The sequence below is a fragment of the Ranitomeya variabilis genome, chromosome 1, assembly GCF_051348905.1.
Source record: "Ranitomeya variabilis isolate aRanVar5 chromosome 1, aRanVar5.hap1, whole genome shotgun sequence".
Taxonomy (NCBI): Eukaryota; Metazoa; Chordata; class Amphibia; order Anura; family Dendrobatidae; genus Ranitomeya; species Ranitomeya variabilis.
Genome location: NC_135232.1, coordinates 57394055 through 57466143, shown reverse-complemented (window position 1 = coordinate 57466143; position 72089 = coordinate 57394055).

Below are 72089 nucleotides of genomic sequence, written 5' to 3'. Positions count from 1 at the left end.
ATCGCTGTAATCGTACAGACCCGAAGAATAAAAATGCTTTATCAATTTTACCAAACGCGGAACGGTATAAACGCCTCCCCCAAAAGAAGTTCATGAATTGCTGGTTTTTGGTCATTCTGCCTCACAAAAATCGGAATAAAAAGCGATCAAAAAATCTTCCGTGCCCGAACATGTTACCAATAAAAACGTCAACTCGTTCCGCAAAAAACAAGACCTCACATGACTCTGTGGACTCAAATATGGAAAAATTATAGCTCTCAAAATGTGGTAATGCAAAAAATATTTTTTGCAATAAAAAGCTTCTTTCAGTGTGTGACAGCTGCCAATCATAAAAATCCGCTAAAAAACCCGCTATAAAAGTAAATCAAACCCCCCTTCATCACCCCCTTAGTTAGGGAAAAATAAAAAAATTTAAAAAATGTATTTATTTCCATTTTACCATTAGGGTTAGGGCTAGGGTTAGGGCTAGAGCTAGGGTTAGGGCTAGGGTTAGGGTTAGGGCTAGGGTTAGGGTTAGGGTTGGGGCTAGGGTTAGGGCTAGGGTTAGGGCTAGGGTTGGGGCTAGGGTTAGGGTTGGGGCTAGGGTTGGGGCTAAGGTTAGGTTGGGGCTAGGGTTGGGGCTAGGGTTAGGGCTAGGGTTAGGGTTAAGGCTACAGTTAGGGTTGGGGCTAAAGTTAGGGTTATTGTTGGGGCTAAAGTTAGGGTTAGGGTTTGGATTACATCTACGGTTGAGAATAGGGTTGGGATTAGGGTTAGGGGTGTGTCTGGGTTAGAGGTGTGGTTAGGGTTACCGTTGGGATTAGGGTTAGGGGTGTGTTTGGATTAGGGTTTCAGTTATAATTGGGGGGTTTCCACTGTTTAGGCACATCAGGGGCTCTCCAAATGCGACATGGAGTCCGATCTCAATTTCAGCCAATTCTGCGTTGAAAAAGTAAAACAGTGCTCCTTCCCTTCCGAGCTCTCCCGTGCGCCCAAACAGGGGTTTACCCCAACATATGAGGTATCAACGTACTCGGAACACATTGGAGAACAACTTTTGGGGTCCAATTTCTCTTGTTACCCTTGGGAAAATACAAAACTGGGGGCTAAAAAATAATTTTTGTGGAAAAAAAAATATTTTTTATTTGCATGGCTCTGCGTTATAAACTGTAGTGAAACAATTGGGGGTTCAAAGCTCTCACAACACATCTAGATGAGTTCCTTAGGGGGTCTACTTTCCAAAATGGTGTCACTTGTGGGGGGTTTCTACTGTTTAGGTACATTAGGGCCTCTGCAAACGCAATGTGACGCCTGCAGACCATTCCATCTAAGTCTGCATTCCAAATGGCGCTCCTTCCCTTCCGAGCCCTCCCATGCACCCAAACGGTGGTTCCCCTCCACATATGGGGTATCAGCGTACTCAAGACAAATTGGACAACAAATTTTGGGGTCCAATTTCTCCTGTTACCCTTGGGAAAATACAAAACTGGGGGCTAAAAAATAATTTTGGGGGGAAAATTTTTTTTTTAATTTTCACGGCTATGCGTTATAAACTGTAGTGAAACACTTGAGGGTTCAAAACTCTCACAACACATCTAGATGAGTTGCTTAGGGGTCTACTTTCCAAAATGGTGTCACTTGTGTTTTTTTTTTTACTGTTTAGGTACATTAGGGCTCTGCAAACGCAATGTGACGCCTGCAGACCATTCCATCTAAGTCTGCATTCAAAATGGCGCTCCATCCCTTCCGAGCCCTCCCATGCGCCCAAACAGTGGTTCCCCCCCACATATTGGGTATCAGCGTACTCAGGACAAATTGGACAACAACTTTTGTGGTCCAATTTCTCCTGTTACCCTCGGGAAAATACAAAACTGGGGGCTAAAAAATAATTTTTGTGAAAAAATATGATTTTTTATTTTTACGGTTCTGCATTATAAACTTCTGTGAAGCACTTGGTGGGTCAAAGTGCTCACCACACCTCTAGATAAGTTCCTTAGGGGGTCTACTTACCAAAATGGTGTCACTTGTGGGGGGTTTCAATGTTTAGACACATTAGTGGCTCTCCAAACGCAACATGGCGTCCCACATCAATTCCTGTCAATTTTGCATGGAAAAGTCAAACGGCGCTCCTTCCCTTCCGAGCTCTCCCATGCGCCCAAACAGTGGTTTACCCCCACATATGGGGTATCAGCGTACTCAGGACAAATTGTACAACAACTTTTGGGGTCCAATTTCTTTTCTTACCCTTGGCAAAATAAAAAATTGGGGGCGAAAAGATCATTTTTGTGAAAAAATATGATTTTTTTTTGTTTACGGTTCTGCATTATAAACTTCTGTGAAGCACTTGGTGAGTCAAAGTGCTCACCACACCTCTAGATAAGCTCCTTAGGGGGTCTACTTTCCAAAATGGTGTCACTTGTGGGGGGTTTCAATGTTTAGGCATATCAGGGGCTCTCCAAACGCAACATGGCGTCCCATCTCAATTCCAGTCAATTTTGCATTGAAAAGTCAAATGGCGCTCCTTCGCTTCCGAGCTCTGTCATGCGCCCAAACAGTGGTTTACCCCCACATATGGGGTATTGTCATACTCAGGACAAATTGTACAACATCGTTTGGGGTCCATTTTCTCCTGTTACCCTTGGTAAAATAAAACAAATTGGAGCTGAAGTAAATTTTGTGTGAAAAAAAAGTTAAATGCTCATTTTAATTTAAACATTCCAAAAATTCCTGTGAAACACCTTAAGGGTTAATAAACTTCTTGAATGTGGTTTTGAGCACCTTGAGGGGTGCAGTGTTTAGAATGGTGTCACACTTGGGTATTTTCTATCATATAGACCCCTCAAAATGACTTCAAATGAGATGTGGTCCCTAAAAAAAAATGGTGTTGTGAAAATGAGAAATTGCTGGTCAAATTTTAACCCTTATAACTCCCTAACAAAAAAAATTTTGGTTCCAAAATTGTGCTGATGTAAAGTAGACATGTGGGAAATGTTACTTATTAAAGGGCCACTGTCACCCCCTCCAGCCGTTATAAACTAAAAGAGCCACCTTGTGCAGCAGTAATGCTGCAGTCTAACAAGGTGGCTCTCTTAGTTTTTGATTCATTTATTACCTCAATAAAGCGTTTTAAAAATTGGCCACAAATACCAGATATTGTATCTGGAGGCGGTCCGAATCGTCCTCTATCAATCTCCCAACGGCCGTCACTCTTCTCTTCTGGGGATGTGGTCACCGCCCCCTTCGCACTGTCGCTTCTTAAATCCGGCGCCTGCGCTGTGCGTGCCTGCCTGGGGCTTGCGCAGTCTTCATTGTCAGTCACAGCTCAGACGCAGGGTGCCTGACTGCGCAGGTGCGGGCAGTGCGGCCACCCTGTTCCTGAATCCCCACCCCGCACTGTGTTATTCATTATGCACAGTGCGGGGCTGGGGTTCCTGGGCATGCGCACTGCGCTTGTCAGACGCTCCCCCGGTCCCCCGCCTTCCAGCGTTGTTCTTTGTGGCTGTTCAAAACGTCGGCAATGAAACCTGTATATTCTGGCAATGCTGGAAGGCGGGGGACCGGGGGAGCGTCTGACAAGCGCAGTGCGCATGCCCAGGAACCCCAGCCCCGCACTGTGCATAATGAATAACACAGTGCGGGTCCCAGGCAGGCACGCACAGCGCAGGCGCCGGATTTAAGAAGCAACAGCGCTCAGGGGGCGGCGACCATCGCCCCTGAAGAGAAGAGTGACGGCCGTTGGGAGATTGATAGAGGACGATTCGGACCGCCTCCAGGTACAATATCTGGTATTTGTGGCCAATTTTTAAAACGCTTTATTGAGGTAATAAATGAATCAAAAACTAAAAGAGCCACCTTGTTAGACTGCAGCATTACTGCTGCACAAGGTGAATCTTTCAGTTTATAACGGCTGGGGGGGTGACAGTGGCCCTTTAAGTACTTTGTGTGACATATCACTGTGATTTAATTGCATAAAAATTCAAAGTTGGAAAATTGCAAAATTTTCAAAATTTTCGCCAAATTTCTGTTTTTTTCACAAATAAACGCAGGTAATATCAAAGAAATGTTACCACTATCATGAAGTACAATATGTCACGAGTAGTGTTGAGCATTCCGATACTGCAAGTATCGGGTATCGGCCGATACTTGCTGTATCGGAATTCCGATACCGAGATCCGATATTTTTGTGATATCGGGTATCGGTATCGAAACAACATTAATGTAAAAATGTGTAAAAGAGAGAATTAAAATAAAAAATATTGCTATACTCACCTCTCCGACGCAGCCTGCACCTTACCGAGGGAAGCGGCAGCGTTCTTTGTTTAAAGTTCGCGCTTTTCTTTCCTTTACGTGAGTCCCGGCTTGTGATTGGTTGCGTGCCGCCCATGTGACCGGGACGCAACCAATCACAGCAAGCCGTGACGTAATTTCAGGTCCTTCAGGATTTTAAAATTACGTCCCGGCTTTGTGATTGGTTGCGTCGCAGTCACATGGGAGACGCAACCAATCACAAGCCGTGACGTCACGGGAGGCTGGACACGCGCGCATTTTAAAATGGGCGCGTGTCCAGCCTCCCGTGACGTCCCGGCTTGTGATTGGTTGCGCCGCGATCAACCAATCACAAGCCGGGAGGCTGGACACGCGCCCATTTTAAAATTTTAAAATGCGCGCGTGTCCAGCCTCCCGGCTTGTGATTGGTTGACCGCGGCGCAACCAATCACAAGCCGGGACGTCACGGGAGGCTGGACACGCGCCCATTTTAAAAAGCGCGCGTGTCCAGCCTCCCGTGACGTCACGGCTTGTGATTGGTTAATGGCGGCCATGTTGCCGGGACGCGGACCAATCACAGCAAGCCGTGACGTAATTTCGTCACGGCTTGCTGTGATTGGTCCGCGTCCCGGCAACATGGCGCCGTGACCAATCATAAGCCGGGACGTCACTGGAGGCTGGACACGCGCGCTTTTTAAAATGGGCCTGGAGCGTGGGAAAAAGTTCCCAGGCTGCAGTTCATGAGAACATCCACCAGAGGGCGCATCACCGCGAATGAATGAAATGTAGGTCAATGACCTACATTTCATTCATTCGCAGGGGAATTACAAGCACGGAGCACAGCTGCATTATAGCAGGGCTCCTGCTTGTAATATTAGTTAACCCCTTCAGATGGATTACATCGTTGGACCTGACAGTACATCAGAAGGTATGTATCTTGTGCGTTTATTATGTTGCCAAGCGAGGGACTGCAAATGGATTTGAGAGAACAATAAATTATTACAACAACCGCTGTGTTTATTTCATTAAAATCCTTTTTAATCATGTGTGTGTGTGTTTTTTAACCCTTTCCAACAATTGGATTAATAATGGATAGGTGTCATAATTGACGCCTCTCCATTATTAATCTGGCTTAATGTCACCTTCCAATAGCAAGGTGGCATTAACCCTTCATTACCCCATATCCCACCGCTACACGGGAGTGGGAAGAGAGTGGCCAAGTGCCAGAATAGGCGCATCTTCCAGATGTGCCTTTTCTGGGGTGGCTGGGGGCAGATGTTTTTAGCCACGGGGGGGCCAAAAACCATGGACCCTCTCCTGGCTATTAATATCTGCCCTCAGTCACTGGCTTTACCGCTCTGGCGGAGAAAATTGCGCGGGAGCCCACGCCAATTTTTTCCGCCATTTAACCCTTTATTTTAGCAGCTACAGCGCTGAAATTTTGCACATACACACTACTAACATTAGTAGTGTGGAATATGCAAAAAAAAGGGGGATATGAGATGGTTTACTGTATGTAAACCATGTCTCATATCCTGTCGGGTTTGTGCAGGAGAAATGAAAAGCCGGCAATTGAATTACCGACTTTTCACTAACAGCGCTGCGTATTTCTCGCAAGTCACACTGCTGGTCCGTGTGGAATCCGTATTTTTCTCGCCCCCATAGACTTTCATTGGCGATTTTTTTGCGCAGTACGCTGACAAACGCAGCATGCTGCGATTTTGTACGGCCGTAGAAAGCCGTATAATACTGAACCGTAATATACGGCTAATAGGAGCAGCCCCATTGAGAATAATTGTGCCGTATGTTATGCGAGTTTTACGGACGTAGTTTCTGCGCTCTTACGTCCGTAAAACTCGCCAATGCGACGCCGGCCTTAGAAGCAGATTTTCCTGCACCAAAGACCAGAGTGTTGGCAGGAAAAGTGCTGCACAAAATATGCAAATATTTGACGAATTTTAAATGCGGTTTTATTTGCATATTTGATGAGTTTTTACTTTTGTTCTTTTCCTCCCATACAATTGAATGGGTGAAAAACGCTAAAAAAATGCTGAAATTATTGACAAGCTGCAGATTTGAAAGAAAAATACTTTGATATTTCAAAACCGAAGAGAAAAAATAAGCAACATGTGCCTGAGATTTATGAAAAATCTTATTCATTTTACTGATACAGTAAATTGGAGCTTTTTTTTACTGTTGAAAAACGCACAGAAAAATTGCTGCAAAAATGCAGCGCGTGAACAAGCCCTAAGAATAAATGATCCGGTTTCTAAATATCAGCAGAAGAGATTAGCAAACTATGGAGAGTGAAAACGAACAAAATACATAAAATGGTAAAATGGCAATTAAACCATGTACCTAACATGATATATTTCACAGTTGAGAATTATCTTGCCAACAAGGGAGGAGTTATGATTTATATATTGGATACTGAAATTGATGTTGTTATCTCAGAATTTAATGTCATCCTTTGAGAGTGCTAGGAATTCATTGTTCCATTATATTTGGCTGAACCAAAACATTTCTATCCCCCCTACACCCCTGAATCCAAAAATAACATCCTCACGTGCGCGCTGCATAGCTTAATTCAACAAATTAACAATTACTATCTTAGCTTCATTAACTGCTTGCTGTGACTTTTAACCAAACATCTGTCCAATTCTTATATATGAGAACTGTAAGTGGTGGGAGATTGGAAAGAGGCAGCGCCTATAAACAAGGGTGGCAGCGTCACACTCAGCAGCGCTCTTAAAGGGCAAGTGAACAGAATTGTAAAGAATCTACAAACATCCTATATACAGTCATGGCCCAAACTTTTGAGTCTGAAATAAATTTTGGTTTTCACAAAGTTTGCTGCTTCAGTGTTTTTAGATACGTTTTTTCAGATTTTTTTTGGTTACTGTAATACATTTATACAAAACCTCCATATTTACAGTCCTACTCCTTGTTTTTCAAGACTTCTTGCCTTCTTCGTCCTTGCAGATGGAGCTCAGCTTTTGGGCCAAATCCTGTTGGTCGCCCATTCTTGTCTAATTGGTACTTGGAGTTTACCACAATTTTTGTGCTTTTGTCCACTCACTTTTTGATCATTGACTACAGGTTCTCAATGGGAATGATATCTAGGTATCAGAGGTGTAACAATTGCAGGGCCTGACTGCACCAGCTGGGAGCCTACACATTCAGCTGTAGTGCACTGTTGTGCAGGGACACGCCAGGTCGCTGCACGGCAATTATGCCGCCGGCCAATCAAAAGCGAGTAGCTGATGTCGGTGTGCCTGTCAGCGGCTCATGGCAGTAATGCCTGTGACGGCGCACTGAAGTTAGCTGCAGGAGGCCACGCCACACATCGTGGGAGCAGAGGAAAGTAAGAATAATTTTTTATTTTTTCATTTAAAGGGAACCTGATAGATGATAGATGCTGACCGAACCATGGGTAGCATTTATTAGCCAGAGGCTAATCACAGTCATGTGAAGGCGGCTTCCCTCCGCCCAATGACAGTGACAAATCTTGATGGTTTAGTGAATCCTGCATTGAGCAAGGGGTTGGATCAGATGACCCTGTAGGTCCCATCCAACGCTAACGTTCTATGATCCTATGATTCTATGCTGATCTCTGTCTACATGTGCATATAGGCAGAGGCTTGCCAGCTGGTGGGGAGAAGCCTCCAGAAACCCACCGAGTGACTCACTTGGCTTGGTCCCCAGCGGCTATTAAAAGTATGTTTTTCTCGAAAATGCAGCAGCATTTCAGAGTCAAACATGTATGGCTATGTTGTCAGGTTTACTTTAGCGTTTTGGAAAAGAGCAGCAGAACATTGTACCAGGAAGGGGACCAGGATGGGGGACAGAATACCAGAAATGGGCCCAAGATGAGAGACAGTATACGAGGAAGGGGTCCAAGATGAGGGACAGTATACTAGGAATGGGCCCAAGATGAGGGACAGTATACGAAGAAGGGGCCCAGGATGAGGGACAGTATACCAGAAATGGGCCCAAGATGAGGGACAGTATACCAGGAATGGGCCCAAGATGAGGGACAGTATACGAGGAAGGGGCCCAAGATGAGGGACAGTATACCAGGAAGGGGACCAAGATGATGGATAGTATACCAGGAAGGTACCAAAGATGAGGGACAGTATACCAGGATGGGGAAAATTCATCCTAAAGAAGGGGGTGAGTAACCACTAAATAGAATATATGTATAGTTAAAGGAATCATGTAGCACTAAAGAATATAATTAATGATAATACATAATGTGCACATACATCATGGTACATAACGTAATAAGGAAATACTGTGCTATATTTGTGTTTTTCACAGCTACAGTTTCATGAGCCTGAAATATTTGCTATATGTGTAGGTCGGTATGTCGTCTTTTGTTTGTTATTTGGTTTTTAAAGGAAAGCTATTAATAAAAGGTATATTTTAATATTTTTCACCACTATCTCGCATCACATGCCATACGATAGTCTGACCCCGGCCATAAAAGAAGAAGAGAAAAGCCTGTTCATGCATTGTGTTACTAAATGGGCTTCTGGATACTACCAGGTTGTTATTTGTTTCGATGATGAGGCCACTTTGAGATTACTAAGGCTGTGTTTGCATTAAAGGGACACTATAAGCTCAGAAGAACTGTTAAAACCAAGTACAGGTGATTGGTGCACTCTTGGCTTGGCTAAACATTTAATTGCCCCTTCCCACCTGCTTGTTTTTCATCTATCTTCACCTTCTTTGCCTCTATAAAGCCAAAGCTGTCAATCAAAGAAGAGGGAGGTTGGAGCTAGATGGAAAACAAACTTGAGGGAAGGTGCACTCAAAAGTTTGGCCTCACCAAGGGTGCTCCGAGCGATAATTCTTGATTTGAACAGTCATTCTGTGATGACATAGTCCCTTTAAACAGCTTGAAAGGTGTTTTGAACAGTCTTCGGATACTTCTGAGAGATATTTTGTGGGCAGTTAGAGTACCTGCAATTCACTGTGAATCCATTTGCTGCAATCAAATTTTTGGGAAAATTTTTTTGAGCCTGGCAAATTCAATTTTCTCTGCTGCAAAGCATTTTAGGGAAGCCCATGAGCTCCCATCTGACACCATGTCTGAATTCTTTTCTGCAATTTAAAACAAAAAAAAACTGAGCCAAACTATAAGTTGGTATACGTATAAACTGTAAGAAAATGTTCAAACTGCAGCCATTTCATAGACAAAACTTAAGAAAAGAAAAAGAAAAATTGGCATGTACCGTAAAGCAAGTAAATAAGTAGATAGTAATGGTACATGTAAATAACAGAGGATACTTAGTTAATGCTGTTTGATAAAAAAAAGCATAAAAGCTTGTGGTTTGCTCTTATCCGAAGGCTCGTTAAAGGGTCAATACTGACTTTTAGGATTGATACTTCCAACATGTGGTACTAGGGTTCTATTCCCTTTCGTCTCACAAGAAGCAATTTGCATATTTAATTTTCCAGAGGGCATGCATGGCATATAAGTCTTCACACTCTGACATACCAGGCCTGGCTTGTCACTCTCCACTAGGAGCAACGTTAAATCTTAGATCCCAGACATTGTTCCTAGTAATGCTCAACGCAAATTTACAAATAGTCTCAATTTTATAGGGAAAATCTCATATACCATAGTAAAAATGGGTTTGACGTATGAAAATCCTGACCAACCTTGTATATTTGAAGGTGATTCTTTGCGTTTGGTGGCATTCAGAAGCTGTCGATGGCACAGAGACCACATTCATTCCTACACTGATTGTCTCTTCAGAGAGGAAGAGGACATGAACTCTAGAGTCCCCTATAGGAAATAGCAATCCTAAAAGTCAATATCCCTCTGACCCTTGCCACATGACTAAAGGTACCTTCACACTAAGCGACTTTGCAGCGAGAACGACGACGATCCGTGATATTGCAGCGTCCTGGTTAGCGATCTCGTTGTGTTTGACACCCAGCAGCGATCTGGATCCCGCTGTGATATCGCTGGTCGGAGCTAGAAGTCCAGAACTTTATTTTGTCGCTGATCACCCGCTGTCCATCGCTGGATCGGCGTGTGTGACGCCGATCCAGTGATGTGTTCACTTGTAACCAGGGTAAATATCGGGTTACTAAGCGCAGGGCCGCGCTTAGTAACCCGATATTTACCCTGGTTACCATTGTAACAGTTAAAAAAAACACTACATACTCACATTCTGATGTCTGTCACGTCCCCCGGCGTCCACAGGGTTACGCGCTGCTGCTCAGAGCTTCCTGCACTGAATGTGTCAGCGCCGGCAGTAAAGCAGAGCACAGTGGTGACGTCACCGTCACCCTGCACTTAGTAACCCGATGTTTACCCTGGTTACCCGGGTGCTGCAGGGGGACTTCGGCATCGTTGAAGACAGTTTCAACGATGCCAAAGTCGTTCCCCTGATCGTTGGTCACTGGAGAGAGCTGTCTGTGTGACAGCTCCCCAGCGACCACACAACGACTTACCAAAGATCACGGCCAGGTCGTATCGCTGGTCGTGATCGTTGGTAAGTCGTTAGTGTAACGGTACCTTTAGGATATATGCCAATCAAGAATCTCAATTAGCAGACTCTTTTTGTTATGGTGTTGCTCCTCCATAGTTCCTGAACTGAGTCATATGTGCTTTAGGGTTTTCAATAGACACTTGTCCTACCCAGAAGATGTGGACTTCTTGAATAATTGACTATGCTTAGTGACTATTTGTTGAGTGTTTTGCAGACAACCTACTCTCTATTACCTTATCCTGAAATATCATCTGAAACTACAGGAGTGCTTTTATTACTATACAACTAAATGGTTTTTATCTACTTTTGACCTCACTTTTTGCCTGCATCACCCAAAGCGCAACCTGCGCAGGATTTGGCACCCGAAGGTTGTGACAGTTATTTAAAAAATTACCCGACCTGTGGGTATCATCAATGTGAAAGTTATCATTTAACATCGATGTGGCAGGAAACAATACATTCGAGTCCTTCATATTCTTCTTATTTATTATCTCTGTTAGGTCACAAGAGACTAACAAAAAGTTTATTCGCGAAAGTTGACAAATCCATGTAAATGTATGACATGGCACAGGAACACAGCGGTAATTATTTTGCCATAACAAGTAAGAATAATAAATGGAATAAGTTATTTCTGCTGCTACTGTTTTGTGTCGCAAGTAAACAAGGATTCAATTAGGAATGAGCAAAATTTGGAAGAGAACTTATTTTGAAAAACAATGTCAGTCATTTGTGCTTTGAGACAAGTCATTATCTCCATGTTCCTCTGCTAACAAAATTAAATTATATGAAAAGGGTCTTAATGTGACTTTAATTTCAATTATGCAAAGTGCTTTGTAAGAATTAGTAATTATTAAAAACACAAAAAAATGCAAATTAAATTCTAGAATAATTGCACAATACATAAAAGTAAACAGAGAAAGAGCGAAAACAACGAAATAAAGCTTCCAATCCACTTTAATGAAGCAACTTCTCAGAGCAGAAAACCATTTTTTTTTCTCTTATTGTTTCGGATGGTGTCTTTATTAAAGAATTTACAAAAATAATAAATCCCCGGTTATTTCAAATGCAAAAATTATAATTCAGAACACAGCATCTTACTTTTTTTTTGTTACATTTCATTTGATTGATCAAGTAGTGGTTCGAAATATGTTTTTCAGGACCCAAGCCTGTGGTTTGGATATGGAAAGAAAGAGAGAAAGAAAGAAAGAAAGAAAGAAAGAAAGAAAGAAAGAAAGAAAGAAAGAAAGAAAGAGAAAAAGAAAGAGAGAAAGAAAGAGAAAAGGGAGAAAGAAAGAAAGAGAGAGAAAGAAAGAAAGAAAGAGAGAGAAAGAAAGAAAGAAAGAAAGAAAGAAAGAAAGAAAGAAAGAAAGGGAGAAAGAAAGAGAAAGATAGAAAAAAAAAAGAAAGAACAGAGAAAGAAAGAAAGAAAGAAAGAGAGAAAGAAAGAAAGAAAGAAAGAAAGAAAGAAAGAGAGAAAGAAAGAAAGAAAGAAAGAAAGAAAGAAAGAAAGAAAGAAAGAGAAAAATAAAGATAGAAATAAAAGAGAGAAAGGGAGAAAGGGAGAAAGAAAGAGAAAAAGAAAAAAAGAAAGAAGGGGAGAAAGAAAGAAAGAAAGAAAGAATGAAAGAAAGAAAGGAAGAAAGGAAGAAAGAGAAAAAGAAAGAGAGAATTAAAAGAGAAAGGGAGAAAGAAAGAGAAAAAGGGAGAAAGAGAGAAAGAAAGAAAGAAAGAGAAAGAAAGAACAGAGAAAGAGAAAAATAAAGATATAAATAAAAGAGAGAAAGGGAGAAAGGGAGAAAGAAAAAGAAAGAAAGAGAGAGAAAGAAGGAAAAAAAGAAAGGGAGAAAGAAAGAGAAAGATAGAAAGAAAAAGAAAGAACAGAGAAAGAAAGAAAGAAAGAAAGAAAGAAAGAAAGAAAGAAAGAAAGAAAGAAAGAAAGAAAGAGAAAAATAAAGATAGAAAGAAAAGAAAGAAAGAAAGAAGGGGAGAAAGAAAGAAAGACAGAAAGAAGAGGAGAAAGAAAGGGAGAAACAGAGAGAGAAATAAAGAAATAGAGAGAAAGAAAGAAATTGAGAGAAAGAAAGAATGAGAAAGGGAGAAAGAGAAAGGGAGAAAGAAAGAAAGAAAGAAAGAAAGAAAGAGAGAGAAAGAAAGAAAGAAAGAAAGAAAGAAAGAAAGAAAGAAAGAGAGAGAAAGAAAGAGAAAGAAAAAGAAAGGTAGAAAGAAAGAAAGGAAGAAAGAAAGAAAGAAAGAAAATGGGTTATAAAGAAATATAAAGTAAAAAATGTTCTCTCTGTGATCCCTCTAAAACAGGTGACTTTCCGATATCTACCAAGTGCCTACTGGTCTCTCCACATCAGAAATGCCCACTTATCCAATTATCTGGCTGACGCAGGTCTACATGTAATTTAATACCATGGCATACAAAATTTATTTTTGCTGTATCCAGGCAAAATCGATCACTAAAGATGTGGCACTTTCCGTCGATATCATATTACCAAGGCATGTTTCCCATAATAGCATTGCCCTTAGGTTAGAATATGTTTGAAAGATGATGCTTTATGTCAAAAAGAGCCATAGTGACTCCATGCAATCTCCGTGTACCTCTCACTTGTGCTAAATGCAGAATATGCAGGCTGTAATTCTGTATATTCTAGAAGTTCTCTTACATTTCAGGTTTTGTGCTGCATTTTTCCATTTCTGGACTCATTTACAGTCGTATTTTGAGTCTTGGGCCATGAATCATTGAAATTTTGAGAATTTTGAAATCTGCTGAATTTCCTCATTAACATCTACACTATAAAAAGAAACAGTGCAAAATAAATATGCAGGTTATAGTGTGGAAGGGAAAGCGCTCGGGAGGAACTGATCTGACGATTAACGTAGCATATGATTAAATGAGTGCCAGCATGGTAAGCCTTACACTTACTGGTATGGTAAAATTAGATGTCATGCTTCTTAAAAAAAACATATGAAAAGAATGTTATTCTGAGTCGTAAATGAGGGAAGACATTTTTTCTCGCAGACCAATGAAAATCTTTAGCCTCACCAAAACATGGACAAAAATATGTGCACCCCACTTGCCCCCTTAACCCTCCGTCTCTCCAACCAATTTATTAGCTTGCATTTTTCCCTCCTCTTCTTCCAGGAGCTATAACTTTTTTCTTCCTTTGTCAACAAATCCATACGAGGGCTTGATTTTGGCAAGGCAAGTTGTAGTTAAGTTTGCTTGTTCTGCCCAGAAAAAAACTATAAAATTATTACAAGATGGTATCATCATTATCAATCAAAATTGCGTGCTATTTTTCCATCTGTTCCTGACACATGTTGGCGATGTGGAAGAGATAGAGGTAACATGATACACATACAGTATGGTGGGATTGCAGTAGAATCAAGCCATTCTGGGAAAAGTTTTTTTCAAATTCTCTTTGGATACGGTTAGGAGTTTGGAGTTCAGCCCTAAGATTGCTTTTCTTTCTATTTTTCCCTCCTCAATTGGTTCCCAAAAGAAAGATAGTCTCCGGTTTTATTTAACTGCAGAGCGGTCAGTGATTCCAAGACATTGGAAAACAACCCAAACTCCCCTACTGTCGGAATGGTTTGCCGAGATGGTTAATATTTGTAGGATGGAAGAACTCACAGCGGAAATTCTGGCCGCAGAGATAGATTTAGGAGATTGTGGAGCAACTGGATCCTGATTCAGTGGATTTTTTTAAATTATTCCAATATATGGACTGTTCTCACATGAAGTGTTTCTGGGTTGGTGCTGTGTGCTTACCTCAAGATTGTTTCCTCAGTTCTTTCATCTTCTCCTCCCTCCCTTTTTCCATACTCCTTCTCCCTGTTAACCCTCCCCCCTCTCATCCCTCTTTTCCCTTCTAACCCCCTCAAAAAAAAAAATGTTTTCCTTCCTTCTTTCTACTTATGCTTCTTTTACACTTGCTGTGATTTTCGTGGCCCGTTTTTGGGGGCCATATTGTCGCAATTTTCATGGTGTCCAGCAAAACCTAGCCACAAAAATCTTGTGGATCGCCGTTTTTCTGGTTTCGAATACGAGGGAAAAAGTATTGAAAAAAAAACCCGCCGTTTCGCAAAAACGGTATTCACAGTGCACTGCAAAAACAAGCTTCCGTTGTTTTTGCGGCCCCATTGATTTTCAATGGGGGCAGTGTCCGTAAACCATGAAAAATATTGAGCAGGCTCAATATTTTTTCATGGCCATAAATACGGCCCTCACAGCCATATGGTGTGTGGCACTCCAATGAATTTTTGCTGCCCGTTTTTGCAGCCCGATAAAAATATATTGGGGCCACAAAAACACAGCAAGTGTAAAAGAAGCCTTATAGTTCCATACTCATATGGATTCCCACATATGTTTTTTTCCCCCTATTTCTCATTCTAACCTCTATGTTGGAATTGTGGAGTTTTCAGAGTAATTCTTCATTTGCTGATATGAAAATTTTGGTCGTTTTTTATTTCCACAAGAATGCTTTTATCTTTACAAGCTTTGTTAAGTCCTGTGTAACTTATTTGATAGTAATATATTTGGTTGAATGTTGTGTTTTTTTGTGTTTTCACTATTGATTAATAAAAAAACAAATTAAACATAAAAAATTCCAAGTTGGATGACATAGTGAAAAAAATGTAGATCTGCAATTTTTTTTTTCTATTTCACTGCTCATTGTAAAAGTAAAAATGACTTGATTACATGATTCTACAGGTCAGTGCGATCACGGTGATATCAAACTTGGGAAGATTTAAAGTGATTTTAGTGGTTCAAACAAGTTTGTTTTACTAATATGCAATGTATTTTCATGTAAAATTAATGTTTCATCTTTTGTACATTTATTGTTCTTTAGTTACTAACTTGACGAAAAAGTATATAGTGAACATAAATAAAGTGTATATCACAGTAGTGTTGGTGAGAATATGTCCATCTGTATCACTAAAATAATAGTGAGGGTAAGGACTTATTGGATATATACTGTGCTTTGGGAAAGTATTCGGCCCACTGGAACTTTTCAACCTTTTCCCACATATCATGCTTCAAACATAAAGATACCAAATGTAAATTTTTGGTGAAGAATCAACAAGTGGAACACAATTGTGAAGTTGAACGAAATTTATTGGTTATTTTAAATTCTTTGGGAAATTCAAAAACTGAAAAGTGGGGCATGCAATATTATTCAGCCCCTTTACTTTCAGTGCAGCAAACTCACTCTAGAAGTTCATTGTGGATCTCTGAATGATCCAATGTTGTCCTAAATGCCTAATGATGATAAATATAATCCACCTGTGTGTAATCAAGTCTCCGTATAAATGCACCTGCTCTGTGATAGTCTCAGGGTCCTGTTTGAAGCCCAGAGAGCATCATGAAGATGAAGGAACACAACAGGCAGGTCCGTGATACTGTTGTGAAGAAGTTTAAAGCCGGATTTGGATACAAAATGATTTCCAAAGCTTTAAACATCCCCAGGAGTACTGTGCAAGCGATCATATTGAAATAGAAGGAGTATCATACCACTGCAAATCTACCAAGACCCGGCTGTCCCTCTCAGAGATGCAGCCAAGAGGCCCATGATCACTCTGGATGAACTGCAGAGATCTACAGCTGAGGTGGGACAGTCTGTCCATAGGACAACAATCAGTCGTACACTGCACAAATCTGGCCTTTATGGAACAGTGGCAAGAAGAAAACCATTTCTCAAAGATATCCATAAAAAGTGTCACTTAAACTTTGCAACAAGGCACCTGGGAGACACACCAAACATGTGGAAGAAGGTGCTCTGGTCAGATGAAACCAAAATTGAACTTTTTGGCAACAATGCCAAACAATATGTTTGACGTAAAAGCAACACAGCTCATCACCCTGAACACACCATCCCCACTGTCAAACATGGTGGTGGCAGCATCATGGTTTGGGCCGGCTTTTCTTCAGCAGGGACAGGGAAGATGGATAAAATTGAGGGGAAGATAGATGGAGCCAAATACAGGACCATTCTTGAAGAAAACCTGTTGGAGTCTGCAAAAGACCTGAAACTGCGATGGAGATTTGTCTTCCAACAAGACAATGATCCCAAATATAAAGCAAAATCTACACTGGAATGATTCACAAATAAACGTATCCAGGTGTTAGAACGGCCAAGTCAAACTCCAGACCTCAATCCAATCGAGAATCTGTGGAAAGAGCTGAAAACTGCTGTTCACAAACGATCTCCATCAAACCTCACTGAGCTCTAGCCGTTTGCCAAGGAAGAATGGGGAAGAATTTCAGTCTCCCGATGTACAAAACTGATAGAGACATACCCCAAGCGTCTTGCAGCTGTAGTTGCAGCAAAAGGTGGCGCAACAAAGTATTAAGTTAAAGGGGTCGAATAATATTGCACGTCCCACTTTTCAGTTTTTGAATTTCCACAAAAATTTAAAATAACTAATAAATGTATTTCAACTTCACAATTGTGTTCCACTTGTTGTTGATTCTTCACCAAAAATTTACATTTGGTATCTTTATGTTTGAAGCACGATATGTGGGAAAAGGTTGAAAAGTTCCAGGGAGCCGATTACTTTCGCAAGGCACTGTATTTTCCTCCCAATTAAACTTATAGATAAATCAATCTCACTTTGGAAGGGGATCTGTTGTGCTTTTCTCATGTTGTTTCTTATTGCTTGTTACATTATTTAGCAGATGGAAAGGATACATTTTTGTACAAGCTAATTGATTTTACTGCTGGGTGTTAAAAGCTGAAGAAGAAATGAAACACGAAAGGTCTAGTTTGTATATGCCTTAAAGTTTGCAGCTCTTCAGGGATGGGAGAAACCATTATTACATACATTTACAAAATAACTTGCAAGAGTGCTCGACGATACAACTACTTCACCAGCTGGAGGTAACGCCAGGCCTTTCATGCTGGGGATTAAAGCATGCCACCACCGGCACCTACTAATTAAACAAGACATTTTATTTTTGAGATTCTGCTGGAGAACTAAATGATCTACATTCTAATAGGAATCTGCCAAAAGGAAACATGTTCACATGGGGAAAGAAACAGAAAAAAAATGCATTTGCACTGCTGAGTTCATAACTTTCACAGACTTCAGTAGAGGAAACAATGGGCAGCTGTATATTGTACAGGTCCTTCTCAAAAAATTAGCATATAGTGTTAAATTTCATTATTTACCATAATGTAATGATTACAATTAGTGTTGAGCGATACTTTCCGATATCGGAAAGTATCGGTATCGGAAAGTATCGGCCGATACCGTCAAAATATCGGATCTAATCCGATACCGATACCCGATCCCAATGCAAGTCAATGGGACGAAAATATCGGAATTAAAATAAACCCTTTATAAACTTGTAGGTTCATTCTACATGAAGGAAAACAACTAAGAATAATGTAGGATGTATTGGGGGACGTGGCGGAGACATTAAAGGCACAGAGGTTTAGCCCAATGTAATAGAATAGCAGGTTTTTTTTTTTTTTTATGACGTTCGGCGGTAGAAAGATTTTGACTATGTTAATTTTTTTTTATTTTGTCAGATATTGATGTTTCACTACTTCCACGCCCTTCACCTTCTTTTTTACTTCTCCCACACTTTCTTCTTCATTATCCTCATCATCAGCTTCTTTGACATCAACTTCTTCACCTTATTCATCTTCTTCTTCATCTTCTACGTATTATTTTTTTTCTTACATTGTTCATATTCTTTTTATTTTACTATTATCTTCATCATATTCTACTTCTTCATCATATTCTTATTTGTGACAGGCATTCCCGTAGTTGTTATCTATAAAAGTTTGAAGATTACACCTTCCGTTCTGCCTGTCACAAAAGAGTTACATTTGTCCGCGTTCAGTTTGGCCTGCAGCATCAGGCTTTATCCAGGGGCACCACGAGGAGGAACGGACTCACCCCCATACACTGCTTAGTCTTCTTCTGCTTATAATTTAGATAATATTTTTTGCTCTGATATTTAGTGTTATGCTTAATGTTCTTCTGCTCTTTGTTCTGCAGCCTCTTGTTCTTCTGCTTCTCGGTCTTCCAGGTCGTCGTCGTCTCCAGGGTCGTCGTCTCCGGGGTCGTCGTCATCGGGGTGGTCTTCAGGGTCGTCGTCTCCGGGGTCGTCGTCATCGGGGTGGTCTTCGGGGTCATCGTCTCCAGGGTCGTCGTCATCACGGTGGTTGTCGTCTCTGGTGTCGTCGTCATCTTAGGGGTGGTCTTCCGGGTCATCGTGTTTAGTCTCTTGAACTTGGAAATGTAGCAGAAGGTACAAGAAGGCTGAGAAAATGCCGAGAACCAGCTGATGGAACTGGAACTCGGATGGCTACCCGAAGGTCCAAGAGCCAATGGAACTACCGAGGACCAGCTGACGTTACTGGAACCCGGTTACTAAGCAGGAGGTACCCGTGCCTGAAAGCACTACCAAGGACCACCTGACGTTGGTGGAACTCGGATACCCAGAGGGAGGCACCTAAGCCAAAGGCTCTGCCCGGAACCAGCTGACGGTACTGGAACCAGGATGGGGAGCAGAAGGTACAAGAGCAAAAGACACTGCCGAGAACCAGCTGACGGTGCTGGAACCCGGATGGGTAGCCGAAGGTCCAAGAGCCAATGGAACTACCGAAGACCAGCTGACGTTACTAGAACCCGGTTACTAAGCAGGAGGTACCCGTGCCTGAAAGCACTACCAAGGACCACCTGACGTTGGTGGAACTCGGATACCCAGAGGGAGGCACCTAAGCCAAAGGCTCTGCCCGGAACCAGCTGACGGTACTGGAACCAGGATGGGGAGCAGAAGGTACAAGAGCAAGTGTCTGCGTGGCTTTTGCAGGACACGATGCCGGCTGCACAGCAGGGGAACAGCTGGCGGTGCTGAACCCCACTGACACATTGGCTGGTGTTTGGCTCTGTGCAGCTAGCAGTACCGGGCCCCAACTGGCGGTGTTGGAGCTCGGGCTCTGCAGGGGGAGCAGAGTGTAGGCCGAAGCCTAATTGAACCAATTTCAAAGGTAACCTTTAACCCCCCCTCAGGGGTTACAAAGTAGAAGAGCCACAGCTTATGCAGCAGTAGTGCTGCACAAGTCAAAGGTTGCTCTTTTAATTTTGCTCCTTGCACACGCTGAATGAAACACGTATAACATTTAGCCCTTTATACAGTCAAACTGTGTTGGAGGCGCGAGTTCCCTTTGTAATGAGACGCAGCACAGATGTCAAGAATCCCACCTTGGTGCTGGGTGCAGCCTCCTGAGCGTTGTTATTTGCTGTACAGGAGTCTGCGCTGTCGTGTTATCCCTTGGCCTAGCGCTGTTAGCGCTGCCCATCTTCTGACCTCATTTAATGTCGGTCGGTGCGGTTCGCGATGACCATGAATCCCAGCCCCGCGGTGTCTTAACATTGTTAAAACACTGCGGGGCTGGGATTCATGGCCTGGCGCAGTACATATGTTCGCCTCTCGCACTCGGGTCCTTACACCCGCTGCAGACTGTGCGGCGTCAGCTGATCCCTTATCGCATGCCACGGCCATGAAGCCGCACAGTCTGAAGAAGGCGGAAGGAGATGAGGGACAGGCGAACTGATGCACTGCTCATGCCCATCAATCACACCCTCGCAGTCCCAAGAAATAAGACACCGAGGGGCGTTGTGTGGGTCAGGGCGGCCGCAGAGGCGCAGGCAGCCAAACAATGATGCCAGAAGACGGGCAGCGCTACCAAGGGGGTTGCAGCGTGTCATTACAAAGGAAAGTCACACCCCCGGGACGGTTAAATGGTCACACAGAGGACACATTTCAGACGTGTTTTCAGTTCCACATGTGCGAGGAGAATACGTTTATGAGCCACCTTGCACACATGCAGCATTACCGCTGTACAAGGTGGCCTTAAAAACGTACAAACGCCTGGGGGAGGGGGGACAGGTTCCCTTCAATTTCAGTTCTTGTGTCTGCGTGGCTTTTGCAGGACACGATGCCGGCTGCACAGCAGGGGAACAGCTGGCGGTGCTGAACCCCACTGACACATTGGCTGGTGTTTTTCTCTGTGCAGCTAGCAGTACCGGGCCCCAACTGGCGGTGTTAGAGCCCGGGGTCAGCAGGAGGAGGAGATGGAGCAGAGTGTAGGCCGAAGCCTGCACTGGCGGCAGCTTTGGGTCTGTTGTGCCTGCGTGGCTGTTGCAGGACACGTTGCCGGCTGCACAGCAGGGGAACAGCTGGCGGTGCTGAACCCCACTGACACATTGGCTGGTGTTTGGCTCTGTGCAGCTAGCAGTACCGGGCCCCAACTGGCGGTGTTGGAGCCCGGGCTCTGCAGGGGGAGCAGAGTGTAGGCCGAAGCCTACTTGAACCAATTTCAAAGGTAACCTTTAACCCCCCCTCAGGGGTTACAAAGTAGAAGATCCACAGCTTATGCAGCAGTAGTGCTGCACAAGTCAAAGGTTGCTCTTTTAATTTTGCTCCTTGCACACGCTGAATGAAACACGTATAACATTTAGCCCTTTATACAGTCAAACTGTGTTGGAGGCGCGAGTTCCCTTTGTAATGAGACGCAGCACAGATGTCAAGAATCCCACCTTGGTGCTGGGTGCAGCCTCCTGAGCGTTGTTATTTGCTGTACAGGAGTCTGCGCTGTCGTGTTATCCCCTGGCCTAGCGCTGTTAGCGCTGCCCATCTTCTGACCTCATTTAATGTCGGCCGCTGCGGTTCGCGATGACCATGAATCCCAGCCCCGCGGTGTCTTAACATTGTTAAAACACTGCGGGGCTGTGATTCATGGCCTGGCGCAGCACATATGTTCGCCTCTCGCACTCGGGTCCTTACACCCGCTGCAGACTGTGCGGCGTCAGCTGATCCCTTATCGCATGCCACGGCCATGAAGCCGCACAGTCTGAAGAAGGCGGAAGGAGATGAGGGACAGACGAACTGATGCACTGCTCATGCCCATCAATCACACCCTCGCAGTCCCAAGAAATAAGACACCGAGGGGCGTTGTGTGGGTCAGGGCGGCCGCAGAGGCGCAGGCAGCCAAACAATGATGCCAGAAGACGGGCAGCGCTACCAAGGGGGTTGCAGCGTGTCATTACAAAGGAAAGTCACACCCCCGGGACGGTTAAATGGTCACACAGAGGACACATTTCAGACGTGTTTTCAGTTCCACATGTGCGAGGAGAATACGTTTATGAGCCACCTTGCACACATGCAGCATTACCGCTGTACAAGGTGGCCTTAAAAACTTACAAACGCCTGGGGGAGGGGGGACAGGTTCCCTTCAATTTCAGTTCTTGTGTCTGCGTGGCTTTTGCAGGACACGATGCCGGCTGCACAGCAGGGGAACAGCTGGCAGTGCTGAACCCCACTGACACATTGGCTGGTGTTTTTCTCTGTGCAGCTAGCAGTACCGGGCCCCAACTGGCGGTGTTAGAGCCCGGGGTCAGCAGGAGGAGGAGATGGAGCAGAGTGTAGGCCGAAGCCTGCACTGGCGGCAGCTTTGGGTCTGTTGTGCCTGCGTGGCTGTTGCAGGACACTTTGCCGGCTGCACAGCAGGGGAACAGCTGGCGGTGCTGAACCCCACTGACACATTGGCTGGTGTTTGGCTCTGTGCAGCTAGCAGTACCGGGCCCCAACTGGCGGTGTTGGAGCCCGGGCTCTGCAGGGGGAGCAGAGTGTAGGCCGAAGCCTACTTGAACCAATTTCAAAGGTAACCTTTAACCCCCCCTCAGGGGTTACAAAGTAGAAGAGCCACAGCTTATGCAGCAGTAGTGCTGCACAAGTCAAAGGTTGCTCTTTTAATTTTGCTCCTTGCACACGCTGAATGAAACACGTATAACATTTAGCCCTTTATACAGTCAAACTGTGTTGGAGGCGCGAGTTCCCTTTGTAATGAGACGCAGCACAGATGTCAAGAATCCCACCTTGGTGCTGGGTGCAGCCTCCTGAGCGTTGTTATTTGCTGTACAGGAGTCTGCGCTGTCGTGTTATCCCCTGGCCTAGCGCTGTTAGCGCTGCCCATCTTCTGACCTCATTTAATGTCGGCCGCTGCGGTTCGCGATGACCATGAATCCCAGCCCCACGGTGTCTTAACATTGTTAAAACACTGCGGGGCTGTGATTCATGGCCTGGCGCAGCACATATGTTCGCCTCTCGCACTCGGGTCCTTACACCCGCTGCAGACTGTGTGGCGTCAGCTGATCCCTTATCGCATGCCACGGCCATGAAGCCGCACAGTCTGAAGAAGGCGGAAGGAGATGAGGGACAGGCGAACTGATGCACTGCTCATGCCCATCAATCACACCCTCGCAGTCCCAAGAAATAAGACACCGAGGGGCGTTGTGTGGGTCCAGGCGGCCGCAGAGGCGCAGGCAGCCAAACAATGATGCCAGAAGACGGGCAGCGCTACCAAGGGGGTTGCAGCGTGTCATTACAAAGGAAAGTCACACCCCCGGGACGGTTAAATGGTCACACAGAGGACACATTTCAGACGTGTTTTCAGTTCCACATGTGCGAGGAGAATACGTTTATGAGCCACCTTGCACACATGCAGCATTACCGCTGTACAAGGTGGCCTTAAAAACGTACAAACGCCTGGGGGAGGGGGGACAGGTTCCCTTCAATTTCAGTTCTTGTGTCTGCGTGGCTTTTGCAGGACACGATGCCGGCTGCACAGCAGGGGAACAGCTGGCGGTCCTGAACCCCACTGACACATTGGCTGGTGTTTTTCTCTGTGCAGCTAGCAGTACCGGGCCCCAACTGGCGGTGTTAGAGCCCGGGGTCAGCAGGAGGAGGAGATGGAGCAGAGTGTAGGCCGAAGCCTGCACTGGCGGCAGCTTTGGGTCTGTTGTGCCTGCGTGGCTGTTGCAGGACACGTTGCCGGCTGCACAGCAGGGGAACAGCTGGCGGTGCTGAACCCCACTGACACATTGGCTGGTGTTTGGCTCTGTGCAGCTAGCAGTACCGGGCCCCAACTGGCGGTGTTGGAGCCCGGGCTCTGCAGGGGGAGCAGAGTGTAGGCCGAAGCCTACTTGAACCAATTTCAAAGGTAACCTTTAACCCCCCCTCAGGGGTTACAAAGTAGAAGAGCCACAGCTTATGCAGCAGTAGTGCTGCACAAGTCAAAGGTTGCTCTTTTAATTTTGCTCCTTGCACACGCTGAATGAAACACGTATAACATTTAGCCCTTTATACAGTCAAACTGTGTTGGAGGCGCGAGTTCCCTTTGTAATGAGACGCAGCACAGATGTCAAGAATCCCACCTTGGTGCTGGGTGCAGCCTCCTGAGCGTTGTTATTTGCTGTACAGGAGTCTGCGCTGTCGTGTTATCCTCTGGCCTAGCGCTGTTAGCGCTGCCCATCTTCTGACCTCATTTAATGTCAGCCGCTGCAGTTCGCGATGACCATGAATCCCAGCCCCGCGGTGTCTTAACATTGTTAAAACACTGCGGGGCTGTGATTCATGGCCTGGCGCAGCACATATGTTCGCCTCTCGCACTAGGGTCCTTACACCCGCTGCAGACTGTGCGGCGTCAGCTGATCCCTTATCGCATGCCACGGCCATGAAGCCGCACAGTCTGAAGAAGGCGGAAGGAGATGAGGGACAGGCGAACTGATGCACTGCTCATGCCCATCAATCACACCCTCGCAGTCCCAAGAAATAAGACACCGAGGGGCGTTGTGTGGGTCAGGGCGGCCGCAGAGGCGCAGGCAGCCAAACAATGATGCCAGAAGACGGGCAGCGCTACCAAGGGGGTTGCAGCGTGTCATTACAAAGGAAAGTCACACCCCCGGGACGGTTAAATGGTCACACAGAGGACACATTTCAGACGTGTTTTCAGTTCCACATGTGCGAGGAGAATACGTTTATGAGCCACCTTGCACACATGCAGCATTACCGCTGTACAAGGTGGCCTTAAAAACGTACAAACGCCTGGGGGAGGGGGGACAGGTTCCCTTCAATTTCAGTTCTTGTGTCTGCGTGGCTTTTGCAGGACACGATGCCGGCTGCACAGCAGGGGAACAGCTGGCGGTGCTGAACCCCACTGACACATTGGCTGGTGTTTTTCTCTGTGCAGCTAGCAGTACCGGGCCCCAACTGGCGGTGTTAGAGCCCGGGGTCAGCAGGAGGAGGAGATGGAGCAGAGTGTAGGCCGAAGCCTGCACTGGCGGCAGCTTTGGGTCTGTTTTGCCTGCGTGGCTGTTGCAGGACACTTTGCCGGCTGCACAGCAGGGGAACAGCTGGCGGTGCTGAACCCCACTGACACATTGGCTGGTGTTTGGCTCTGTGCAGCTAGCAGTACCGGGCCCCAACTGGCGGTGTTGGAGCCCGGGCTCTGCAGGGGGAGCAGAGTGTAGGCCGAAGCCTACTTGAACCAATTTCAAAGGTAACCTTTAACCCCCCCTCAGGGGTTACAAAGTAGAAGAGCCACAGCTTATGCAGCAGTAGTGCTGCACAAGTCAAAGGTTGCTCTTTTAATTTTGCTCCTTGCACACGCTGAATGAAACACGTATAACATTTAGCCCTTTATACAGTCAAACTGTGTTGGAGGCGCGAGTTCCCTTTGTAATGAGACGCAGCACAGATGTCAAGAATCCCACCTTGGTGCTGGGTGCAGCCTCCTGAGCGTTGTTATTTGCTGTACAGGAGTCTGCGCTGTCGTGTTATCCCCTGGCCTAGCGCTGTTAGCGCTGCCCATCTTCTGACCTCATTTAATGTCGGCCGGTGCGGTTCGCGATGACCATGAATCCCAGCCCCGTGGTGTCTTAACATTGTTAAAACACTGCGGGGCTGTGATTCATGGCCTGGCGCAGCACATATGTTCGCCTCTCGCACTCGGGTCCTTACACCCGCTGCAGACTGTGCGGCATCAGCTGATCCCTTATCGCATGCCACGGCCATGAAGCCGCACAGTCTGAAGAAGGCGGAAGGAGATGAGGGACAGGCGAACTGATGCACTGCTCATGCCCATCAATCACACCCTCGCAGTCCCAAGAAATAAGACACCGAGGGGCGTTGTGTGGGTCAGGGCGGCCGCAGAGGCGCAGGCAGCCAAACAATGATGCCAGAAGACGGGCAGCGCTACCAAGGGGGTTGCAGCGTGTCATTACAAAGGAAAGTCACACCCCTGGGACGGTTAAATGGTCACACAGAGGACACATTTCAGATGTGTTTTCAGTTCCACATGTGCGAGGAGAATACGTTTATGAGCCACCTTGCACACATGCAGCATTACCGCTGTACAAGGTGGCCTTAAAAAGGTACAAACGCCTGGGGGAGGGGGGACAGGTTCCCTTCAATTTCAGTTCTTGTGTCTGCGTGGCTTTTGCAGGACACGATGCTGGCTGCACAGCAGGGGAACAGCTGGCGGTGCTGAACCCCACTGACACATTGGCTGGTGTTTTTCTCTGTGCAGCTAGCAGTACCGGGCCCCAACTGGCGGTGTTAGAGCCTGGGGTCAGCAGGAGGAGGAGATGGAGCAGAGTGTAGGCCGAAGCCTGCACTGGCGGCAGCTTTGGGTCTGTTGTGCCTGCGTGGCTGTTGCAGGACACGTTGCCGGCTGCACAGCAGGGGAACAGCTGGCGGTGCTGAACCCCACTGACACATTGGCTGGTGTTTGGCTCTGTGCAGCTAGCAGTACCGGGCCCCAACTGGCGGTGTTGGAGCTCGGGCTCTGCAGGGGGAGCAGAGTGTAGGCCGAAGCCTACTTGAACCAATTTCAAAGGTAACCTTTAACCCCCCCTCAGGGGTTACAAAGTAGAAGAGCCACAGCTTATGCAGCAGTAGTGCTGCACAAGTCAAAGGTTGCTCTTTTAATTTTGCTCCTTGCACACGCTGAATGAAACACGTATAACATTTAGCCCTTTATACAGTCAAACTGTGTTGGAGGCGCGAGTTCCCTTTGTAATGAGACGCAGCACAGATGTCAAGAATCCCACCTTGGTGCTGGGTGCAGCCTCCTGAGCGTTGTTATTTGCTGTACAGGAGTCTGCGCTGTCGTGTTATCCCCTGGCCTAGCGCTGTTAGCGCTGCCCATCTTCTGACCTCATTTAATGTCGGCCGGTGCGGTTCGCGATGACCATGAATCCCAGCCCCGCGGTGTCTTAACATTGTTAAAACACTGCGGGGCTGTGATTCATGGCCTGGCGCAGCACATATGTTCGCCTCTCGCACTCGGGTCCTTACACCCGCTGCAGACTGTGCGGCGTCAGCTGATCCCTTATCGCATGCCACGGCCATGAAGCCGCACAGTCTGAAGAAGGCGGAAGGAGATGAGGGACAGGCGAACTGATGCACTGATCATGCCCATCAATCACACCCTCGCAGTCCCAAGAAATAAGACACCGAGGGGCGTTGTGTGGGTCAGGGCGGCCGCAGAGGCGCAGGCAGCCAAACAATGATGCCAGAAGACGGGCAGCGTTACCAAGGAGCTTGTTGCGTGTCAATACAAAGGAAAATCACACCTGAGGGACGTTTTAATGGTCACAGAGGACACATTTTAGACGTGTTCAGTTCCACGAGTGCAAGGAGAATACGTTTCTGAGCCACCTTGCACACATGCAGCATTACTGCGGTACAAGGTGGCTGTAAAACATAGAAACACCTGGGGGAGGGTGGACAGGTTCCCTTCAATTTCAGTTCTTGTGTCTGCGTGGCGGTCGCAGGACACGTTGCCGGCTACACAGCAGGGGAAAAGCTGGCGGTGCTGAACCCCTCTGACACATTGGCTGGTGTTTTTCTCTGTGCAGCTGGCAGTACCGGGCCCCAACTGGCGGTGTTAGAGCCCAGGGTCAGCAGGAGGAGGAGATGGAGCAGAGTGTAGGCCGAAGCCTGCACTGGCGGCAGCTTTGGGTCTGTTGTGCCTGCGTGGCTGTTGCAGGACACGTTGCCGGCTGCACAGCAGGGGAACAGCTGGCGGTGCTGAACCCCACTGACACATTGGCTGGTGTTTGGCTCTGTGCAGCTAGCACATCTGGGCCCCAACTGGCGGTGTTAGAGCCCAGGGTCAGCAGGAGGAGGAGAGGGAGCAGTGCCGAAGCCTGCACTGGAGCAAGTTGAAAGGGAAACTTTAACCCCCCCCCCAGGCGTTTGTAGCTGAAAGAGCCATCGTGTACAGCACTAATGCTGGAAAAGGTAAACTTAGCTCTTTTAATTATGGTCCTTGCACATGCTGAACCTAACACTTATAAAAAGTGTCCCCTCCTACCGTGATACCGTCCGGTAGGTGTAACTTTCCTTTGTGATGTGACACAGCACAGCCGTCATTCTTACCCCCTTGGCGCCGTGCGCCGCCTCCTCAGCGTTGTTTGAATCAGTCCCGGAGCCTGCGCTGTTAGGTTAGCCCTTGGCCATGCACACATTTTGCGCTGCCCGTCTTCTGACATCATTTGGTGTCAGGCTGGCTGCGCCTGTGCGGCCGCGCTGGCAGAGAGCCCGCCTCGTACTGTCTTCTGATTAAATCCCACTGGGGGCCTGAGATCCATGGACATGCGCAGTGCATATCTGAACCTCCACCTCTCACTCATCTCCCTACGGCTTCTTCTGCCTGTGCGGTGTCACGGCCGTGGCATGCTATTAGGGACCAGCTGACACCGCACAGTTTGAATAAGCCGTAGGGAGATGAGTGAGAGGTGGAGGTTCAGATATGCACTGCGCATGTCCATGGATCTCTGGCCCCCAGTGGGATTAAATCAGAAGACAGTACGAGGCGGGCTCTCGGCCAGCGTGGCCGCACAGGCGCAGCCAGCCTGACACCAAATGATGTCAGAAGACGGGCAGCGCAAAATGTGTGCATGGCCAAGGGCTAACCTAACAGCGCAGGCTCCGGGACTGATTCAAACAACGCTGAGGAGGCGGCGCACGGCGCCAAGGGGGTAAGAATGACGGCTGTGCTGCGTCACATCACAAAGGAAAGTTCCACCAACCGGACGGTATCACGGTAGGAGGGGACACTTTTCATAAGTGTTAGGATCAGCATGTGCAAGGAGCACCACGAAAAGAGGCACTTTTTCCCTTTGCATCATTACTGCTGCACAAGGTGGCTCCTTCAGTAACAAACGCCTGGGGGGGGGGACAGGTTCCCTTAAATTTAACTTGTTGTGCCTGCGTGGCGGTCGCAGTACACGTTGCCGGCTGCACAGCAGGGGAACAGCTGGCGGTGCTGAACCCCACTAACACATTGGCGAGGTGTTTTGCTCTGTGCGGACAGCACTTCTGGACGGCAACTAGCGTTGTTGGAGCCCAGGGACAGGAGGGGGAGGTGGAGGAGGTAGGAGGGATTGCCACACACACAGCTGGGGAACAGCTGACGTTACTGAACCCCAATAACAGAGGAGGGACTGTTGACTGTGCGTACAGCACTTCTGGACGGCAACTGGCGGTGTTGGAGCCCAGGGACAGGAGGGGGAGGTGGAGGAGGTAGGAGGGATTGCCACACACACAGCTGGGGAACAGCTGACGTTACTGAACCCCAATAACAGAGGAGGGACTGTTGACTGTGCGTACAGCACTTCTGGACGGCAACTGGCGGTGTTGGAGCCCAGGGACAGGTGGAGGAGGAGGAGGTAGGAGGAGGTAGGAGGGATTGCCACACACACAGCAGGGGAACAGCTGACGTTACTGAACCCCAATAACAGAGGAGGGACTGATGACTGTGCGTACAGCACTTCTGGACGGCAACTGGCGGTGTTGGAGCCCAGGGACAGGTGGAGGAGGAGGAGGTAGGAGGAGGTAGGAAGGATTGCCACACACACAGCAGGGGAACAGCTGACGTTACTGAACCCCAATAACAGAGGAGGGACTGTTGACTGTGCGTACAGCACTTCTGGACGGCAACTGGCGGTGTTGGAGCCCAGGGACAGGTGGAGGAGGAGGAGGTAGGAGGAGGTAGGAGGGATTGCCACACACACAGCAGGGGAACAGCTGATGTTACTGAACCCCAATAACAGAGGAGGGACTGTTGACTGTGCGTACAGCACTTCTGGATGGCAACTGGCGGTGTTGGAGCCCAGGGACAGGTGGAGGAGGAGGAGGTAGGAGGAGGTAGGAGGGATTGCCACACACAAAGCAGGGGAACAGCTGACGTTACTGAACCCCAATAACAGAGGAGGGACTGTTGACTGTGCGTACAGCACTTCTGGACGGCAACTGGCGGTGTTGGAGCCCAGGGACAGGTGGAGGAGGAGGAGGTAGGAGGAGGTAGGAGGGATTGCCACACACACAGCAGGGGAACAGCTGACGTTACTGAACCCCAATAACAGAGGAGGGACCGTTGACTGTGCATACAGCACTTCTGGACGGCAACTGGCGGTGTTGGAGCCCAGGGACAGGTGGAGGAGGAGGAGGTAGGAGGAGGTAGGAGGGATTGCCACACACACAGCAGGGGAACAGCTGACGTTACTGAACCCCAATAACAGAGGAGGGACTGTTGACTGTGCGTACAGCACTTCTGGACGGCAACTGGCGGTGTTGGAGCCCAGGGACAGGTGGAGGAGGAGGAGGTAGGAGGAGGTAGGAGGGATTGCCACACACACAGCAGGGGAACAGCTGACGTTACTGAACCCCAATAACAGAGGAGGGACTGTTGACTGTGCGTACAGCACTTCTGGACGGCAACTGGCGGTGTTGGAGCCCAGGGACAGGTGGAGGAGGAGGAGGTAGGAGGAGGTAGGAGGGATTGCCACACACACAGCAGGGGAACAGCTGACGTTACTGAACCCCAATAACAGAGGAGGGACTGTTGACTGTGCGTACAGCACTTCTGGACGGCAACTGGCGGTGTTGGAGCCCAGGGACAGGTGGAGGAGGAGGAGGTAGGAGGAGGTAGGAGGGATTGCCACACACACAGCAGGGGAACAGCTGACGTTACTGAACCCCAATAACAGAGGAGGGACTGTTGACTGTGCGTACAGCACTTCTGGACGGCAACTGGCGGTGTTGGAGCCCAGGGACAGGTGGAGGAGGAGGAGGTAGGAGGAGGTAGGAGGGATTGCCACACACACAGCAGGGGAACAGCTGACGTTACTGAACCCCAATAACAGAGGAGGGACTGTTGACTGTGCGTACAGCACTTCTGGACGGCAACTGGCGGTGTTGGAGCCCAGGGACAGGTTGAGGAGGAGGAGGTAGGAGGAGGTAGGAGGGATTGCCACACACACAGCAGGGGAACAGCTGATGTTACTGAACCCCAATAACAGAGGAGGGACTGTTGACTGTGCGTACAGCACTTCTGGACGGCAACTGGCGGTGTTGGAGCCCAGGGACAGGTGGAGGAGGAGGAGGTTGGAGGAGGTAGGAGGGATTGCCACACACACAGCAGGGGAACAGCTGACGTTACTGAACCCCAATAACAGAGGAGGGACTGTTGACTGTGCGTACAGCACTTCTGGACGGCAACTGGCGGTGTTGGAGCCCAGGGACAGGTGGAGGAGGAGGAGGTAGGAGGAGGTAGGAGGGATTGCCACACACACAGCAGGGGAACAGCTGACGTTACTGAACCCCAATAACAGAGGAGGGACTGTTGACTGTGCGTACAGCACTTCTGGACGGCAACTGGCGGTGTTGGAGCCCAGCGACAGGTGGAGGAGGAGGAGGTAGGAGGAGGTAGGAGGGATTGCCACACACACAGCAGGGGAACAGCTGACGTTACTGAACCCCAATAACAGAGGAGGGACTGTTGACTGTGCGTACAGCACTTCTGGACGGCAACTGGCGGTGTTGGAGCCCAGGGACAGGTGGAGGAGGCGGAGGTAGGAGGAGGTAGGAGGGATTGCCACACACACAGCAGGGGAACAGCTGACGTTACTGAACCCCAATAACAGAGGAGGGACTGTTGACTGTGCATACAGCACTACTGGACGGCAACTAGCGGTGTTGGAGCCCAGGGACAGGAGGGGGAGGTGGAGGAGGTAGGAGGGATTGCCACACACACAGCTGGGGAACAGCTGACGTTACTGAACCCCAATAACAGAGGAGCGACTGTTGGGACTGTGCGGACAGCACTTCTGGACGGCAACTGGCGGTGTTGGAGCCCAGGGACAGGTGGAAAAGCAGAGGAACACAATGTAGGCCGAAGCCTGAGAAAGTCGAAAGGGAACCTTTAACCCCCCCCAAGGCGTTTGTAGCTGAAAGAGCCAGCTTGTGCAGCACAAAAGATGCAAAAGGAAAAGGTGGCTCTTTTCATCACGCTCCTTGCAAACACAGAACTAAACACTTATAAAATGTGTCCCCTGAAACCGTGAAACCGTCCCGGAGGTGGGACTTTCCTTCGTAATATGACGCAGCACAGCCGTCATTCCTACCCCCCCGGCACCGCGCCCCGGCTCCTCAGCGTTGTTTGATTCCGTCCCGGAGCCTGCGCTGTTAAGTTATCCCTTGGCCAGGCACACTTAGCGCTGCCCATCTTCTGACATCATTTGGTGTCAGGCTGGCTGCGCCTGTGCGGCCGCGCTGGGCGAGAGCCCACCTCGCAGTGTCTTCTGATTTTATCCCACTGGGGGCCTGGGATCCATGGCCATGCGCAGTGCATATCCTCGCCTCTCACTCCCCTCCCTACGGCTTCTTAAGACTGTGCGGTGTCACGACCGTGGCATGCTATTAGGGACCAGCTGACACCGAACAGTCTGAAGAAGCCATAGGGAGATGAGTGAGAGGTGGAGGTTCAGATATGCAAGGCGCATGTCCATGGATCCCAGGCCCCCAGTGGGATTAAATCAGAAGACACTGCGAGGCGGGCTCTCGGCCAGCGCGGCCGCACAGGCGCAGCCATCCTGACACCAAATGATGCCAGAAGACGGGCAGCGCTAAGTGTGCCTGGCCACGGGATAACATAACAGCGCAGGCTCCGGGACGGAATCAAACAACGCTGAGGAGCCGGGGCACGGCGCCGGGGGGGTAGGAATGACGGCTGTGCTGCGTCATATTACGAAGGAAAGTCCCACCTCCGGGACGGTTTTACGGTATCAGTGGACACACTTTATAAGTGTTAAGTTCTGCGTGTGCAAGGAGCTAAACCAAAATAGCTACCTTTTCCTTGTGCAGCATTACTGCTGCACAAGGTGGCTCTTTCAGTAACAAACGCCTTGGGGGGGGGGGACAGATTCCCTTACATTTCAGTTGTTGTGTCAGCGTGGCGGTCGCATGACACATTGCCGGCTACACAGCTGGGGATCAGCTGACGTTACTGAAACCCAATAACACTGGGTCGTATGTTTTGACTGTGCAGACGGCACTTCTGAGCCTCAACTGGCGGTGTTGGAGCCCAGGAATTTAAGTTCAGGTGGTAGAAAGATGAACACAACAGGAGACCTGGATAACGTATACAGTGACCTAATTATTTAATCAGGAGGAGGAGTGGCAAATTCCTGCGAGATCCAGGCCTTGTTCATTTTCAGGAAAGTAAGCCGGTCAACGTTATCGGAGGATAGTCGCATGCGACGGTCAGTTAGTACACCACCTGCAGCACTAAAGACACGTTCCGATAATACACTGGCCGCAGGGCAAGACAGCACCTCCAATGCATACTGGCTTAGCTCTGGCCATGTATCCAGCTTTGAGACCCAAAACTTGAAAGGGGAAGAGCCGTCTGGGAGTACAGCAAGAGGGCAAGACATGTAGTCTGTCACCATCTGACGGAACCGTTGCCTCCTGCTGACTGGAGCCGTCTGTGATGGTGTAGACTTTTATGGGGGGCACAGAAAACTGTGCCACAGTTGGGCCATACTGGTCTTGCCTTGGGCAGAGGCACTGCTTCTGCTCCCTCTTTGTGCAGAGCCTCCACCACTGCCTGGACGCACTGAGCTGCTTTGGAATGCACTAGCAGCACTTCTCTCAGTTGGAATGGAGAAGATGATGGAATTGACCAGTGTGTCTTGGTACTCCCGCATTTTTCGCTCCCGGTTCAACGGTGTGATGAGGCTTTCTACGTTGTCCCGGTAGCGAGGATCGAGGAGGGTGAACACCCAATAATCAGACATGTTGAGAATGTGGGCGATGCGGCGGTCGTTTCTCAGGCACTGCAGCATGTAATCCACCATGTGCTGCAGACTGCCAACTGCCTAAGAAACGCTGTCCCCTGCTGGAGGCGTGGTCTCTGCCCGCTCGTCATCACCCCACCCTCGCTGTACACACTGAGTACTGGACAATTCGGTAACTCCCTCCTCTGGACGGATGTCTTCCTCCTCCATTGACTCCTCCTCATCCTCCTCACAAACTGTCCCCTGCCTACGCGTTTGTGAGGAACCACGTGGCGCTGACTGTCCAGAAGATGATGGAAATGGTGAATCCTCATCCTCCACCTCTTCCACAACATCATCTCTTAGCGCTTGCAGTGATTTTTCAAGCAGGCAGATAAGGGGGACAGTCATGCTGACTAGTGCATCATCTGCACTCGCCATCCGCGTGGAATAATCAAAGGGACGCAAAACCTGGCAGACGTCATTCATAGTGGCCCACTCTGTGGTTGTGAAGTCTGTACGGCGCTGACTGCGACTTCTTTGCGCCTGAAGCAGCTGGTACTCCATTACAGCTTGCTGCTGCTCACACAACCGCTCCAACATATGTAACGTGGAATTCCACCTGGTAGGTAGGTCACATATGATGCGATGTTCCGGCAGGCGGTGTCGGCGCTGCAGAGCCGCAATGCGCGCTTTTGCCGTGCTGGAACGCCGCAAGTGAGCACACTCTAGGCGGACCTTGTGCAGCAGTGCATCAAGATCCGGATAGTCCCTCAAAAAGCTCTGCACGACCAAATTGAGCACATGTGCCAGACATGGGATGTGAGTGAGGTTGCCGAGGCTCAGAGCTGCCACCAGATTTCGGCCATTATCACACACTACCATGCCTGGCTGGAGATTCGCTGGCACAAACCACACATCGCTCTCCTGCTTGATGGCATTCCAGAGCTCCTGCGCTGTGTGGCTACGATTCCCCAAAAAAATTAATTTCAAGACGGCCTGTTGACGTTTGGCCACAGCTGTGCTCATGTCGGTCGTAACAGGTACACGTTCATCACGGGTCCATGTGGAGGTGGACTGTGACGGCTCCTGCAGCGATGATTCTGAGGAACTGGTGTAGGATGAGGAGTCAATGCGTACAGAATGGATTCCTGCAATCCTTGGAGTGGGCAGGACACGTCCTGCGCCACTCGCACGGTCTGTACCCGGCTCAACGACATTAACCCAATGGGCAGTGAGGGAAAGGTATCGCCCCTGTCCATGTTGACTGGTCCACGCATCGGTGGTGAGGTGGACCTTGCTACTGACGGCATTCAGTAGCGCGTGTTTTATGTGTCCCTCCACATGCTTGTGCAGGGCAGGGACGGCTTGCCTGCTGAAGTAAAAGCGGCTGGGCACATTGTACTGTGGGACTGCCAATGACATCAAGTCACGGAAGCTGTCAGTCTCCACCAGCCTGAATGACAGCATTTCCAGTGAAAGAAGTTTGGCAATGCCTGCAGTCAGAGCCTGTGCTCGTGGGTGGTTTGACGAGAAAGGCCGCCTTTTCTCCCATGCCTGTACTACCGATGGCTGTAGACTGGGCTGGGAGTGTGTGGATGACTGGGAAAGTGGTGCTGCGGGTGGAATTACAGCGGGTCTCTGGACAACAGGGCCAGAGGTTCTTCCACGGCGATCCTGGGAGGAAGCCGAACCAGCTGCGTGTGAGCTAGAGGAAGAGGCAACACGAGCTGAAGAGGTGGTAGCTGCCGCTGTTGGTTGGCCTAGCTCTTCAGTGTGTTTTTCTAACTCCGCCGGGTGCCTGTTGCGCACATGTTTCCACATGTTGGAGGTATTGAGGTTGCTGACATTTCGACCTCTTTTGACTTTTTGATGACACACCTTGCATCTGACATAGCAAATGTCATCTGCAACTGTGTCAAAAAAGGACCAGGCACTGCAAGTCTTGGGAGCGCCCTTTTTGGCTTTTGGAAGAGACATGCTCCTAACGGGTGCCAAAGCGGAGGCTGCAGGATCCGCAGTCTTCCCCCTCCCTCTCCCTCTTTGGGCCGTACGGGGAATCTCTTCCTCAGAGCTGCTCCCACCACCTTCCTGTCCCTCACGCCAAGATGGGTCAAGGACCTCATCATCTACACTACCCTCTGCCCCCAACTGCTCCTCCTGGGTAGTCTCAGCAGCAGAGCACGCACCAGTAAGTGGCACCTGAGTGTCATCATCAGCTGATGCGGCCTGCGATGTGGTGACCGGAGCCACTGGCCCACCCGCCTCTTCAGAGGAAGAGAGAAAAAGCTGTTGGGCATCACTGCACCCTGCCTCTTCTTCCATTTCTCCAATGCTGCTTGGCTGGCCCCCTGTTTCCAAGCCAAGAGATTCAGAGAACAGAAGTAGAGACGGCTCCTGTCCTGGGCTCTCTGTCTGCCTGGGCAATTTGGCAGGTGGTGAAGAGACAGATGGCTGCTCTCCAGTGCTCTGTGTCTGAGAGGATGTGGCACTAATTGAAGTTGATGCATTAGCTGCCATCCATCCGACAACGGCTTCAATTTGTTCTTCACGCAGCAGCGGTGTACGGCGCTCTGACACAAAGCTGCGCATGAACGACTGTTGCCTGGTGAATGTGGGTGCTGATGAGTCACCGGTGCCCGCAGCAGGCACAGAATCCCCACGTCCCCTCCCTGCTCCGCGCCCACGCCCACGTGCCTTACTCACTGCCTTCTTCATCTTGGTTGACTGATAAAGATAAGCAGAAAAGTACTAACGGCTTTGTGTGCTTATTCCTGAACAACTCCTCCTAACAGGTATAAGAAACACTAATTTTCTAAAGTGTGGACTAGACTTTAATATGAGCTAATGTGGCCTTCACTAATGTAAAGTGGTGTCACTGGTGTGTTTGGTGAACTTTATTATTTATTTATTTTTGGGGGGCTGAACTGACAACGGATAGAGCTGCAGTCACACGGAGACCGTGCAGACAGACGTAAACGGCGCTGCAAGGCCCAAAAACCCTCCTCTACGTTATCCTATGTAGTGTTTTTCCACAAGTTAGCTGGAGATGGGTGGAAAGACACTAATAGGAATTTTTTGAAAAAATGTGCAGCAGCCTGCACTACTTAAAACAAAATGAAAATTGATTTGGCGGTATGACGCAGTGAACAACCCTGAGCTGGAGACAACCAGGCTACGGCTGCTCACAGACTACAGGGCGAGCTGCAGTTGCAGCACCCCAGAGTCCTGGTTGTTGCAGTACTGTGGCTCCGCCACTATGGGGAGCTATGGTACGTCTGATTGCACTAAGGAGTTTCTCTGACCAGGTACACTCACACCACACTTCACACTCCGGCCACCAGGGGGGGTGGTCCTATTTAGTAGGCCACTCCTCACAACTCTGGTAAAAACTGGGGGTTGGACAGGAAGACAGGGAGAAGTAGCTGGGAAGAGCTAGTGAGAGGACCTGTCAGGGATGGGATCCTGGCAGACTCCTCAGAGCAGAACAAACCAGTGAACAACGGGAATACAGCAAAGGGGAATTAATACCAGAAGGAGTCGTGCTGTTAGACCGAGGCAACATCCTTCTGAGGCGCAAACAGTCGGTGGCCGGAACGCCGAGCAAGTAAGAGACTTTAAGTACACTGCAAACCACGGCCGGACAGCCAATTATAGGTTGGCTGTCTCACTTAACACCTAAGCAGACAACGGAGGCAGCTGTGGGAGAGGGGCGACTCTAGGGTCCCGGAAGAACTCCAGGCCTACCCCGTCATACGGGTGCGTCCTACCCTATCATCTGGAGGACGGAGAAAACGAACATCAGAGACAGACAGAAACAGTTGTGAGGACTATCCCGGGAGCTCAGCAGGGAAGAACTACAACACTCAGCGCTAGAAGGTAGACACTGATTCCCACCTGTAAAGAGAACTCCTGATGTGCCTTTGGACCGGCCGGTCTCTGACAACCCAGTTAACAGCGCTCTGGACTGAGGTCTCCAACACCTTCAGTAAAGAGGTAAAGAGACTGCAACCTGGTGTCCTCGTTATTTATTGCGACCGGCACTTCACAACTGCACCATTATCATCATTTATTGCACTGGACGTTCCCCCACTGACAGACAGGGCCACGGACCGGGTCTAGCCACCATGACAACCCCAGAACGGAGATCCCAGAGGCCCGGCTCCGGGTACCCCTCGGCCCTGCGGCGGTGTGGGGGCGCTCCAACTTGGCGTCACGAACAGGATCTACTTAAGCCTGAAGAATCAGGTCATGTGTGCCTTGGAACTGTGATTTATTGCGCTTGAATTGTACTTTATTGAAAAGACTGTGTATTGCCATTTACCGCCAAAATTCGCCATTGCCGCGCACGGAGGGAGGAGCCTTAGCTACGTGGGCGGAATCATCCAAAAGAAGCGCGGAACGGAAAGCGCGGTAAGGCGCCAATCCCGGAAGAGGAACTCCGACCTCCAGCAGGTTCGTGGGAGGAAGGGACAGCCATGTCTGAGTCGGGAGGAGAGGAGTTGGCGGTCGCAGCCACGGACGCAGGGGCAGCTCCGGTCCCCACAGCGGACGGAGCTGCTGCCCTAATACCACCACCGGTAGCCGCAGAACCCGCTGTTCCTCCCAACCAGCCGGACGCTGCCGCTAACACAAAAGCCATAATGCCCTTCTCTATGCCGTACCTGCCCGGAGTGGCTTGGCTTCCGCGATACTCTGGGGAGTCGCATACGTTCACTGACTTTAAAGAGGGGCTCTGCAGCCTGCTTGAGTTCTATCCCCTAACTGAGCCTCAGAAGGTCCATATGATAACCGGCCAACTCTTTGGGGCGGCTCTGAGAGAATTGAAATCCTGGCCCGCTGAGGATAAAGAAACTGCACAACAGATTTTTGCCAAGCTTAAAGCCACCTTTGATACTCGCACTGCTACGGAAATTAAACTGACTTTTTATGGATGCAAACAAAGGCCACAGGATAGCTTACGGGACTATGCCCTTAATCTCCAGGAAGCGATGCGGGCCATTAAGCAGAGTGACCCCGGCAGCATGCAGGATGAGGATAAAATCCTGAAGGAGCGGTTCATTGAGGGGCTCCTGTGCAGTCACCAGCAGGGCCAATTGCACTTCCTGGCCATGCAAAATCCAGACTTGACTTTTGCGCAGTTTAAAGATAAAGCTATCCAGGCATTGCAGGAGCGACAGCCCAGCCGCGCAGTACCACCCAGGCGCCCCGCTCTCACATACCACCAGGAGGTGGCATCGGATACCCCAGTTGCCACGGAGGCCGACGCCCAGAGCTTCGAGGACGACTCCCCTGCAGGACTCCGTCTCCAGATGCAAGAGCTAACCAAGAGCGTTGCTGCCCTGGCCCGGACGGTGCAGTCCCTACAGGAGGCCCCCAAAGAGAAGATCCAGTTGACTTCCAGCCCGGAGGATGTCCCTTGGATGCGACAGAGGAGGACTCCGCCGACCAGGAGCCGGCCCGACGATCGCTTCCACCAGGATGGACGACCCATCTGCCGCCGCTGTCACCAGGTGGGCCATCTTGCAAGGTACTGTCCTTTAAACGAGCAACCCCTGGGGCAAAGGGCCAACCCCCAGGAGTAGGACGGTCAGGCCCGCAGCATTGGAGAACCAAGTATATTGAAGGACGACCAGTTCTCCCTGTAGTGATTGATGGAATCCCCTTGAATGCTTTGCTGGACACCGGTTCTCAGGTGACGACTATACCTTACGTGCTCTACAAATGGTATTGGGAGGACGCTGATATTACTCGTGGCCCTGATGATGATTTCACCATAATCGCCAGTAATGGTCAGCCGTTGCCACAAGTGGGGTATAAGGAGGTCACCATCAAAGTGGGGCGGGTGGAATTGAAAGCCCAAGGGATTGTGATTGTTGATATTGATCGCCGAGAATGTAATCCCATGATGACTCTTGGTACTAATGTTATAGAAAATTGTCTTGCAGAAGTGATTGTTTTGTTGCAACAGGTGGCAGAAACTGCTGGCCACAGTGAGCAACGTGCCCTGCAGAAGGAAATCAGAGCTCTGATGCAGAGACAGCAGGTAGAGCTGACTGGTGGTGAGATTGGTCGTGTCACTGTGAGTGATTCAAACCCCATCGCGATACCCCCCAAGAGTGAAATGTTAATATGGTGTCGAGCAGCCATAGGCCTCAGGGGTAAGGACTACCAGGCCTTGGTAGAACCCGTATATTCAGACAATAGGCCTACTGTTCTGACAGCCCGGGGGGTGGTCGACGTCCATCAGGGGAGAGTGCCCGTACGTGTCCTCAATTGTGGGGAGGAAGAGGTTCACCTCACCAAGTATACCACGCTCGCCAAATTGTTCACTGTCAATAATAATGTGATACAGACACCTGAACCCTTGGTCCCGTCAAACTTGGCGGAGAACAAAGGTTCTGCAGAGCCCTCGAAGGACTGGTGTCGGGAATTGCATGTGGGCACTGACTCTACCCTATCCCATCAAAAACAGGGGGCCTACAGGGTGGTACACGAGTACGAGCAGATATTCAGCAAACACCCCTCAGATTTTGGGCAGGTGAAAGGGATCAAACATCACATCCCCACGGGAGATCACCGACCCATAAAAGAGAGATATCGCCCTGTACCCCCAGCTCATTACCAGTGTGCCAAGGACATGTTGCGGGAAATGAAGGAGGCTGGGGTGGTGAGAGACAGCTGTAGCCCCTGGGCAGCTCCGTTAGTCCTTGTTAAAAAGAAAGATGGTACAATGAGGATGTGTGTTGATTACAGGCAGTTGAATCGCATTACACATAAGGACGCATACCCACTGCCTAGGATAGAGGAGTCTCTGGCTGCCTTAAAATCTGCTAACTACTTCTCTACCTTAGATCTCACCAGTGGGTACTGGCAGGTTCCTGTAGCGGAGGCGGACAAAGAGAAGACGGCCTTCACGACGCCAATGGGTCTCTGTGAGTTCAACTACATGCCCTTCGGATTGTGCAATGCTCCCGGAACGTTCCAGAGGATGATGGAGTGCTGCCTGGGACACCTGAACTTTGAAACCGTGCTGCTATATTTGGATGATGTCATTGTCTTCTCTAAGACCTATGAAGACCACCTGAAGCACCTGGCCGAGGTGTTTGAAGCCCTATCCAACTTTGGCTTAAAGGTGAAACCGTCCAAGTGTCATCTGCTGAAACCTAAAGTGCAGTACCTGGGCCATGTGGTGAGCGCTGAAGGAGTGGCCCCAGACCCCGACAAGGTCACAGTGATTAAGGACTGGCCAAAGCCCAGTGACCTCCACGAAGTCCGGCAGTTCCTCGGGCTGGTAGGCTATTACCGGAGGTTCATTAAGGACTTCACCAAGAAGGCCGCACCCTTGCAAAACCTGTTGGTGGGCCAACCAAAGAAGACCAAGGGGAGGAACACCCCCTTTGATTGGAACGAAGAGCTGGAGGAATCCTTCACCTGTTTGAAGTCGGCACTGACGGGAGAAGAGGTACTGGCTTACCCCGAATACGACCAACCATTTGTGCTGTACACAGATGCCAGTAATGTGGGACTAAGAGCCGTGCTGTCTCAAGTCCAGAAAGGCAAGGAAAGAGTGATCGCTTACGCCAGCAGGAAACTCCGTCCCACGGAAAGGAACCCTGACAACTACAGTTCCTTCAAACTGGAATTCCTTGCCCTTGTCTGGGCAGTGACAGAGAGGTTTAAGCACTACCTGGCCTCCGCGAAATTCACCGTCTTCACGGACAACAATCCGCTAACGCATCTGGGTACTGCCAAACTCGGGGCTTTGGAACAGCGGTGGATGGCCCGGCTGTCCAACTATGATTTCACCATCAAATATCGGGCAGGACACCAGAATGCCAATGCCGATGCTCTGTCCCGAATGCCCAATTTACCAGCAGTGGGAGAAGACCCAGAGGCACTTGAAGAGGTGGAGCTGCCTGCCTTCCATCGCCCCAAAGCCACTCAGAACTCTCACCATGTGAAGAACAGGCACAAGAACCAACCGGATGCCACGCTGAATCCCCTGCCCCACCACGGATGGGCAGAAACCCAGGATAGTGACCCCGCGGTCCGTCAGGTGAAGGAGCTCTTGACGCAGGCTGGGTTGCACCCTGGCCCAGACGACCCACAAGAAACCCAACAGCTGTGGAAGGGGAGAAGCAAGCTGTTTATCCATGATGGCAAGCTGTGCAGGAGGAGCATTGACCCACGTACTCATGAATTGGTGTGGCAGATAGTGGTGCCCAGGCGAGATGCGCCCATGGTTCTGGGAGCCTACCATGATGGAGCCGGACACTTCGGATGGAGGAAGCTAGAGAAGCTGCTCCGAGGGAGGTTCTATTGGATTGGCATGAAGAGAACCATTGAGAAGTGGTGTCGGGAGTGTGGTCCATGTAGTCTGCACAGGAAGGACCGTGACAGTCAGCGGGCTCCCCTGCGGCCTATCATCACCAAAAGGCCGCTCGAACTGGTCGCGCTGGATCATGTGAAGCTGACACCTAGCCGGTCGGGCTATATCTACGCCCTTACCATCGTGGACCACTACTCCAGGTTTTTGGTGGTTGTGCCTGTCAAGGATCTAACGGCCAGGACTGCCGCCAGGGCCTTCCAGCAACACTTTTGTAGGCCCCATGGCTACCCAGAGAAGGTACTGACTGATCAGGGACCTGCATTCGAAGCGGAAGTGTTCCAAGAATTCTGCCAACTGTACGGGTGTAAGAAGATCAGGACCACACCGTACCATCCTCAAACCAACGGGATGTGCGAGAAGATGAACCAAGTGGTAATTGATTTATTGAAGACCTTACCCGTGGAGGAACGGAACCTGTGGCCGACAAAAATGCCTGACTTGGTGGATATGTACAATCACATCCCAGTAAGTTCCACCAACTGTACTCCAGCGTACCTGATGCGAGGAAGATCTAGTCGGTTACCCGTTGATCTGGACATGGGGGTCCTAGTACCCGAAGATACCTCGCCGGATGCAGATTGGGATGCAGAAAGGCAGCGAAGGTACCGCGAAGTACAGGAGTGTGTAGAGAGAAGTCTCGCCCAGGCTAGGCAGAAGCAAGAAAGGGACTACAACCAACATGCTCCTGCGATCCCCCTGTCACCTGGTGAGCAAGTACTTAAACGAAAGAGGAGATTACACAAGCTCGATGACCAATGGGAAGCGGAACCGTATACCATCCTGCCATCCGACTTCGACAACACAAAGGTCTGTCTCATCAGCAAGGACAGAGGGGAGACCTCGACAGCGGTATCCAGGGATCACCTTAAGGTCTGCCCCGATAAGTTGAAAGAGAGGGGCATGGCCCCAGAAATCTCCCCGCCGGTGGAAAAGGAGAAGATGTTCCATACCGTCCTTGGTGACTTTCCCCAATCCTGGACTCAGATAAACCAAGCCATCGCAGTGCCTGTTCTAATGTTTCAACAGCCGGACCCACCAGAACCAATGGTGGTACCAGATCATCTGGCCCCGCTACCTCAACAAGCCTTACCTGATGAAGCCATGCCAACCATTGAGCCGGCAAATCCTCCCTCTGCTATCAGTGAATCTGCTGTACCCACTGTTGATAACCGCAGCTCTGAGAGCCCCAACCTGCCAGTGCTACCCAGACTCACTAGAAGTGTAGTTAGAAGACAGTGCACTACACCAGCGGTAGCAAGCATAGCGGGCCCTGTTAGGCCAATAGCAACCCCTGCGCTGCGAAGGTCCACACGCAGCACTCAAAATCAAACTCCCCTCCGCTACAAAACTTGGAGGTATTGATAAGGGCTGCTATTTAATTGAAAATGTTTGTATGCATATCTTTTTGTTACAGGTTTTTAATTGGACACTAGAGTAATGGACGGTGAATTGCTCAAAAACTTTCATAAGGGGGACCCCTTTGTTTACCCGGGGTCCCCGCTGTTTCAACCACTGAACTGAGAGTCATAAACTGTGCATGACCTAACTTTTGCAACGTTCAAGAATCCTCACTTCCCGTAAAGGGAAGCATAGTTATGTTCAATTGTTATGCTATTTCAAAAATTTGTGTGTTTCCTGTTAACATGTATTATTGTTCTTGTTTTCCCAGTCCCGGAGTACTGGATTTAACCGGGGGGGAGTGCAGCACCCCAGAGTCCTGGTTGTTGCAGTACTGTGGCTCCGCCACTATGGGGAGCTATGGTACGTCTGATTGCACTAAGGAGTTTCTCTGACCAGGTACACTCACACCACACTTCACACTCCGGCCACCAGGGGGGGTGGTCCTATTTAGTAGGCCACTCCTCACAACTCTGGTAAAAACTGGGGGTTGGACAGGAAGACAGGGAGAAGTAGCTGGGAAGAGCTAGTGAGAGGACCTGTCAGGGATGGGATCCTGGCAGACTCCTCAGAGCAGAACAAACCAGTGAACAACGGGAATACAGCAAAGGGGAATTAATACCAGAAGGAGTCGTGCTGTTAGACCGAGGCAACATCCTTCTGAGGCGCAAACAGTCGGTGGCCGGAACGCCGAGCAAGTAAGAGACTTTAAGTACACTGCAAACCACGGCCGGACAGCCAATTATAGGTTGGCTGTCTCACTTAACACCTAAGCAGACAACGGAGGCAGCTGTGGGAGAGGGGCGACTCTAGGGTCCCGGAAGAACTCCAGGCCTACCCCGTCATACGGGTGCGTCCTACCCTATCATCTGGAGGACGGAGAAAACGAACATCAGAGACAGACAGAAACAGTTGTGAGGACTATCCCAGGAGCTCAGCAGGGAAGAACTACAACACTCAGCGCTAGAAGGTAGACACTGATTCCCACCTGTAAAGAGAACTCCTAATGTGCCTTTGGACCGGCCGGTCTCTGACAACCCAGTTAACAGCGCTCTGGACTGAGGTCTCCAACACCTTCAGTAAAGAGGTAAAGAGACTGCAACCTGGTGTCCTCGTTATTTATTGCGACCGGCACTTCACAACTGCACCATTATCATCATTTATTGCACTGGACGTTCCCCCACTGACAGACAGGGCCACGGACCGGGTCTAGCCACCGTGACAACCCCAGAACGGAGATCCCAGAGGCCCGGCTCCGGGTACCCCTCGGCCCTGCGGCGGTGTGGGGGCGCTCCACAGTCACACGGAGACCGTGCAGACAGCTGTAAACGGCGCTGCAAGGCCCAAAAACCCTCCTCTACGTTATCCTATGTAGTGTTTTTCCACAAATTAGCTGGAGACGGGTGGAAAGACACTAATAGGATTTTTTTGAATAAATTAGCAGCAGACTACACTACTTGAAAAAAAAAAAAAAAAAGAACAGTATGAGGCAATGAACCACCCTCCCTGAACTGAATACAACCAGCTATGGATGGCCTATGTGGCTGCACTCAGACTAGAGAGTGGGCTGCACTCACACACACACACACACAGACCTTGCAGATCGCTGTGAAAACAGCGCTACAAGGCAAAAGCAAGGTGAATAGTAGGTGAACACAGCGGTTGCTAAATTAGCCTTTGGAAAGCACAAAGAAGCAAATCGCTATCTCTAAACTGTCCCTCAGTCAGCAAACAGCGTCCTGTCACTAACTGAATTCACAGCAGAGTGATCGCAAAATGGCGCCAGCGACTTTTAAACTGCATCATGACATCATTTCAGCAGCCAATCACAGCCTTGCCAGTAGTTTCATGCCCTCCATGCTAAACAGGATGTGCCCACACTTGGAATCATTCTCATTGGCTGAATTTCTGCATTTTGAATCTTGGAACTTCCGATTCCGGTATCCGATACGCGGCAAGTATCGGAATCCCGGTATCGGAATTCCGATACCGCAAGTATCGGCCGATACCCGATACTTGCGGTATTGGAATGCTCAACACTAATTACAATTAAACTTTCATATATTATAGATTCATTATCCACCAACTGAAATTTGTCAGGTCTTTTATTGTTTTAATACTGATGATTTTGGCATACAACTCCTGATAACCCAAAAAACCTGTCTCAATAAATTAGCATATCAAGAAAAGGTTCTCTAAACGACCTATTACCCTAATCTTCTGAATCAACTAATTAACTCTAAACACATGCAAAAGATACCTGAGGCTTTTAAAAACTCCCTGCCTGGTTCATTACTCAAAACCCCCATCATGGGTAAGACTAGCGACCTGACAGATGTCAAGAAGGCCATCATTGACACCCTCAAGCAAGAGGGTAAGACCCAGAAAGAAATTTCTCAACAAATAGGCTGTTCCCAGAGTGCTGTATCAAGGCACCTCAATGGTAAGTCTGTTGGAAGGCAAAAATGTGGCAGAAAACGCTGTACAACGAGAAGAGGTGACCGGACCCTGAGGAAGATTGTGGAGAAGGACCGATTCCAGACCTTGGGGAACCTGAGGAAGCAGTGGACTGAGTCTGGTGTGGAAACATCCAGAGCCACCGTGCACAGGCGTGTGCAGGAAATGGGCTACAGGTGCCGCATTCCCCAGGTAAAGCCACTTTTGAACCATAAACAGCGGCAGAAGCGCCTGACCTGGGCTACAGAGAAGCAGCACTGGACTGTTGCTAAGTGGTCCCAAGTACTTTTTTCTGATGAAAGCAAATTTTGCATGTCATTCGGAAATCAAGGTGCCAGAGTCTGGAGGAAGACTGGGGAGAAGGAAATGCCAAAATGCCTGAAGTCCAGTGTCAAGTACCCACAGTCAGTGATGGTGTGGGGTGCCATGTCAGCTGCTGGTGTTGGTCCACTGTGTTTCATCAAGGGCAGGGTCAATGCAGCTAGCTATCAGGAGATTTTGGAGCACTTCATGCTTCCATCGGCTGAAATGCTTTATGGAGATGAAGATTTCATTTTTCAGCACGACCTGGCACCTGCTCACAGTGCCAAAACCACTGGTAAATGGTTTACTGACCATGGTATTACTGTGCTCAATTGGCCTGCCAACTCTCCTGACCTGAACCCCAAAGAGAATCTGTGGGATATTGTGAAGAGAAAGTTGAGAGATGCAAGACCCAACACTCTGGATGAGCTTAAGGCCGCTATTGAAGCATCCTGGGCCTCCATAACATCTCAGCAGTGTCACAGGCTGATTGCCTCCATGCCACGCCGCATTGAAGCAGTCATTTCTGCCAAAGGATTCCCGACCAAGTATTGAGTGCATAACTGAACATTATTATTTGATGTTTTTTTTTGTTTGTTATTAAAAAACACTTTTATTTGATTGGACGGGTGAAATATGCTAATTTATTGAGACAGGTTTTTTGGGTTATCAGGAGTTGTATGCCAAAATCATCAGTATTAAAACAATAAAAGACCTGACAAATTTCAGTTGGTGGATAATGAATCTATAATATATGAAAGTTTAATTGTAATCATTACATTATGGTAAATAATGAAATTTAACACTATATGCTAATTTTTTGAGAAGGACCTGTATATTGGGGAGTCAAATGACCCCTGGACATTCATGATCAGCTTAATTGCATCCACCTCTATATACTTTGACATATCAAGTGTATGGTCTTTCTTGGAGTACAAGAAATCCTAATAAGATATATCAGAATTAGTGTTGAGCGATACCTTCCGATATCGGAAAGTATCAGTATCGGAAAGTATCGGCCGATACCGTCAAAATATCGGATCTAATCCGATACCGATACCCGATCCCAATGCAAGTCAATGGGACGAAAATATCGGAATTAAAATAAACCCTTTATAAACTTGTAGGTTCATTCTACATGAAGGAAAACAACAAAGAATAATGTAGGATGTATTGGGGGAGGTGGCGGAGACATTAAAGGCACAGAGGTTTAGCCCAATGTAATAGAATAGCAGGATTTTGGGGGTTTTTTTATGACGTTCGGCGTTAGAAAGATTTTGACTATGTTATTTTTTTTTTTATTTTGTCAGATATTGATGTTTCACTACTTCCACGCCCTTCACCTTCTTTTTTACTTCTCCCACACTTTCTTCTTCATTATCCTCATCATCAGCTTCTTTGACATCAACTTCTTCACCTTATTCATCTTCTTCTTCATCTTCTACCTATTATTTTTTTGGTTACATTGTTCATATTCTTTTTATTTTACTATAATCTTCATCATATTCTACTTCTTCATCATATTCTTATTTGTGACAGGCATTCCCATAGTTGTTATCTATAAAAGTTTGAAGATTACACCTTCCGTTCTGCCTGTCACAAAACAGTTACATTTGTCCGCGTTCAGTTTGGCCTGCAGCATCAGGCTTTATCCAGGGGCACCACGAGGAGGAACGGACTCACCCCCATACACTGCTTAGTCTTCTTCTGCTTATAATTTAGATAATATTTTTTGCTCTGATATTTAGTGTTATGCTTAATGTTCTTCTGCTCTTTGTACTGCAGCCTCTTGTTCTTCTGCTTCTCGGTCTTCCAGGTCGTCGTCGTCTCCAGGGTCGTCGTCTCCGTGGTCGTCGTCATCGGGGTGGTCTTCAGGGTCGTCGTCTCCGGGGTCGTCGTCATCGGGGTGGTCTTCAGGGTCATCGTCTCCAGGGTCGTCGTCATCACGGTGGTTGTCGTCTCTGGTGTCGTCGTCATCTTAGGGGTGGTCTTCCGGGTCATCGTGTTTAGTCTCTTGAACTTGGAAATGTAGCAGAAGGTACAAGAAGGCTGAGAAAATGCCGAGAACCAGCTGATGGAACTGGAACTCGGATGGCTACCCGAAGGTCCAAGAGCCAATGGAACTACCGAGGACCAGCTGACGTTACTGGAACCCGGTTACTAAGCAGGAGGTACCCGTGCCTGAAAGCACTACCAAGGACCACCTGACGTTGGTGGAACTCGGATACCCAGAGGGAGGCACCTAAGCCAAAGGCTCTGCCCGGAACCAGCTGACGGTACTGGAACCAGGATGGGGAGCAGAAGGTACAACAGCAAAAGACAGTGCCGAGAACCAGCTGACGGTGCTGGAACCCGGATGGGTAGCCGAAGGTCCAAGAGCCAATGGAACTACCGAGGACCAGCTGACGTTACTGGAACCCGGTTACTAAGCAGGAGGTACCCGTGCCTGAAAGCACTACCAAGGACCACCTGACGTTGGTGGAACTCGGATACCCAGAGGGAGGCACCTAAGCCAAAGGCTCTGCCCGGAACCAGCTGACGGTACTGGAACCAGGATGGGGAGCAGAAGGTACAAGAGCAAGTGTCTGCATGGCTTTTGCAGGACACGATGCCGGCTGCACAGCAGGGGAACAGCTGGCGGTGCTGAACCCCACTGACACATTGGCTGGTGTTTTTCTCTGTGCAGCTAGCAGTACCGGGCCCCAACTGGCGGTGTTAGAGCCCGGGGTCAGCAGGAGGAGGAGAGGGAGCAGAGTGTAGGCCGAAGCCTGCACTGGCGGCAGCTTTGGGTCTGTTGTGCCTGCGTGGCAGTTGCAGGACACGTTGCCGGCTGCACAGCAGGGGAACAGCTGGCGGTGCTGAACCCCACTGACACATTGGCTGGTGTTTTTCTCTGAGCAGCTAGCAGTACCAGGCCCCAACTGGCGGTGTTGGAGCCCGGGCTCTGCAGGGGGAGCAGAGTATAGGCCGAAGCCTAATTGAACCAATTTCAAAGGTAACCTTTAACTCCCCCTCAGGGGTTACAAAGTAGAAGAGCCACAGCTTATGCAGCAGTAGTGCTGCACAAGTCAAAGGTTGCTCTTTTAATTTTGCTCCTTGCACACGCTGAATGAAACACGTATAACATTTAGCCCTTTATACAGTCAAACTGTGTTGGAGGCGCGAGTTCCCTTTGTAATGAGACGCAGCACAGATGTCAAGAATCCCACCTTGGTGCTGGGTGCAGCCTCCTGAGCGTTGTTATTTGCTGTACAGGAGTCTGCGCTGTCGTGTTATCCCCTGGCCTAGCGCTGTTAGCGCTGCCCATCTTCTGACATCATTTAATGTCGGCCGGTGCGGTTCGCGATTACCATGAATCCCAGCCCCGCAGTGTCTTAACATTGTTAAAACACTGCGGGGCTGGGATTCATGGCCTGGCGCAGCACATATGTTCGCCTCTCACACTCGGGTCCTTACACCCGCTTCAGACTGTGCGGCGTCAGCTGATCCCTTATCGCATGCCACGGCCATGAAGCCGCACAGTCTGAAGAAGGCGGAAGGAGATGAGGGACAGGCGAACTGATGCACTGATCATGCCCATCAATCACACCCTCGCAGTCCCAATAAATAAGACACCGAGGGGCGTTGTGTGGGTCAGGGCGGCCGCAGAGGCGCAGGCAGCCAGACAATGATGCCAGAAGATGGGCAGCGCTACCAAGGGGGTTGCAGCGTGTCATTACAAAGGAAAGTCACACCACCGGGACGGTTAAATGGTCACACAGAGGACACATTTTAGACGTGTTTTCAGTTCCACATGTGCGAGGAGAATACGTTTATGAGCCACCTTGCACACATGCAGCATTACCGCTGTACAAGGTGGCTGTAAAACGTACAAACGCCTGGGGGAGGGGGGACAGGTTCCCTTCAATTTCAGTTCTGGTGTCTGCGTGGCTTTTGCAGGACACGATGCCGGCTGCACAGCAGGGGAACAGCTGGCGGTGCTGAACCCCACTGACACATTGGCTGGTGTTTTTCTCTGTGCAGCTAGCAGTACCGGGCCCCAACTGGCGGTGTTAGAGCCCGGGGTCAGCAGGAGGAGGAGAGGGAGCAGAGTGTAGGCCGAAGCCTGCACTGGCGGCAGCTTTGGGTCTGTTGTGCCTGCGTGGCAGTTGCAGGACACGTTGCCGGCTGCACAGCAGGGGAACAGCTGGCGGTGCTGAACCCCACTGACACATTGGCTGGTGTTTTTCTCTGTGCAGCTAGCAGTACCGGGCCCCAACTGGCGGTGTTGGAGCCCGGGCTCTGCAGGGGGAGCAGAGTGTAGGCCGAAGCCTAATTGAACCAATTTCAAAGGTAACCTTTAACCCCCCCTCAGGGGTTACAAAGTAGAAGAGCCACAGCTTATGCAGCAGTAGTGCTGCACAAGTCAAAGGTTGCTCTTTTAATTTTGCTCCTTGCACACGCTGAATGAAACACGTATAACATTTAGCCCTTTATACAGTCAAACTGTGTTGGAGGCGCGAGTTCCCTTTGTAATGAGACGCAGCACAGATGTCAAGAATCCCACCTTGGTGCTGGGTGCAGCCTCCTGAGCGTTGTTATTTGCTGTACAGGAGTCTGCGCTTTCGTGTTATCCCCTGGCCTAGCGCTGTTAGCGCTGCCCATCTTCTGACATCATTTAATGTCGGCCGGTGCGGTTCGCGATGACCATGAATCCCAGCCCCGCAGTGTCTTAACATTGTTAAAACACTGCGGGGCTGGGATTCATGGCCTGGCGCAGCACATATGTTCGCCTCTCACACTCGGGTCCTTACACCCGCTTCAGACTGTGCGGCGTCAGCTGATCCCTTATCGCATGCCACGGCCATGAAGCCGCACAGTCTGAAGAAGGCGGAAGGAGATGAGGGACAGGCGAACTGATGCACTGATCATGCCCATCAATCACACCCTCGCAGTCCCAATAAATAAGACACCGAGGGGCGTTGTGTGGGTCAGGGCGGCCGCAGAGGCACAGGCAGCCAGACAATGATGCCAGAAGACGGGCAGTGCTACCAAGGGGGTTGCAGCGTGTCATTACAAAGGAAAGTCACACCACCGGGACGGTTAAATGGTCACACAGAGGACACATTTTAGACGTGTTTTCAGTTCCACATGTGCGAGGAGAATACGTTTATGAGCCACCTTGCACACATGCAGCATTACCGCTGTACAAGATGGCTGTAAAACGTACAAACGCCTGGGGGAGGGGGGACAGGTTCCCTTCAATTTCAGTTCTGGTGTCTGCGTGGCTTTTGCAGGACACGATGCCGGCTGCACAGCAGGGGAACAGCTGGCGGTGCTGAACCCCACTGACACATTGGCTGGTGTTTTTCTCTGTGCAGCTAGCAGTACCGGGCCCCAACTGGCGGTGTTAGAGCCCGGGGTCAGCAGGAGGAGGAGAGGGAGCAGAGTGTAGGCCGAAGCCTGCACTGGCGGCAGCTTTGGGTCTGTTGTGCCTGCGTGGCAGTTGCAGGACACATTGCCGGCTGCACAGCAGGGGAACAGCTGGCGGTGCTGAACCCCACTGACACATTGGCTGGTGTTTTTCTCTGTGCAGCTAGCAGTACCGGGCCCCAACTGGCGGTGTTGGAGCCCGGGCTCTGCAGGGGGAGCAGAGTGTAGGCCGAAGCCTAATTGAACCAATTTCAAAGGTAACCTTTAACCCCCCCTCAGGGGTTACAAAGTAGAAGAGCCACAGCTTATGCAGCAGTAGTGCTGCACAAGTCAAAGGTTGCTCTTTTAATTTTGCTCCTTGCACACGCTGAATGAAACACGTATAACATTTAGCCCTTTATACAGTCAAACTGTGTTGGAGGCGCGAGTTCCCTTTGTAATGAGACGCAGCACAGATGTCAAGAATCCCACCTTGGTGCTGGGTGCAGCCTCCTGAGCGTTGTTATTTGCTGTACAGGAGTCTGCGCTGTCGTGTTATCCCCTGGCCTAGCGCTGTTAGCGCTGCCCATCTTCTGACATCATTTAATGTCAGCCGGTGCGGTTCGCGATTACCATGAATCCCAGCCCCGCAGTGTCTTAACATTGTTAAAACACTGCGGGGCTGGGATTCATGGCCTGGTGCAGCACTTATGTTCGCCTCTCACACTCGGGTCCTTACACCCGCTTCAGACTGTGCGGCGTCAGCTGATCCCTTATCGCATGCCATGGCCATGAAGCCGCACAGTCTGAAGAAGGCGGAAGGAGATGAGGGACAGGCGAACTGATGCACTGATCATGCCCATCAATCACACCCTCGCAGTCCCAATAAATAAGACACCGAGGGGCGTTGTGTGGGTCAGGGCGGCCGCAGAGGCACAGGCAGCCAGACAATGATGCCAGAAGACGGGCAGTGCTACCAAGGGGGTTGCAGCGTGTCATTACAAAGGAAAGTCACACCACCGGGACGGTTAAATGGTCACACAGAGGACACATTTTAGACGTGTTTTCAGTTCTACATTTGCGAGGAGAATACGTTTATGAGCCACCTTGCACACATGCAGCATTACCGCTGTACAAGGTGGCTGTAAAACGTACAAACGCCTGGGGGAGGGGGGACAGGTTCCCTTCAATTTCAGTTCTGGTGTCTGCGTGGCTTTTGCAGGACACGATGCCGGCTGCACAGCAGGGGAACAGCTGGCGGTGCTGAACCCCACTGACACATTGGCTGGTGTTTTTCTCTGTGCAGCTAGCAGTACCGGGCCTCAACTGGCGGTGTTAGAGCCCGGGGTCAGCAGGAGGAGGAGAGGGAGCAGAGTGTAGGCCGAAGCCTGCACTGGCGGCAGCTTTGGGTCTGTTGTGTCTGCGTGGCAGTTGCAGGACACGTTGCCGGCTACACAGCAGGGGAACAGCTGGCGGTGCTGAACCCCACTGACACATTGGCGAGGTGTTTGGCTCTGTGCAGCCAGCACTTCCGGACAGCAACTGGCGGTGTTGGAGCCCGGGCTCTGCAGGCGGAGCAGAGTGTAGGCCGAAGCCTAATTGAACCGATTTTAAAAGTAACCTTTAACCCCCCCTCAGGGGTGAAAAACTACAAGAGCCACAGCTTGGGCAGCAGTAATGCTGCACAAGTGAAAGGTTGCTCTTTTAATTTTGCTCCTTGCAGACGCTGAAAGGAACACGTACAACATTTAGGCCCTTACACAGTCAAACTGTTTTGGAGGCGTGAGTTCCCCTCGTAAGGAGACGCAGCACAGCTTGCAAAAATGCCACCTTGGTGCTTTGCGCGGCCTCCTGAGCATCGTTATTTGTTGCACAGGAGTCTGCGCTGTCGTGTTATCCCTTGGCCTTGCGCTGTTAGTGCTGCCCGTCCTCTGACATCATTTGATGTCGGCCGGTGCGGTTCGCGATGCCCATGAATCCCAGCCCCGCAGTGTCTTGACATAGTTAAAACACTGTGGGGCTGGGATTAATGGCCTGGCGCAGCACATATGTTCGCCTCTCACACTCGGGTCCTTACACCTGCTTCAGACTATGCGGCGTCAGCTGATCCCTTATCGCATGCCACGGCCATGAAGCCGCACAGTCCGAAGAAGGCGGAAGGAGATGAGGGACAGGCGAAGAAATGCACCGTTCATGCCCGTCAATCACACCCTCGCAGTCAAAATAAATAAGACACCGAGGGGCGTTGTGTGGGGCAAGGCGGCCGCAGAGGCGCACCCAGCCAAACAATGATGCCAGAAGACGGGCAGCATTACCAAGGAGCTTGTTGCGTGTCAATACAAAGGAAAATCACACCTGAGGGACGTTTTAATGGTCACAGAGGACACATTTTAGACGTGTTCAGTTCCACGAGTGCAAGGAGAATAAGTTTCTGAGCCACCTTGCACACATGCAGCATTACTGCTGTACAAGGTGGCTGTAAAACATAGAAACACCTGGGGGAGGGGGGACAGGTTCCCTTCAATTTCAGTTCTTGTGTCTGCGTGGCGGTCGCAGGACACGTTGCCGGCTACACAGCAGGGGAACAGCTGGCGGTGCTGAACCCCACTGACACATTGGCTGGTGTTTTTCTCTGTGCAGCTAGCACATCTGGGCCAAAACTGGCGGTGTTAGAGCCCAGGGTCAGCAGGAGGAGCAGGGGGAGCGGAGTGTAGGCCGAAGCCTGCACTGGAGCAAGTTGAAAGGAAACCTTTAACCCCCCCCCCCAGGCGTTTGTAGCTGAAAGAGCCATTGTGTACAGCACTAATGCTGGAAAAGGTAAACTTAGCTCTTTTAATTATGGTCCTTGCACATGCTGAACCTAACACTTATGAAATGTGTCCCCACACACCGTTAAACCGTCCGGTAGGTGGAACTTTCCTTTGTCGTGTGACGCAGCACAGCCATCATTTTTACCCCCTTGGCGCCGTGCGCCGCCTCCTCAGCGTTGTTTGAATCTGTCCCGGAGCCTGCGCTGTTAGGTTAGCCCTTGGCCATGCACACATGTTGCGCTGCCCGTCTTCTGACATCATTTGGTGTCAGGCTGGCTGCGCCTGTGCGGGTGCGCTGGCCGAGATCCCGCCTCGCAGTGTCGTCTAATGTAATCCCACCGCGGGCCTGGGATCCATGGCCATGCGCAGTGCATATCCTCGCCTCTCACTCCCCTCCCTATGGCTTCTTCAGACTGTGCGGTGTCACGGCCGTGGCATGCTATTAGGGATCAGCTGACACCGCACAGTCTGAAGAAGCCGTAGGGAGGGGAGTGAGAGGCGAGGATATGCACTGCGCATGGCCACGGATCCCAGGCCCGCGGTGGGATTACATTAGACGACACTGCGAGGCGGGATCTCGGCCAGCGCACGCGCACCGGCGCAGCCAGCCTGACACCAAATGATGTCAGAAGACGGGCAGCGCAACATGTGTGCATGGCCAAGGGCTAACCTAACAGCGCAGGCTCCGGGACAGATTCAAACAACGCTGAGGAGGCGGCGCACGGCGCCAAGGGGGTAAATATGATGGCTGTGCTGCGTCACACGACAAAGGAAAGTTCCACCTACCGGACGGTTTAACGGTGTGTGGGGACACATTTCATAAGTGTTAGGTTCAGCATGTGCAAGGAGCACCACGAAAAGAGGCACTTTTTCCCTTTGCATCATTACTGCTGCACAAGGTGGCTCCTTCAGTAACAAACGCCTGGGGGGGGGGGACAGGTTCCCTTAAATTTAACTTGTGCCTGCGTGGCGGTCGCAGTACACGTTGCCGTATACACAGCAGGGGAACAGCTGGCGGTGCTGAACCCCACTAACATATTGGCGAGGTGTTTGGCTCTGTGCGTACAGCACTTCTGGACGGCAACTAGCGGTGTTGGAGCCCAGGGACAGGTGGAGGAGGAGGAGGTGGAGGAGGTAGGAGGGATTGCCACACACACAGCAGGGGAACAGCTGACGTTACTGAACCCCAATAACAGAGGAGGGACTGTTGACTGTGCGTACAGCACTACTGGACGGCAACTAGCGGTGTTGGAGCCCAGGGGCAGGTGGAGGAGGAGGAGGTGGAGGAGGTAGGAGGGATTGCCACACACACAGCAGGGGAACAGCTGACGTTACTGAACCCCAATAACAGAGGAGGGACTGTTGACTGTGCGTACAGCACTACTGGACGGCAACTAGCGGTGTTGGAGCCCAGGGACAGGTGGAGGAGGAGGAGGTGGAGGAGGTAGGAGGGATTGCCACACACACAGCTGGGGAACAGCTGACGTTACTGAACCCCAATAACAGAGGAGGGACTGTTGACTGTGCGTACAGCACTACTGGACGGCAACTAGCGGTGTTGGAGCCCAGGGACAGGTGGAGGAGGAGGAGGTGGAGGAGGTAGGAGGGATTGCCACACACACAGCTGGGGAACAGCTGACGTTACTGAACCCCAATAACAGAGGAGGGACTGTTGACTGTGCGTACAGCACTACTGGACGGCAACTAGCGGTGTTGGAGCCCAGGGACAGGTGGAGGAGGAGGAGGTGGAGGAGGTAGGAGGGATTGCCACACACACAGCTGGGGAACAGCTGACGTTACTGAACCTCAATAACAGAGGAGGGACTGTTGACTGTGCGTACAGCACTACTGGATGGCAACTAGCGGTGTTGGAGCCCAGGGACAGGTGGAGGAGGAGGAGGTGGAGGAGGTAGGAGGGATTGCCACACACACAGCAGGGGAACAGCTGACGTTACTGAACCCCAATAACAGAGGAGGGACTGTTGACTGTGCGTACAGCACTTCTGGACGGCAACTAGCGGTGTTGGAGCCCAGGGACAGGTGGAGGAGGAGGAGGTGGAGGAGGTAGGAGGGATTGCCACACACACAGCTGGGGAACAGCTGACGTTACTGAACCCCAATAACAGAGGAGGGACTGTTGACTGTGCGTACAGCACTACTGGACGGCAACTAGCGGTGTTGGAGCCCAGGGACAGGTGGAGGAGGAGGAGGTGCAGGAGGTAGGAGGGATTGCCACACACACAGCTGGGGAACAGCTGATGTTACTGAACCCCAATAACAGAGGAGGGACTGTTGACTGTGCGTACAGCACTACTGGACGGCAACTAGCGGTGTTGGAGCCCAGGGACAGGTGGAGGAGGAGGAGGTGGAGGAGGTAGGAGGGATTGCCACACACACAGCTGGGGAACAGCTGACGTTACTGAACCCCAATAACAGAGGAGGGACTGTTGACTGTGCGTACAGCACTACTGGACGGCAACTAGCGGTGTTGGAGCCCAGGGACAGGTGGAGGAGGAGGAGGTGGAGGAGGTAGGAGGGATTGCCACACACACAGCTGGGGAACAGCTGACGTTACTGAACCCCAATAACAGAGGAGGGACTGTTGACTGTGCGTACAGCACTACTGGACGGCAACTAGCGGTGTTGGAGCCCAGGGACAGGTGGAGGAGGAGGAGGTGGAGGAGGTAGGAGGGATTGCCACACACACAGCAGGGGAACAGCTGACGTTACTGAACTCCAATAACAGAGGAGGGACTGTTGACTGTGCGTACAGCACTACTGGACGGCAACTAGCGGTGTTGGAGCCCAGGGACAGGTGGAGGAGGTAGGAGGGATTGCCACACACAAGCTGGGGAACAGCTGACGTTACTGAACCCCAATAACAGAGGAGGGACTGTTGACTGTGCGTACAGCACTTCTGGACGGCAACTAGCGGTGTTGGAGCCCAGGGACAGGTGGAGGAGGAGGAGGTGGAGGAGTTAGGAGGGATTGCCACACACACAGCTGGGGAACAGCTGACGTTACTGAACCCCAATAACAGAGGAGGGACTGTTGACTGTGCGTACAGCACTACTGGACGGCAACTAGCGGTGTTGGAGCCCAGGGACAGGTGGAGGAGGAGGAGGTGGAGGAGGTAGGAGGGATTGCCACACACACAGCTGGGGAACAGCTGACGTTACTGAACCCCAATAACAGAGGAGGGACTGTTGACTGTGCGTACAGCACTACTGGACGGCAACTAGCGGTGTTGGAGCCCAGGGACAGGTGGAGGAGGAGGAGGTGGAGGAGGTAGGAGGGATTGCCACACACACAGCAGGGGAACAGCTGACGTTACTGAACCCCAATAACAGAGGAGGGACTGTTGACTGTGCGTACAGCACTTCTGGACGGCAACTAGCGGTGTTGGAGCCCAGGGACAGGTGGAGGAGGAGGAGGTGGAGGAGGTAGGAGGGATTGCCACACACACAGCTGGGGAACAGCTGACGTTACTGAACCCCAATAACAGAGGAGGGACTGTTGACTGTGCGTACAGCACTACTGGACGGCAACTAGCGGTGTTGGAGCCCAGGGACAGGTGGAGGAGGAGGAGGTGGAGGAGGTAGGAGGGATTGCCACACACAGCTGGGGAACAGCTGACGTTACTGAACCCCAATAACAGAGGAGGGACTGTTGACTGTGCGTACAGCACTACTGGACGGCAACTAGCGGTGTTGGAGCCCAGGGACAGGTGGAGGAGGAGGAGGTGGAGGAGGTAGGAGGGATTGCCACACACACAGCTGGGGAACAGCTGATGTTACTGAACCCCAATAACAGAGGAGGGACTGTTGACTGTGCGTACAGCACTTCTGGACGGCAACTAGCGGTGTTGGAGCCCAGGGACAGGTGGAGGAGGAGGAGGTGGAGGAGGTAGGAGGGATTGCCACACACACAGCTGGGGAACAGCTGACGTTACTGAACCCCAATAACAGAGGAGGGACTGTTGACTGTGCGTACAGCACTACTGGATGGCAACTAGCGGTGTTGGAGCCCAGGGACAGGTGGAGGAGGAGGAGGTGGAGGAGGTAGGAGGGATTGCCACACACACAGCTGGGGAACAGCTGACGTTACTGAACCCCAATAACAGAGGAGCGACTGTTGGGACTGTGCGGACAGCACTTCTGGACGGCAACTAGCGGTGTTGGAGCCCAGGGACAGGTGGAAAAGCAGAGGAACACAATGTAGGCCGAAGCCTGAGAAAGTCGAAAGGGAACCTTTATCCCCCTGTTGTGAATTTGGATTCTGGGCTCCCCCGGTGGCTACTGGTGGAATTGAACTGGTGTCTTCATCTTCTCTGTTCACCTGTTCCCATCAAGATGTGGGAGTCGCTATATAACCTTGCTGCTCTGTTAGTTGCTTGCCGGTCAACAATGTTATCAGAAGCCTCTCTGTGCTTGTTCCTGCTCCTAGACAACTACTAGATAAGTTGGACTCTTGTCCATGTTTGTTTTTGCATTTTGTTCCAGTTCACAGCTGTAGTTTCGTTACTGTGTCTGGAAAGCTCTTGTGAACGGGAATTGCCACTCTGGTGTTATGAGTTAATGCCAGAGTTTTAAAGTAATTTCTGGATGGTGTTTTTTGATAGGGTTTTCAGCTGACCATGAAAGTGTCCTTTCTGTCTTCTGCTATGTAGTAAGTGGACCTCAAATTTGCTAAACCTATTTTCATACTACGTTTGTTATTTCATCTCAACTCACCGCCAATACATGTGGGGGGCCTCTGTCTCCTTTCGGGGTATTTCTCTAGAGGTGAGCTAGGACTAATATTTTCCTCTGCTAGCTTTATTTAGTCCTCCGGCTGGGCTGGGCATCTAGAATCAACGTAGGCATGCTACCCGGCCACTGCTAGTTGTGCGTTAGGTTTAGTTCATGGTCAGCTCAGTTCCCATCTTCCAAGAGCTAGTTCCTATATATGCTTATGCTATGTTCTCTTGCCATTGAGATCATGACAGTTTGACCGGCCCGCAAAGTGTTAATTGTTTGGGCTGAAGCAGGAGGAAAAGAAGTGTTGAAGGGAAATTTTTTTTTTTTTTTTTTTCCCCCTCAGAGTTTTGCTGCCTAGCCCTTAATTGCTGTCTAGCTGCTTCTTACCTCCTCTTAACCCTTGAATGGCTCTGTGTCCACCTGTTTGTAATGGATCTTCAGAGTGTAACTGCAGGTTTGAATAATCTCGCCACGAAGGTACAAAATTTGCAAGATTTTGTTTGTCATGCACCTGTATCTGAGCCGAGAATTCCTTTGCCGGAATTTTTCTCGGGGAATAGATCCGGGTTTCAGAATTTTCGAAATAATTGCAAATTATTTTTGTCTCTGAAATCTCGCTCTGCCGGAGACCCTGCACAGCAGGTCAGGATTGTGATTTCCTTGCTCCGGGGCGACCCTCAAGACTGGGCTTTTTCATTGACACCAGGGGATCCTGCGTTGCTCAATGTGGATGCGTTTTTTCTGGCCTTGGGGTTGCTTTATGACGAACCTCATTTGGAGCTTCAGGCAGAAAAAACTTTGATGTCCCTATCTCAGGGGCAAGATGAAGCGGAAATTTACTGCCAAAGATTCCGTAAATGGTCTGTGCTTACTCAGTGGAATGAGTGCGCCCTGGCGGCGACTTTCAGAGAGGGTCTCTCTGATGCCATTAAGGATGTTATGGTGGGGTTCCCTGTGCCTGCGGGTCTGAATGAGTCCATGACAATGGCTATTCAGATCGATAGGCGTTTGCGGGAGCGCAAACCAGTGCACCATTTGGCGGTGTCCACTGAGAAGTCGCCAGAGAGTATGCAGTGTGATAGAATTCTGTCCCGAAGCGAGCGGCAGAATTTTAGACGGAGAAATGGGTTGTGTTTCTATTGTGGTGATTCTACTCATGTTATATCAGCATGCTCTAAGCGCACTAAAAAGCTTGGTAAATCTGTTTCCATTTGCACCTTACCGTCTAAATTTATTCTATCTGTGACCCTGATTTGCTCTTTGTCATCTATTACCACGGACGCCTATGTCGACTCTGGCGCCGCTTTGAGTCTTATGGATTGGTCCTTTGCCAAACGCTGTGGGTATGATTTAGAGCCTTTGGAGACTCCTATTCCTCTGAAGGGGATTGACTCCACCCCATTGGCTAATAATAAACCACAATACTGGACACAAGTAACTATGCGTATTAATCCGGATCACCAGGAGATTATTCGCTTTCTGGTGCTGTATAATCTACATGATGATTTGGTGCTAGGATTGCCTTGGCTGCAATCTCACAACCCAGTCCTCGACTGGAGAGCTATGTCTGTGTTGGGCTGGGGATGTAAGGGGGCTCATGGGGATGTACCTGTGGTTTCCATTTCATCATCCATTCCCTCTGAAATTCCTGAGTTCCTGTCTGACTATCGTGACGTCTTTGAAGAATCCAAGCTTGGTTCGTTACCTCCGCACCGAGAGTGCGATTGTGCCATAGATTTAATCCCGGGTAGTAAATACCCAAAGGGTCGTTTATTTAATCTGTCTGTGCCTGAACATGCTGCTATGCGAGAATATATAAAGGAGTCCTTGGAAAAGGGACATATTCGTCCATCGTCATCTCCCTTAGGAGCCGGTTTTTTCTTTGTGTCAAAAAAAAGACGGCTCTTTGAGACCATGTATTGATTATCGGCTTTTGAATAAAATCACTGTTAAATATCAATACCCATTGCCGTTGCTGACTGATTTGTTTGCTCGCATAAAGGGGGCTAAGTGGTTCTCTAAGATTGACCTTCGTGGGGCGTATAATTTGGTGCGAATCAGGCAGGGGGATGAGTGGAAAACCGCATTTAATACGCCCGAGGGCCACTTTGAGTATTTAGTGATGCCTTTTGGTCTTTCTAATGCTCCGTCAGTTTTCCAGTCCTTTATGCATGATATTTTTCGCGATTATTTGGATAAATTTATGATTGTGTATCTGGATGATATTCTGATTTTTTCGGATGACTGGGACTCTCATGTCCAGCAAGTCAGGAGGGTTTTTCAGGTTTTGCGGTCTAATTCTTTGTGTGTGAAGGGTTCTAAGTGTGTTTTTGGGGTACAGAGGATTTCCTTTTTGGGATATATTTTTTCCCCCTCTTCCATTGAAATGGATCCTGTCAAGGTTCAAGCTATTTGTGATTGGACGCAGCCCTCTTCTCTTAAGAGTCTTCAGAAATTTTTGGGCTTTGCTAACTTTTATCGTCGATTTATTGCTGGTTTTTCGGATATTGCTAAGCCATTGACCGATTTGACTAAGAAGGGTGCTGATGTTGCTGATTGGTCCCCTGATGCTGTGGAGGCCTTTCGGGAGCTTAAGCGCCGTTTTTCCTCTGCCCCTGTGTTGCGTCAGCCTGATGTTGCTCTACCTTTTCAGGTTGAGGTCGACGCTTCTGAGATCGGAGCTGGGGCAGTGTTGTCGCAGAAAAGTTCTGACTGCTCCGTGATGAGGCCTTGTGCCTTCTTTTCCCGTAAATTTTCGCCCGCTGAGCGGAATTATGATGTTGGGAATCGGGAGCTTTTGGCCATGAAGTGGGCTTTTGAGGAGTGGCGCCATTGGCTTGAGGGGGCCAGACATCAGGTGGTGGTATTGACTGACCACAAAAATTTGATTTATCTTGAGACCGCCAGGCGCCTGAATCCTAGACAGGCGCGCTGGTCATTATTTTTCTCTCGGTTTAATTTTGTGGTGTCATACCTACCGGGTTCTAAGAATGTTAAGGCGGATGCCCTTTCTAGGAGTTTTGAGCCTGACTCGCCTGGTAACTCTGAGCCCACAGGTATCCTTAAGGATGGAGTGGTATTGTCAGCCGTTTCTCCAGACCTGCGGCGGGCCTTGCAGGAGTTTCAGGCGGAGAGACCTGATCGTTGCCCACCTGATAAACTGTTTGTTCCTGATGATTGGACCAGTAGAGTCATCTCTGAGGTTCATTCTTCTGCGTTGGCAGGTCATCCTGGCATTTTTGGTACCAGGGATTTGGTGGCAAGGTCCTTCTGGTGGCCTTCCCTGTCACGAGATGTGCGAGGCTTTGTGCAGTCTTGTGACGTTTGTGCTCGGGCCAAGCCTTGTTGTTCTCGGGCTAGTGGATTATTGTTGCCCTTGCCTATTCCTAAGAGGCCTTGGATGCACATCTCGATGGATTTTATTTCAGATCTGCCTGTTTCTCAGAAGATGTCTGTCATCTGGGTGGTGTGTGACCGTTTTTCTAAGATGGTCCATTTGGTTCCTCTGCCCAAGTTACCTTCTTCTTCCGAGTTGGTTCCTCTGTTTTTTCAAAATGTTGTTCGTTTGCATGGTATTCCTGAGAATATCGTTTCTGACAGAGGGACCCAATTTGTGTCTAGATTTTGGCGGGCATTCTGTGCTAGGATGGGCATAGATTTATCTTTTTCGTCCGCTTTCCATCCTCAGACGAATGGCCAGACCGAGCGGATTAATCAGACCCTGGAGACATATCTGAGGTGTTTTGTGTCTGCTGACCAGGATGATTGGGTTGCTTTTTTGCCATTGGCGGAGTTCGCTCTCAATAATCGGGCCAGCTCTGCCACTTTGGTGTCCCCGTTTTTCTGTAATTCGGGGTTTCATCCTCGATTTTCCTCTGGTCAGGTGGAATCTTCGGATTGTCCTGGAGTGGATGCTGTGGTGGAGAGATTGCATCAGATCTGGGGGCAGGTGGTGGACAATTTGAGGTTGTCCCAGGAGAAGACTCAGCTTTTTGCCAACCGCCACCGTCGTGTTGGTCCTCGGCTTTCTGTTGGGGATTTGGTGTGGTTGTCTTCTCGTTTTGTCCCTATGAGGGTCTCTTCTCCTAAGTTTAAGCCTCGGTTTATCGGCCCGTATAAGATATTGGAGATTCTTAACCCTGTTTCCTTCCGTTTGGACCTCCCTGCATCCTTTTCTATTCATAACGTTTTTCATCGGTCATTATTGCGCAGGTATGAGGTACCGGTTGTGCCTTCCGTTGAGCCTCCTGCTCCGGTGTTGGTTGAGGGTGAGTTGGAGTATGTTGTGGAGAAAATTTTGGACTCTCGTGTTTCCAGACGGAGACTCCAGTATCTGGTCAAGTGGAAGGGATACGGCCAGGAGGATAATTCTTGGGTGAATGCATCTGATGTTCATGCCTCCGATCTGGTTCGTGCCTTTCATGGGGCCCATCCTGATCGCCCTGGTGGTTCTGGTGAGGGTTCGGTGCCCCCTCCTTGAGGGGGGGGTACTGTTGTGAATTTGGATTCTGGGCTCCCCCGGTGGCTACTGGTGGAATTGAACTGGTGTCTTCATCTTCTCTGTTCACCTGTTCCCATCAAGATGTGGGAGTCGCTATATAACCTTGCTGCTCTGTTAGTTGCTTGCCGGTCAACAATGTTATCAGAAGCCTCTCTGTGCTTGTTCCTGCTCCTAGACAACTACTAGATAAGTTGGACTCTTGTCCATGTTTGTTTTTGCATTTTGTTCCAGTTCACAGCTGTAGTTTCGTTACTGTGTCTGGAAAGCTCTTGTGAACGGGAATTGCCACTCTGGTGTTATGAGTTAATGCCAGAGTTTTAAAGTAATTTCTGGATGGTGTTTTTTGATAGGGTTTTCAGCTGACCATGAAAGTGTCCTTTCTGTCTTCTGCTATGTAGTAAGTGGACCTCAAATTTGCTAAACCTATTTTCATACTACGTTTGTTATTTCATCTCAACTCACCGCCAATACATGTGGGGGGCCTCTGTCTCCTTTCGGGGTATTTCTCTAGAGGTGAGCTAGGACTAATATTTTCCTCTGCTAGCTTTATTTAGTCCTCCGGCTGGGCTGGGCATCTAGAATCAACGTAGGCATGCTACCCGGCCACTGCTAGTTGTGCGTTAGGTTTAGTTCATGGTCAGCTCAGTTCCCATCTTCCAAGAGCTAGTTCCTATATATGCTTATGCTATGTTCTCTTGCCATTGAGATCATGACATCCCCCCCCAAGGCGTTTGTAGCTGAAAGAGCCAGCTTGTGCAGCACAAAAGATGCAAAAGGAAAAGGTGGCTCTTTTCATCATGCTCCTTGCAAACACAGAACTAAACACTTATAAAATGTGTCCCCTGAAACCGTGAAACCGTCCCGGAGGTGGGACTTTCCTTCGTAATATGACGCAGCACAGCCGTCATTCCTACCCCCCCGGCGCCGTGCCCCGGCTCCTCAGCGTTGTTTGATTCCGTCCCGGAGCCTGCGCTGTTATGTTATCCCGTGGCCAGGCACACTTAGCGCTGCCCATCTTCTGACATCATTTGGTGTCAGGCTGGCTGCGCCTGTGCGGCCGCGCTGGCCGAGAGCCCGCCTCGCAGTGTCTTCTGATTTAATCCCACTGGGGGCCTGGGATCCATGGCCATGCGCAGTGCATATCCTCGCCTCTCACTCCCCTCCCTACGGCTTCTTAAGACTGTGCGGTGTCACGGCCGTGGCATGCTATTAGGGACCAGCTGACACCGAACAGTCTGAAGAAGCCATAGGGAGATGAGTGAGAGGTGGAGGTTCAGATATGCACTGCGCATGTCCATGGATCCCAGGCCCCCAGTGGGATTAAATCAGAAGACACTGCGAGGCGGGCTCTCGGCCAGCGCGGCCGCACAGGCGCAGCCAGCCTGACACCAAATGATGCCAGAAGACGGGCAGCGCTAAGTGTGCCTGGCCACGGAATAACATAACAGCGCAGGCTCCGGGACGGAATCAAACAACGCTGAGGAGCCGGGGCACGGCGCCGGGGGGGTAGGAATGACGGCTGTGCTGCGTCATATTACGAAGGAAAGTACCACCTCCGGGACGGTTTTACGGTATCAGTGGACACATTTTATAAGTGTTAAGTTCTGCGTCTGCAAGGAGCTAAACAAAAATAGCTACCTTTTCCTTGTGCAGCATTACTGCTGCACAAGGTGGCTCTTTCAGTAACAAACGCCTTGGGGGGGGGGGTGTTGTGGATTCTGTTTGTGGGCTCCCTCTGGTGGTTACTGCTGGTACTGGGTGACTTTGGTGGGTTGCGGCCTTTGGTTTCCACCTGTCCATCAGAGGCTGGGTGTTTCCTATTTTACCTGGCCTTTCTGTCATTCCCTTGCCGGCTATCAATGTATTCAGATGTGCTCTGTTTGGTTCCTGCCTACCTGCTCCCAGATCTTTCAGGATAAGCTAAGTGCTGATTTTCAGTTGTTTGGTTTTTTGTCCAGCTTGCTTATTATGTCTCTATGCTAGCTGGTAGCTCTAGTGGACTGAGGTTCTCCCCATGTGCCATGAGTTGGCACATGGGTTCTTGTAATCTCAGGATGGTTTTTTTGATTAGGGTTTTTTGCTGACCGCTCAGTCCCCTTTTGTATCGTTCTGCTTTCTAGTTTACAGCGGGCCTCTATTTGCTAAAACTATATATATCATCTCTATGTGTGTGCCTTCCTCTCATTTCACCGTCAATACATGTGAGGGGGCAACTATATCTTTTGGGGTTCATTCCTCTGGAGGCAAGTGAGGTCTTTATTTTCTCTGCAGTACTAGTTAGCTCTTAGGCTGGTGCCTGGCGTCTAGAACCAACGTAGGCACGCTCCCTGGCTATCTCTAGTTGCGTTTGTCAGGCGTAGGGCAGCGGTCAGCCCAGGTTCCATCACCCTAGAGCTCGTCCGTTATCTATTTGTACTTTGCTTGTCCTTTGCTATCCCTAGCCATTGGGGATTCATGACAGTATAGCCGGCCCACAAAGTGTTAATTGTTTGGGCTGAAGCAGGAGAAAAAGAAGTGTTTAAGGGAATTTTTTTTTTTTTTTTCCCTTCAGAGTTTTGCTGCCTAGCCCTTAATTGCTGTCTAGCTGCTTCTTACCTCCTCTTAACCCTTGAATGGCTCTGATCTTGGCTGTTTAACATGGATGTCCAGAGTTTGGCTTCCAGCCTGAGTAATCTCGCGGCAAAAGTTCAAAACATACAGGATTTTGTTGTTCACACTCCCATGTCTGAACCTAGAGATTCAGGCTGAAAAGGCTTTATTAGCCCTCTCTCAGGGGCATGATGAAGCGGAAATATATTGTCAAAAATTTCGGAAATGGTCGGTGCTTACTCAGTGGAATGAGTGCGCCCTGGCTGCAAACTTCAGAAATGGTCTTTCTGAGGCCATTAAGGATATTATGGTGGGGTTCCCTACGCCTACAGGTCTGAATGAGTCTATGGCTATGGCCATTCAGATTGATCGGCGTTTACGGGAGCGCAAACCCGTGCACCAGTTGGCGGTGTCTTCTGAACAGGCACCTGAGACTATGCAGTGTGATAGAATTCAGTCCAGAAGTGAACGGCAAAATTATAGGCGGAAAAATGGATTGTGTTTTTATTGTGGTGATTCAGCTCATGTTATATCAGCATGCTCTAAACGCACAAAAAGGGTTGATAAATCTTTTGCCATTGGTACTCTGCAGCCTAAGTTCATTTTGTCTGTGACTCTGATTTTTTCACTGTCTTCCATTTCCGTCGATGCCTATGTGGATTCGGGCGCTGCCCTGAGTCTTATGGATTGGTCATTTGCTAAACGCTGCGGTTTTAGTCTGGAGCCTCTGGAAGTTCCTATTCCTCTGAAGGGAATTGACTCTACACCATTGGCTATGAATAAACCGCAGTATTGGACACAAGTAACCATGCGCATGACTCCCGTTCATCAGGAGGTGATTCGCTTCCTTGTACTGTATAATTTACATGATGTACTAGTGCTTGGTCTGCCATGGTTACAAACTCATAATCCTGTCCTGGACTGGAAAACAATGTCTGTGTTAAGCTGGGGATGTCAGGGGGTTCATGATGATGCACCTCCGATTTCAATCGCTTCATCTACTCCTTCTGAGATCCCTGCGTTTTTGTCTGACTATAGGGATGTTTTTGAGGAGCCTAAGCTCAATTTGCTCCCTCCTCATAGAGAGTGTGACTGTGCTATAGAATTGATTCCTGGCAGTAAGTTCCCTAAGGGTCGTTTATTTAATCTGTCACTGCCAGAGCATACTGCTATGCGGAATTATATTAAGGAGTCCTTGGAAAAGGGACATATTCGTCCATCTTCGTCCCCTCTGGGAGCAGGTTTCTTTTTCGTGGCAAAAAAAGATGGTTCCCTGAGGCCTTGTATAGATTATCGCCTTCTGAATAAGATTACAGTCAAATATCAGTATCCATTGCCATTATTAACTGATTTGTTTGCTCGCATTAAGGGGGCTAGGTGGTTCACTAAGATAGATCTTCGCGGTGCGTATAATCTGGTGCGGATAAAACAGGGTGATGAGTGGAAAACCGCATTTAATACGCCTGAGGGCCATTTTGAGTATTTGGTAATGCCTTTTGGACTCTCCAATGCTCCGTCAGTCTTTCAGTCCTTTATGCACAATATTTTCCGTGAATATCTGGATAAGTTTATGATTGTGTATTTGGATGATATTTTGGTGTTTTCTGATGACTGGGAGTCTCATGTTCTACAGGTCAGGAAGGTGTTTCAGGTTCTGCGGGCCAATTCTCTGTTTGTGAAGGGTTCAAAGTGTCTCTTCGGAGTCCAGAAGATTTCTTTTTTGGGGTACATTTTTTCTCCTTCTACTATTGAGATGGATCCCGTCAAGGTTCAGGCTATTTGTGACTGGACACAACCTACATCTGTTAAGAGCCTTCAGAAGTTCTTGGGGTTTGCTAATTTTTATCGTCGGTTCATTGCTAATTTTTCCAGTATTGTCAAACCTTTGACTGATTTGACTAAAAAGGGTGCTGATGTTGCTGATTGGTCTCCTGCGGCCGTGGAGGCCTTTCGGGAACTTAAGCGCCAGTTTTCTTCTGCTCCTGTGTTGTGTCAACCAGATGTTTCACTTCCTTTTCAGGTTGAGGTTGATGCTTCCGAGATTGGAGCGGGGGCGGTTTTGTCACAGAGAAGTTCTAATGGCTCGGTGATGAAGCCATGTGCATTCTTCTCTAGAAAATTCTCGCCCGCCGAGCGCAATTATGATGTGGGTAATCGGGAGCTTTTGGCCATGAAGTGGGCATTTGAGGAGTGGCGTCATTGGCTTGAGGGTGCTAAACATCGTGTGGTGGTCTTGACTGATCACAAGAATCTCATTTACCTTGAGTCTGCCAGGCGTTTGAATCCTAGACAGGCTCGTTGGTCGTTGTTTTTTTCTCGTTTCAATTTCGTGGTTTCATACCTGCCAGGTTCAAAGAATGTGAAGGCAGATGCTCTTTCCAGGAGTTTTGTGCCTGACTCTCCTGGAGACTCTGGGCCTACTGGTATCCTTAGGGATGGGGTATTATTGTCCGCCGTATCCCCAGACTTGCGACGTGCATTGCAGGAGTTTCAGGTGGATAAACCGGATCGTTGTCCACCAGAAAGACTGTTTGTTCCGGATGATTGGACCAGTAGAGTCATCTCCGAGGTCCATTCTTCTGTGTTGGCTGGTCATCCTGGAATATTTGGTACTAGAGACTTGGTGGCCAGGTCTTTTTGGTGGCCTTCCTTGTCTAGGGATGTGCGTACCTTTGTGCAGTCTTGTGAAGTGTGTGCTCGAGCTAAGCCTTGCTGTTCTCGGGCCAGTGGGTTGTTGTTATCCTTGCCCATCCCGAAGAGGCCTTGGACGCACATTTCCATGGATTTTATTTCTGATCTTCCGGTTTCACAGAAAATGTCCGTTATCTGGGTTGTGTGTGACCGCTTTTCTAAGATGGTTCATTTGGTGCCCTTGCCTAAGTTGCCCTCCTCCTCTGAGTTGGTCCCTTTATTTTTTCAGAACGTGGTCCGTTTGCATGGGATTCCGGAGAATATCGTTTCTGACAGGGGATCCCAGTTTGTGTCTAGATTTTGGCGGACGTTTTGTGCCAAGATGGGCATTGATTTGTCTTTCTCGTCTGCATTCCATCCTCAGACGAATGGCCAGACGGAGCGAACTAATCAGACCTTGGAAACTTATTTGAGGTGTTTTGTTTCTGCTGATCAAGATGACTGGGTTGCTTTTTTGCCACTGGCCGAATTTGCTCTTAATAATCGGGCTAGTTCTGCCACGTTGGTCTCTCCTTTTTTTTGTAATTCGGGGTTTCATCCTCGTTTTTCCTCTGGTCAGGTGGAGTCTTCGGATTGTCCTGGAGTGGACATGGTGGTGGACAGGCTACATCAGATTTGGAATCAGGTGGTGGACAATTTGAAGTTATCTCAGGAGAAGACTCAGCAGTTTGCTAATCGCCGTCGCCGCGTGGGTCCCCGACTTCTTGTTGGGGATTTGGTGTGGTTGTCTTCTCGTTTTGTCCCTATGAAGGTCTCTTCTCCTAAGTTCAAGCCTCGGTTCATCGGTCCTTATAGGATCTCGGAGATTCTTAACCCTGTATCTTTTCGTTTGGATCTCCCAGCATCGTTTGCTATTCATAATGTGTTCCATCGGTCATTGTTGCGGAGGTATGAGGTGCCCGTTGTTCCTTCGGTTGAGCCTCCTGCTCCGGTGCTGGTGGAGGGAGAATTGGAGTATGTTGTTGAGAAGATCTTGGATTCTCGTGTTTCCAGACGCAAACTCCAGTATTTGGTTAAGTGGAAGGGTTATGGTCAGGAGGATAATTCCTGGGTGGTCGCCTCCGATGTTCATGCGACTGATTTGGTCCGCGCCTTCCATAGAGCTCACCCTGATCGCCCTGGGGGTTCTCGTGAGGGTTCGGTGACCCCTCCTCAAGGGGGGGTACTGTTGTGGATTCTGTTTGTGGGCTCCCTCTGGTGGTTACTGCTGGTACTGGGTGACTTTGGTGGGTTGCGGCCTTTGGTTTCCACCTGTCCATCAGAGGCTGGGTGTTTCCTATTTTACCTGGCCTTTCTGTCATTCCCTTGCCGGCTATCAATGTATTCAGATGTGCTCTGTTTGGTTCCTGCCTACCTGCTCCCAGATCTTTCAGGATAAGCTAAGTGCTGATTTTCAGTTGTTTGGTTTTTTGTCCAGCTTGCTTATTATGTCTCTATGCTAGCTGGTAGCTCTAGTGGACTGAGGTTCTCCCCATGTGCCATGAGTTGGCACATGGGTTCTTGTAATCTCAGGATGGTTTTTTTGATTAGGGTTTTTTGCTGACCGCTCAGTCCCCTTTTCTATCGTTCTGCTTTCTAGTTTACAGCGGGCCTCTATTTGCTAAAACTATATATATCATCTCTATGTGTGTGCCTTCCTCTCATTTCACCGTCAATACATGTGAGGGGGCAACTATATCTTTTGGGGTTCATTCCTCTGGAGGCAAGTGAGGTCTTTATTTTCTCTGCAGTACTAGTTAGCTCTTAGGCTGGTGCCTGGCGTCTAGAACCAACGTAGGCACGCTCCCTGGCTATCTCTAGTTGCGTTTGTCAGGCGTAGGGCAGCGGTCAGCCCAGGTTCCATCACCCTAGAGCTCGTCCGTTATCTATTTGTACTTTGCTTGTCCTTTGCTATCCCTAGCCATTGGGGATTCATGACAGTATAGCCGGCCCACAAAGTGTTAATTGTTTGGGCTGAAGCAGGAGAAAAAGAAGTGTTTAAGGGAATTTTTTTTTTTTTTTTTCCCTTCAGAGTTTTGCTGCCTAGCCCTTAATTGCTGTCTAGCTGCTTCTTACCTCCTCTTAACCCTTGAATGGCTCTGATCTTGGCTGTTTAACATGGATGTCCAGAGTTTGGCTTCCAGCCTGAGTAATCTCGCGGCAAAAGTTCAAAACATACAGGATTTTGTTGTTCACACTCCCATGTCTGAACCTAGAGATTCAGGCTGAAAAGGCTTTATTAGCCCTCTCTCAGGGGCATGATGAAGCGGAAATATATTGTCAAAAATTTCGGAAATGGTCGGTGCTTACTCAGTGGAATGAGTGCGCCCTGGCTGCAAACTTCAGAAATGGTCTTTCTGAGGCCATTAAGGATATTATGGTGGGGTTCCCTACGCCTACAGGTCTGAATGAGTCTATGGCTATGGCCATTCAGATTGATTGGCGTTTACGGGAGCGCAAACCCGTGCACCAGTTGGCGGTGTCTTCTGAACAGGCACCTGAGACTATGCAATGTGATAGAATTCAGTCCAGAAGTGAACGGCAAAATTATAGGCGGAAAAATGGATTGTGTTTTTATTGTGGTGATTCAGCTCATGTTATATCAGCATGCTCTAAACGCACAAAAAGGGTTGATAAATCTTTTGCCATTGGTACTCTGCAGCCTAAGTTCATTTTGTCTGTGACTCTGATTTTTTCACTGTCTTCCATTTCCGTCGATGCCTATGTGGATTCGGGCGCTGCCCTGAGTCTTATGGATTGGTCATTTGCTAAACGCTGCGGTTTTAGTCTGGAGCCTCTGGAAGTTCCTATTCCTCTGAAGGGAATTGACTCTGCACCATTGGCTATGAATAAACCGCAGTATTGGACACAAGTAACCATGCGCATGACTCCCGTTCATCAGGAGGTGATTCGCTTCCTTGTACTGTATAATTTACATGATGTACTAGTGCTTGGTCTGCCATGGTTACAAACTCATAATCCTGTCCTGGACTGGAAAACAATGTCTGTGTTAAGCTGGGGATGTCAGGGGGTTCATGATGATGCACCTCCGATTTCAATCGCTTCATCTACTCCTTCTGAGATCCCTGCGTTTTTGTCTGACTATAGGGATGTTTTTGAGGAGCCTAAGCTCAATTTGCTCCCTCCTCATAGAGAGTG